Source organism: Adiantum capillus-veneris, chromosome 3 (assembly GCF_014529385.1).
Source record: "Adiantum capillus-veneris isolate H3 chromosome 3, ASM1452938v2, whole genome shotgun sequence".
Taxonomy (NCBI): Eukaryota; Viridiplantae; Streptophyta; class Polypodiopsida; order Polypodiales; family Pteridaceae; genus Adiantum; species Adiantum capillus-veneris.
In genome coordinates this window covers 134,532,989-134,605,077 of record NC_140933.1, presented here as the reverse complement: position 1 = coordinate 134,605,077, position 72,089 = coordinate 134,532,989, and positions in this window count along the sequence as shown.

Genomic DNA, 72,089 nt, shown 5'->3' with positions numbered 1-72,089 from the left:
GTTTTAGCTGGTTGTCATAGGACCCCATGAGATGGCCTTGCATTTTGTGAGAGCAAGAGAATACATGGTGAAGGTAGTTGTCCTCATGCAAAGCGCGGGAAATGCCATGCAAAGGCTGGGGACACACACACACACACACACACTCTGAGAGAGAGAGAGAGAGAGAGAGAGAGAGAGAGAGAGAGAGAGTAAAGTGGCTGCTATGTTTACTTGGTGAACCAAAGGCCCTTTTTTCAAATAAAGCCAGGGTATTGAGCCCTTTGGCTTAATCCTGACCATAGAATAGGATCTTAATCCAATGGTGGAGATAAAATAAATTTTTTCAAAAAAAGCGCAGTCAACTCATCGTGGAAAAACACTATCAGCCTCTGCAATCAATGTTCTACATAATCGCTTCTCAAGAGTCCAGCAAGAACTCTCTCTCTCTCTCTCTCTCTCTCTCTCTCTCTCTCTCTCTCATCTGCTTTAACGCTGGCTTGCAGCATGAAGAACATGCCTCGCAATCTATAGTTTTGCAAACCAATTTTCAACGTGTAATTGAGAATAAATTCATGGATATATGAGGTCGTCCTCTGATATAGGGGAGAACAGGGGAGTCAAGAAATAGCGGAGAGTAGCTTGATGATGATGATGATGATGATAGCAAATGGGGTAACAGGGCAGGCGCATGTGACAACTTCGATGAGCGAAGCTGGCGAATGTGTCATGGTACTAGTTCTGGAGTTATGGACTACCTGGGGTATGTTTCGGGGATGGTGAACATGTAATCCCAATCTTCCTGCTGCGAAAACCTGTCCTCCATCGTCCAGACTGCGCCACAATGCCTCTACCATCTCTACAACTCTACCTTCAGTACAGAGCCTCACGGCGTCAACATAACCCTCGCCCTGATGCTGCCCCCAGCCTGCAAGGTCGCCACTCCCGAACCCAGCCTCTGCTCAGTTGTCAAAATCCCGGTGCCATATTCTGCCCCGTCTGGCGCGCCAGTGAGTCTCGCTGGCACTTCAGTGAAAAGGCCATCTGCAGCCCTTGCGTTTCCAACACAACAATACGTCTTCTTCACCGCTTGGAAACAACAGCGCTGATTTGGTTGGACCTTGAGCTAAGCTGGAGTAGTATCCTTGCTATTTGCTCTTGGCCTCTTTTCCACTGAGCTAGCTCTTCATTAGTTTTGTCTTTGTTTGTCATTTAATGATCCCACATGTGAGTTCTGGATTCTTTCATATTTTCCATGTGAGATAGTAGCTCTCTTCTGTAGTATAGAGGGATGTTCTGCCCTTTCTTGAGGGCCTTGCTCGATAGATGTGATCCGAGTCTTGAGGGCCTTGGTCGATAAATGTGATCCGAGTCTTTTATTTTACATGGGTTCTAGTTGTGTGTGTGTGTGTGTGAGAGAGAGAGAGAGAGAGTTTTCAATTCATTTAATTCATTTAAAATGTGTGTATTACACATATGCGAGGCCTCTGAGTTTTGATTCAATGCACAAGCCCACAACGCCATGCGAGTTTATGCGCCAAGGTGAGGGCATAAGGGTGAGCAAGAGATGAGAGAGCGAGAGGCTAAGAGGCGTGTGTGTGTGTGTGTGTGTGTGTGAGAGAGAGAGAGAGAGAGAGAGAGAGAGAGAGGTGAGAAGGCGAGCTGTACGTGAATGAGGGAGGAGGGGGTGTTGGTGGGATGGGTGTTTGGCGCTAATGCCGTCTATGCTGTTGGTACCTAAAAGGCTTTGGATTCTAGAAGCCATTCATTACTTCATTAGAACTGCACGTGGTTGTCTCTCAAATGTTCTGGTGAGAAAATAGCAACTTCGACCCCTTTAACATATGTGTGTGTGTGTGTGTGTGTGTGTGTGTGTATATATATATATATATATATATATATATATATATATATATATATATATATATATATATATATATATATATATATATATATATATATATATATATATATATATATATATATATATATATATATATATAATTAGAACTTGGCTAGAGGACCCACTCGAGTTACGCAGGTTGAGTCAATTTCTCCCAATCAAATTCTAGGGGGCGTTTAAACTGCACAACCAAGCCAAAAGCACACGGTAGTGAATTTGATGTGCATGCAATAGAGTGAATATGGGGCCTTCTGCTATTGGGACACCAAACTCAAGACGCCTATTATCATGGACAATTAGAAAGGAGGATACATAACGCAGGTTAGCCAGCATGGAGGCAAGAAGACAAAATTGCTAACGGAAGTAGTTTACAACACACACACACACACACACACACACACACACACACACACACACACACACACACACACAGATAGACAAATAGATTGATTATCGTCCTTGAAGGTCAAATATGACCTATGGGACTAAACACAAATTATAAAGGTAGCTCCATCATATGACTAGTACAACTCAATTGGTTGGTGTAAAGACTCGACGTGGGAGTACTAGCTTTTAAGGGGGTCATATAAACGGGCACATGAGCCGTGTATCCTAACATGGGAAAGAGGGGGACAAAATGACAAAACAAGGGGGAAAAAGCCTAAGTGGTTACTGTTGCCGGAAGCAACGGGGTCTTCTTAGGAGTTCAAAAATACAGAATGAGAGCTCGCCCATCTTGATATACTGCCCACTTTCCTTGTTTACAAGCGTCATGCATTTTCTTGAGCTCGCTTGCTTTGAGTTTGAGTTGGTTCATAGTTAACTCCTCAGCGATTCAAAAATTTGTTCGCTTGAAGAGGCGGGATTGGCGTAAAAGCCTCACTCGCTCTTCTTTGTCCTTGAAGGTAAGTGTGCATTGCCAAGGTGGCAAGCGTCTATTTGTGTCTTTGAGCCAAGAGACTGTGTTGGGCTCAATAGTGATTGGCTACAGGATGTCATTGAGCTTGATGATCGCTTCTTTGAGAGTGTCCTCGGTGGTACACCATGGTGATGGGAGCCCTCCGATCCTCACTTTAAGACCGAGGGATTCTCGTAGCTGGCATTCTTGGAGGGAGGCCTTTAACTCGGTGCTGATATTTTGTGTGATGCCTTCTGTGACTTCTCGGACTTCCTTTCGCACCTTCGTGACAGACTCCGCAATGGAGGCTTTAACCTCTCGTGCTTTTGTAAGGAGAGTCTGGCTCTCTTCTTCCTTTGTGACCCTCAAGCTTCTGTAGGCGTTTCTTGAGGGCTACATTTTCCCTAATGAGCTCTTGGATTTGGGTCTCAAGAGCCAAGATTCTAGCTTCTTGGCGGGCGAAGGAGTCCTTCCTGGGGACAGCTGCCACAACAAGAAAATTTTTGCGTGCACATGAAGCCGGTGTGCTAGGAGTAGTCATTGATGAAAAACTGCGTGAGAATTGGTGCCTACGGGTCAAATGACCTAGCCCAAAAACGAGAGAGAGAGAGAGAGAGAGAGAGAGAGAGAGAGAGAGAGAGAGAGAGAGAGAGAGAGAGAAGCTAATATTGATCAAAATACATAGAACATAAAGTTATGTCTGCTTCTCTTTAAGCTTAATCAATATCCAAATCTTATGTATTTGTCTTAATGTGTGTTTTGTGCATGGCAGGGAGGACATATATTTGCAACACTAGATGTTGTGATTGCAAGCATGTCTCCATCCCGACAACACAACAAGGTTCGTTATTTGCATCCAATTTCGCATGCACATGCGTTTGCTTGGCACAACATATAAACGCTGCGGGGCAAGGCACGGATTTCGTTTCTTATAATTTTTTGGAGAGACCACAGTGCCAGCTCTCTACCATAGAGGTTTATTATAAGATGATATGTTTAACTGTTCACATTGCTTTTTTGTAGCTTGACTCAAATATCGGCCTATAGATTGGACAATCAAAAAGCACAAGTACAACATTGCAGGTTAGGAAAGCACCTCATTTCTCGTTGTAGTTTGTTGATGCACTTAACTCTGTATCCTCCCATGAACACAATAACAATTTTAAAATGTGTGTGCTTCTCTTTAAAGCTCAACTAAATTTAAATCATCCCTATAATCTCTATTGATTGATGCCACTTAAGTTTGTCTCTAACCAAAAATATAATAACATATTCTAAATGTATTTCCCTCTCAGGCAGTGTTGCCGTTGCCGAGATAGTCACAATCTTGTTTCCTTTAGTGCTAGATGTTAAATGTCAATTTGAATATGTCCTATTATATTCTATAGTTGCTATATAGCAAGGCCCACCGAGAAAGACTAGTTGGCCTTCAGGTGCTACTTTTTTACTACCTCTTCGCATTTTTTTAGATGCATTGAATCGTGCTCACTTGCTTCCTCAACATCAAAGGGATTATCTTTATGTAAAAATACCTTGGAGCATCCCTTCCTCCCACGCATTTGCTAGAGAGAGAGAGAGAGAGAGAGAGAGAGAGAGAGAGAGAGAGATCCCCCGAAGCCCTCCCTATTGCTGGCTTGCTTTGAGCTCTTCCCTCTTCTGTTCATGAGATACAATCCCACTATAAGAGGAGTTGTCTATAACCGCGTCCATAGCCGCGGAAAAACAAAGGAAAAAGGAGAGAGAAAAATTTGCGGGAGCGGCAATAATTGCGGCTATGGACGCGGTAGTAGTTTCTTAGCAATAAACGCGATAATAGTCGAGGCAATATATCCGCTGCTATTACCGCGTTTGTTGCCGCATTTATTATCGCCCTTATTGCCTCTACACGCCAATTCAAAAATAAAGGTGCTCAAATTGGGTGGCCCAAATGAGCACCTTATTTTTGACCTGCATAAAACAATGAAAGATCAATTGTTTTTTGGAAGATTATAAAAAATACCAAAGAATTGAAATTGAATTTACTTTACCTTGATAATTTAAAATGCGGAAGATCAACTATTTAAAAAGGTTACAATAAAAAGTAAATAGTTTTATATATATTGTGCCACATTGGGACTTTACGAAAGTTTGGACAAAATATTTTTTTATCTAATCCTCCTCTATCTCATCATCGTCCAGAGGCACGTATATGTTTGATCACTTTGACTCTACATAAACCCAAACCAAATTAAACAATCATCAACAACTCAAAACAATTGATACAAAATTACTTGTTTAAACTTATCGTTCATAGTGATCCAACTGCCACATTGAGCTGCTTGCGAGAGATGTGGTTGTTTTTGAACAACCGTCGCCAAGTATCAAATTTTGTATGTCGCTCCCGATACTTGACCATCTCTCTGGTTGGTCGAAAGAGAGTGATATTTTCCTTAGTTAGCAATAATAATACCAAGTCATCGACTACAATCTTTATAATCACTAATAAACGTTATAATTCAAGTAATCTTACATATTTATCCTTCCAAGCTCCCTTGCCTCTTGAGCCATAGCGTGTGGGAGTTTGTCTTGTGCGAGCCTCGCGTTGTTGTTTGTATGATGAGCTCGTTGCAGCTTGATTGCTCTTTTCTTGAATTTCCCACTCCCACTTCGCGTCTGCCATGTTGCCACCGTGGTAACTCCTGTCTGGATCTTTGACCTGGTTGGCTATTGCCCGCTGCGATTGCTTGTTTTTCAGAAATGTCTTTATGTAGCCCTCCAACAATTGTTGTGAAAAACGTTGATCGAGGGTATTTGAAAATCTAGATAACAAAGCATTCTCAATGTCCGTGCATGATCCGGTAGTTGGTCTCTAAACTTTATAAAATAGTTCTTATACGTTGAATGTATAAGAATTTGTAGATGGCGTTGAAATGCCCTACATTGTGCTGTGTCGAAGTCCACCTCCCCGCCATATTTAACACTGTAGTAGCACCCATGCGTGTCTGGCACGGGTGTGTCAGTATCGTCGTCCTATGCGTCAGGGGTGGCACGCTCTGAAAGTTGGGACTTAGTTTCCCCCGCCACTACCAAAACATGCAAAACCATAAGATCCGCCACCACTTTGTCTCTCACGATAGTCGCTGTCCTAAGAGGGAGTGCCGATGCACGCTGCTAGAGGAAGTCCGTCGACGATGTTCTTGCGAAGCAGGAGTGGAATGGAGTGGTGTAGGACCTTGTGATGCCATGGGAGTGGGACCCTCCGATGCAAGGGGAGTAGGACCCTATGATGGAATGGGAGTAGGAAGATAGGAAGGGGCAGTAGACTGAGGTGCCGTCGGTGCAAGGCTTTGTAGGTAAGGAGTCCCTCCCTGGCTCCCCATGGTGTAATCTACGGAGAAATACCGTAGGTCGCAAGCTACTATGGAGTGTAGCGATCAAACAGATTCTCTGTCTCTCAGAGGTACTGGTCTCGTAAAGAGAGAGCTCACTACTACAGGTCTGGATTTACGCCCGGTGGAGGAACCTGAGAAGGGTAGGTGTAGGATGGCCATGCCTGAAAATAACAAAAAAACCTATGACACTCATGGTTTAGGGTTAACTAGCCAGAAACATTCTTTATTTCTTTGCTTGTTCTCACACGACTGAAGACTCCGGTCCACTGGAGGCGATGTCCACCCCGGGTGGGAGCCCACCTGGCATGTGAACCAACCAAAATAAGAGCCAGCTGGCTGCTCCCCACTAGTTGGTCATCCGACATCTACATTACAAAGAGTAATATAAGATTAAGCTTTCCACCTTACTCACTCATCTATAAATACGTCTACAAGTGTATTACACGTAGATACATATACATAATAGTATACCTAAGTAGAGGCTAGTAGTGCCAAAGGTCAAGTTCACCTCTTTAGATATCATCACAGTCTCAACCGTGGTAAAACCAAAGGTACATTGCGGTAATCCATGCATGAGTGTATCAATGACCGTAACGCCACGATTAAAAAAGGACTATACCCAAAAGGAAGCGTCTAACCTTCCGGTGCTATGCTCCCGTACTTAGTGCCTACATACATGCATAAACAAATATATATGTACACACAAATATATACATATACATAATGTAACCATCGTTTTGAGTAGAGATAAAGAGTTATAGTTGTAAATGTAGCCATCGTTTTGTGTTGACTGCACCTAGATTCAACGTCTAAGTGATCAACTGATTATAACATTACAATTCTAATGTAATGCAATAAGTAAATCCATTTCTCTCATTGAGTCTCTCTCTCTCTCTCTCTCTCTCTCTCTCTCTCTCTCTCTCTCTCACTCTCACTCTCCCCCGGTCATGCAGTTGAACTACGAAGCGGAAGCTCCATCCCAGAGTCATGCCTGCACCTCCATGTAAAGCAAGCACTCTTAGAGATGAGAAGCCAAACGTGGACGACATCTTCTGCCGAGGCATGGAGGTCTCGGCTAAAGTCATGGTGGCTTTGGACTTGGGCATGACTTTTTCGGGCTTTGCGTACAAGTGGAACCCTTGTCTTCTACCTACACCCTCCAAGCTTGGGCGTGGGCTGCTTTTTTTATGTATTAGAAAGCCCTTCGTTCAACAAAGCATCCTCACCTTGAAGGTAATCTTGGTGCTGGTTGCTCACGTATCCCTTTGGAGCCCAATTTTCATCTCCTTAACTTCTATATGTATCTCTCCCTCTTCCCTCTTTCTCTCTATCCGTATCTCTCTCTCTCTTTCCCTCTTTCCCTCTCTCTCTCTCTCTCTCTCTCTCTCTCTCTCTTCCTCTGTCTCCCTCTCTCTCTCTCTCTCTCTCTCTCTCTCTCTCTCTATTTACTCTCGCTCTCTCTCTCTCTCTCTCTCTCTCTCTCTCTCTCTCTCTCTCTCTCTATTTCTCTCTCTCTCTCTCTCTCTCTCTCTCTCTCTCTCTCTCTCTCTCTCTCTCTTTCTTTTTCTATCCCTATCTCTCTCTTCTTCTACCTCTCTCTCTCTCTATCTCTTTCTCTTTCTATTTCTCTCTCTCTCTCTCTCTCTCTCTCTCTCTCTCTCTCTCTCTCTCTCTCTCTCTCTCCAAATCTCTCTCTCTCTCTCTCTCTCTCTCCCTCTCTCTCTCTCTCTCCAAATATCTCCCTGTCATTAATTATCTCCCTCATTCTCTCTCTCTCTCTCTCTCTCTCTCTCTCTCTCTCTCTCTCTCATTCTCCCTCTCATTAATTATCTCCCTCATTCTCTCTCTCCCTCTTTCTCTCTCTCTCTCTCTCTCTCTCTCTCTCTCTCTCTCATTCCCTCTCATTAATTATCTCCCTCTTTCTCTCATTCTCTCTTTATCTCTCTGTTTCTTTATTTATCTCTCTCTCTCTCTCTCTCATTTTCTCTTTATCTCTCTCTCCATTTATCTCTCTCTCTCTCTCTCTCTCTCTCTCTCTCTCTCTCTCTTTATCTCCCTCTCTCTCTATTTATCCTTCTCCATTTATCTCCCTCTCTTTAAATTTATCTACTCTCTCTCTCTCTCTCTCTCTTTATCTCCCTCTCTCTCTATTTATCCTTCTCCATTTATCTCCCTCTCTTTAAATTTATCTACTCTCTCTCTCTCTCTCTGTGTGTGTGTCTATTTCTCTCTCTTTCTTCATCTCTCTCTCTCTCTCTCTCTCTCTCTCTCTCTCTCTCTCTATTTCTATACAACAAACAAGATATTTCTATCTTACATTCTATCCAAACAAGCTGAGCAAAGCAGTCATTTCGAAACAAGCCTATGCGACCATTTCCAAACAAGCCAAGCAAAGCAACCATTTCCAAATGAACGAGGTATGTTATGGATTCATTGATTTTTTTATTCTTTTTTGATTTATGCCCACATGCATGCATGCATGTGTAGTGTAGAAAACAAAAGGGAAAGAGGGGGGAGGTGCTTTTTTTGTGTGTTTACCTCTTTCTTTGTAGCACGGTTGAGATTCGGCTAAGTTGAGCTTCCTAAGACGATGGCGGAAAACCTCCTTTGACGAAACCCTCATCGATGTTGTGCTTCCAAAGACGATGATGGAAACTTGGACGAAACCCCCTTCGAGGAAACCCCCTTCAACAAAACTTTGGAATCTTGGAGAAGAAGAAAGAGGGAAGGGAGAGGGGGAAGAGGACGGGGGGGGGAAGCCGGGGAGCGATGACGGAGAGCAAGAACGCAGAGTATGCAGCAAAAAACGTGGCATACTCTGCCTTCTTCTCTATTTTAGGCACCAGGCATTACCGTGGATTTTATCGCAAATATTACCGCATCCATTACCATGACCATTACCGCGTATATTGCCACGGTCGATCATTTCAATCGGATACATGCGAATTCGAGGTTGCCGGTGGGGGGGGGGGGGGGGGGGTTAACAAACCACCCCCTCTACCCTTAGCTATTCATTATTTCATTTTTTAGCCTTTTGAGTTTTTTAATGAAGATTTTTAAGTTTTTATGGAAACTTTATTTTGTTGTACTTTTAAATGTTTATTAATTGCATTTTTAAGTTCTCTTTTAGTTAAAAATAATTTTAGCACTCATTGTCATTTATTCCCTTTGACCTTAACTTTATGTACTTTTTTTAAATGGAATTTATGGCTTTTCTAATTATTTATTTTTTAGGACACGTGACTAAATAAACAACATTTCACGTGTGTAGGACATCGACTGGGATGATCATGGTCCCCTTGGATGCCTTGAGCGCGATTGTTGGCTCAAGGAGAAACTACCTTGTCCTTGCGCAAAGTGCAAAAGGGCAATCCCTTGCTTGAGACGCATTGCCTTGGAGCACGTGGAGAACGAAAGGCTTTGGCATCCTCAAAAAAGCGCTCTGAGAGATGAGAGAGTGACTCACTCGTCGCTTGAGGAGGTGCCCCAATGGTCTGTGTTTGGTGGTGGTGCACCGGCACGCAAGGCCGAGCGGCAGAGGCAAGAGCGACTGGGCGATTTGGGTGCACCGCATGGTGATCCTCCGTTGGCTCTACTTTGGCATCTCCTATGGCGTCTCCGTCGCACTTTGAGGCAGAGGATGAGCACATGTTCGACATGTGTGATGAGTTACTAGCTCATGAGCGCGACGCGGGAGAGGAGGATTGTCAGTCCTGCACTAAACGGGCTGCCAAAATGGAGGATAGATTGATGACGAGTGCCCGAACACCTCTTTACGATGGTGCACGATACTCGGTGCTCTGAGCATTGTTGGAATTCCTCAACTTGCAAGTAGAATTCGGTTGGAGTAATGCAAATATCGATGCACTACTTAAGTATAGAATGTGGCTTTTATATACTCCCCACTCACTTTATGGTGCAGTCTTCTAGCAATTATACTAATATGCATGTTTGTTGTAGTTTGATGCACAAAATGCTGCTAGAAGATCACTACATGCCTCCATACCGTCGACCGACGAGCTAGATCCTATTTCATTGCACTTGGAATGGAGTATAAACGCATCCATGCATGCGTCAACGATTGCATGCTATACCGCAATGAGCATGCACATGCTACCTTATGTCCCGTGTGCAAGGAGGCACAATACAAGACAGAAGTGAGCGGGGCACACCTACCCCGCAAGGTATTGAGACATTTTTCATTAATTCCTCACATCGAACACATGTTTAAAAGTAGGTCTACTGTGGAGCTTCTCGCGTGGCATGCAAACCATCACTCAAATGATGGAATGATGCGTGTTCCTGCCGATTCACTTGCATGGACACATCAAAACTCAATGGCCAAAGTTTGGGTTGGAGCCTCGACACTTCAGGCTTGGGTTAGCAAGTGATGGTTTCAACCCCTTCGGCACTAAGTCTACTTCATGGAGCACTTGGATTGTGGTGATCGTCAAGTACAATATTCCACCATGGGAAACAACCAAGAAGGGAAATAAACTTCTTTCCTTGCTTGTGCCAAGGAAGTCAAAGTGTCAAATATTGACGTCTATCTCGAGCCCCTCATCAAGGAGTTGGAGTTATGGAGAGGCATTCCTATTGTTGATGTCTCACTTGCAAGGGGGGGAGAGAGGCCATTGTGAAGGGAATCCTTATGTGGACTATGCACGACTATCCTGGGCTTTGAGAGATTTTTGGTAACCTCATTTCCTCTATCGCTCTCTCCCTCTCTCCCTTTAGTTTACTTTAGTTCACTCATCTCTCTAACCATATGATATGTATGTAGGGTTGTCCACATCGGGGCACAATTCATGTCCTACTTGCGGACCATCGTTGGTGACGGAGAGGCCCAATTCCTTGCGCATGGTAATCTATTCAAACAACCATCATTTCATAACCCAAGGGCATAACAAGCACAAGTCTCCAACAAATGGGAAGACCCCTCTAAATCTCACGATGGCAGATTGGGCAACAATTTGGGAAGAACACCACAACAACAATCCAGCTCCATGTCCTCCACCAAAAGGTATGTCAATGTATTCCATATTTTTAAGGCTTCCATATTGGAAGGACTTAAAAATACAACACCTCTTGGATCCCATGCACATATTCAAAAATGTAGCCCAAACACTATGGGACCACATTATTGGCAAGAAGGACTCTTTGGGTGCGAGGGAGGATTTGAGGCTTTTAACACGTCTCCCCGCCTCTACTACTCCACGGTGCCCCAAATGGAAAGATTGTGCTTCCTAAAGCACCATGGATGCTAGCCAAAGAATAATTATACAAGGTGAAGGGTACCATTGCCTCTATTTGCACACCAACAAGATACATTAGGTCGCCAAAGGGAGCTTTCACAAAAGAGAAGAAGAGTGGAAGCATTCAATTGTATTGGTTGAAGTACCATGATTGGCACAAGATGCTTCAGGTAATCTTCATCCTCCCTATTCTATCTATAGTTTGTGTGTATGACTATCACTCACTTTCCCTTCCCCTGATTTACATTGTAGTTCATTCTGCCGGTGAGTATGTGTATAGGTCGGGACAACAAAGTCAAGAACGCTATTTTCAAACTAGGAGAGCTAGCAAGGTACACCACAAGGCTCCACTCAACTACACATTTTTTATGTACACAATAATTTCAACTAGCACTTAGTGTATCCTTGTGTGTTTTCTTGCAGATTTGTGAGCTCCAAGGAAACCAAAATAGATGCTATCCCTGTTGCTCAAACACTTGCAACAGAAACACTATGTGCCATTGAAGATGCATTTCCTCGATCGGTCCTTCTTAGTCAAATTCACCTCTTGGTTCACGTGGTGCAGGAGATCGCTATATGTGGAGTAGTGCACGCACGATGGATGTTCTTCTTAGTGAGGTTTTTAAAGACTCTCAAATATTTTGCGCCACTACGGTCTCAACCAGAGGCATGTATGGCCGAAGGGTGGATCGTTCAAGAGGCATTTGTTAACATATCAGAGTGTTTGGCACAAGTTGATCCTTCAATGCCTCGCATGTGGTCAGACGAGGAAGATGTAAGGATGACTTCACACTTGCCAAATGGAAAGGGGAAACTACTTAACATGGATATGAATCTATCCTGAGTGGTCAATAAATTTTGTATTCTCAATGCAAAGATTATGATCAAATGGGTGGACTTGTGGACAGTGGCAAAGGCATGGCGTTTGCAAGAGAGGGAAGCATGGAAACAAGCACATGGAGGAAGGAGGGCACCCCCAGTGCCTAGACACCTTGCATGTTTCCCAGATCTCATTAGTGCAGAGTGGATTCATGAGAGAATGACCGAGGCAAAAGCGCACGGAGAAGACATCACCTGCAAAGAATGGGAGTATGCACGAGGCTGTGTACCAAATTAGGTAGAGTACTCATATACGTAAACCATATTGTAACGCTATTTCTTGAAATTATCTTTAATATATATTCGATAAATTAATATATTTTTCTATTTTGTAGTGCCTTTCCTTTAACTCTATTTTGTAGTGCCTTTCCTTTAACTCTATGTGGTCAAAGGGTTGTCACTTTTGTACGTGCCACATTGACGAGCGTAGAACCACCATGGATTGTGCCATCATGGGCAACTTTGACACAGACGGTGATGAAGCCAGGTACTGCGGAACCATTGAAAGGATACTAAAGGTTTATTTTAGAACCTTTCATACCTTCATCTTTGAGTGCAAGTGGTTTGCAAATGTGTCTAGATGACATGAGAATGGCCTCTACATGGTGGACTCTAGTGTGCAGCACAGAGGGAGGTATGACAATTTAGTTTTACCGCGCAATTGTGAGAAGCTGAGTGACATGTACCTTTTTTATTCTTATTTGATTGTAGCATTAGTTATACCAATGTTACTCACTTTGAGCTTCTACTTTATAAGTCATCTATATCCCAACAATCCACCAACCAAAAATTTGGTTCGTAATTCTCGTAACACCTCAGGGGAGAACCATTTTTTCCACTAATGAAGTGGAGACTATCTTTGACCCTCTTCCACCTTCGACTTTGGATGAGGTGGAAACAGAGGAGAGAGAGGTTGATGAATTAAGTCTGGCGCCAGCAAGTCTTAGCAAGGATGATTGTCATGATGAGATGAAGATGATGAAATGGAGGATGACGAACTCGAAGGTGATGAAAGGCAATGTTGTAGAGTGCGCAGGTGATGGAGAAGGTAGGAAAGAAGACTACACACACACACACACCAACACACATCGAGACACACACACACAATTGTTACCCTGCAGCAGCCATTCAACGTGCTGCTCTCCTCTTCTTCACTTTGAACTGTTATCCAAAGTATATTTACAACATAGTATAGTCAGTGTCCGGCCGCCCATAGCACAACGGACATATTCTTTAACATCATATTCTTTAACACTCCCGCTTAAACTCAGAATGAGCTTGCATATGATGGATTCCCAATGCTTCACGAAAGTAGCAAAACTTCTCCTTTCCAAGAGCTTTTGTAAATATATCTGCAACTTGATCATTTGTCTTTACATACACCAAATCAATCTCACCTGCCAAAACTTTTTCTCTAATGAAGTGATAATATACTTCAATGTGTTTAGTGCGAGCACGGTAAACTGGATTCTTTGCCAACATGATGCTACTAATATTTTCACAATATATAATGACACTGTCAAGATAGTCAAAACCAAAGTCTACCATAAGTAGTCTCAACCATGACTCTTCACATGCTGCCAAAGATGCTCCACGATATTCAGCTTCTGTACTTGATAATGCTACAGTTGATTGCTTCTTGCTACTCCAACTTATCATACCATTGCCAATGGAAAATGTATAACCACTTGTAGATCTTCTATCCATAAAATCTCCTGCCCAATCTGCATCTGTGTAACCAGAAAGACAAAGCTTCCCATTCTTTTCATAAAACATTCCATAACTGACAGTGGCTTTCACATATCTCATAATCCGTCTCACTCCATCAAGATGACTTTTACATGGCTTTTGCATGAAATGACTCACAACACCCACTACATAACTCAAATCCGGCCTTTTTATTGTCAAGTAAATAAGACTTCCAACCATCTTTCGATACATAGTGACATCCTCAATGTAATGTCCATCATCTCAACTTCACATTTTGACCAATTAGAGATGTATCAACCGGTTTACACACTGTCATTCCATACTTCTCAAGCATATCCAACGCATATTGTCTTTGTATCATCCAAATTCTTAATAAGTGTCGACAATTTCAATTCCCAAGAAACATCTCAACTCACCAAGGTCCTTCATGTTGAATTCTCTCAACAAACTCTTCTTGACATGCAAAATTTTCTCATCATGACTTCCAGTGAGAATCAAGTCATCAACATAGATAACAATAACAACAATCTCACCATCAACATGCTTTAAAAACAATGAGTGATCAGCAGTAGACTGTTTAAATCCAATCTTCTTCAAGAATCTGGTTATCTTTTCACACCAAGCTCTATATGCTTGCTTCAAACCATACAATGCTTTCTTCAACTTACACACATAATATGGAAACTTTGGATGTTGATAACCCTCTGACTGTATTATATAAACTTCTTCTTTCAAGTCACCATTTAAGAATGCATTATCGATATCCATTTGCCGTAACTTCCAACCAAACATACTTGCCATTGCTATCACCAATCTGACTGTTGTCATCTTTGCAACTGGACTAAATGTCTCATCATAATCAAGACCTTTTGTTTGTGCATAACCTTTAGCAACAAGCCTCGCTTTGTATCTTTCCACACTACCATCTGACTTGCACTTGACTTTGTATACCCATTTTAAACCAATTGATTTCTTTCCACTTGGCAAGCAAACCAAATCCCGAGTGTCATTCTTCACAAGAGCATCCATCTCATCATCCATAGCTGACTCCCATGATTTTCCAATTTCCTCTTGAAAACATGTAGGCTCTTTATGTTGCACACGTGAAACCATGTATGCATAATGTGTACGCATGTAACCGTTGTATGTCAATCTATGAACTAGATAACGCACCGTCTCTGATCTTCTCAACTCTGGTGCACTCTTCTCTTCAACTCTTGCATATGGGGGGACATATTTCTCAGCATGCTTACTGTCAGGTGTCCTCAAATGTGGTAAACCATTCTCTTCATCGAGGCTTTCATCTCCATAACTCTCCTCAACCACTTTCTTCTTTCCTTTCTTGTCTTGCTTCTTATCTCGCAAATGACCACTCATGGGTTGACACTTCCTGTACTCTCCTCTGCCATATGTGGTCCTGAAATAGTTCTTGTTGATGGTCCTGGCTTATCAACAACATGACGCACATTCTCTTGCTCTTCATACTCATCTTCTATCATCACTGGCTTTGGTTTATACCATGGTTCATGCTCACAAAATCTGACATCTCTACTGACATAAACTTGTCTTGTCGTAGGATCATATCACTTGTAACCTTTCTTTTCAACTGGATAGTACAAGAATATACACTTCATTGCCTTTGGCTCCATCTTCTTTCTTGCTTCATTTGGCACATGAACATAGCAAACACATCCAAAAACTTTGATGTAGGAAACTGTTGGCTTGATCCCATAAAGTCTCTCATAAGGTGAAATTTCATGAATGGCAGCTGTTGGTGTTTGATTCATTATGTATACTGCTGTATGAACTACTTCAGCCCAATATGTTAATGGCATATTTGTCTCATTCATCATGGCTCTTGCAATCTCTGGTATGACTCTATTCTTTCTCTCAGCAACTCCATTTTGTTGTGGTGTGTATCTGCAAGTAATCTGTCTTCTTATGCCTTGTTTACGTAAGTAAGCATCAAAACTTTGAGACATGTATTCCCCCCTCCATCTGTACGTAGGCATTTAATTTGACAACCATTCTCTTTCTCAACCATAACTTTGAACTCCAAGAATACCTCAAATGCCTCTGACTTTGCCTTTAGAAAGTAAAACCATGTCATTTTGCTGTAATCATCTGTGAATGTGATAAAATATCGACAACCATTCGGCGTAGCATGATCACAAGGTCCCCAAATATCTGAATGAACAATTTCCAAAGGACTTTGGCTAATTCTCCCCCTCTTTGGAAATGGTAAACAAGATTGCTTTCCAAATTGACAAGCTTCACAAACATGATCAAAATTCAATCTGCCAAACTTTGGTAATCAAGACCATATTAGGTATTTTGGTAAAAATCTCACATTACGGGAATCTCCAAATCGACTAAATTAATGTAATTTGGGAATTTTTCACTTAAAGTGGGAAAAATTGAGGTGTTTGGTTAGTAAATAAAGTGAAAATCTCATAGGATTGTGGTGTTGATAAACACCAAAAGTCAAGAGGATGTACAACACATGGATTTGAATAAAAACTACGAATTACATAAAACAAAGGAAGATACAAAAAATATTGTTGTTTACAAAATTGACTAGTATAGTCACAATAGAAGCTCCACATAATTCTACTCCACATTTGATACCATATCTAAACTTTGATCCAAGTGTGGTTGATGTGCACGAGTGAGGCCTTCTTTGACTTTTAGAGCATGCCTTTCTGGAATCTTTATTCTAGAAAGTGGTCCTTCTTTGTTGGGTCTCCAGGACCAAACAATTGCATCTACAGTTTCCCACACTTGTGGGTCCTTATAGTTGACAGCCCAATAACCCTTCCAACAATTACTGTAAGCTTGAGTATCTGTCATCCCGCTTTTTCTCGCGCAAGGTGCCCAATATTGAATCAAGAGTTTTCGGTAGTTTGGTGATGTAGGCTCATTATCAATGTCAGATAAAGCCATTTCAATCCACACTGGATAGATTTCTGTGTCACTCAGAACAAGCATAAGAAAGTCACCTTGGTGCACATCAGACATAGGGTCAAACTCTTCCCTTGGACTATCTCGTTGAGGCCCACAAAAATGATCATTCAACTCTTCAAGGCCTAGGAATCTTTCTGCTCCTTGTTGAAAATTCATTGTAGTGCTTTGTAGGTGAGAATATTCTTGAGTTTTTGGCCAAAACATTTCATACAAGACTCCCTCTGATATGATTGCTTTTCAAATCTCTTCAATTACCTTACTCCAATAATCTATCATGGGTCTATAATATCGCGGAATACTTGAACCATTCCCTAAAGTTTTCCAAAATTTTATATAGTTATTTAGCCCCAAAATGACTTCTTCGTGGGCCTTGACATACTCCGCCATTGGTACTAGAGGTGGATCTCCATGTGGTAACATTGGCTTGCCTTCTGTGTCTATTTTCCAAAGGCGAATACTTCCACTCCAACTTGATACACCTACATGTGCCTTATATTGCATCAATGGTGTCTCATCCTTCATAAAGAACCTGAGTTGAAGTGGTTTGGAATGTCCAACAAGTATGTCTTGTCCATAACAAAGATAGCCATCACAATATTGCTTGAAATCAGGGATCTTTGTGAGAAAAAATGGAGCTGGAGATGAAGATGATTTGTTTCGTAATGTATCCATCAAATGTGGCAAAGTGTAGGTTTGTGTAACTCTCAACTTCTCTGAAAACCTACTAAACATGGCGTCTATGTCCTCATGTATATGCCCAATCATTAAAAATCCTAGCTGGATGGTTTTGAAAACACCCCTTGCAACAAGCATTGACAAATAGGCAAATAAGTATCGATTTTTGTTTTCCCGCGCATAATTATCCAATTGTAGCAACAAGCTCTCTGGCAACCTGCGAAATGTTGACCCCAATTCCTCTTCTGCAATTTCTGATGGCTGCACAATGGGCTCTTTTCCATCACTCAAGTTATGGTAGTCCAAAGCATCCCTTGAGTTCAAAGCATGTAGTAGTGAAATATTGCTTGCTTATCTATCCTCTCTAGGTTATGTAAACAATTAGCAATTGAGACAATTGTAAGATTTGGATCAGCTGGCCACAAACCATTCAAGACAAAGTGTCCGTAATGACCTTCTCCATGTCCATGAGTGATCATGCCAATCAATGCCACCTGCAGATTATATCCTGAATCCACACCCTTAGGAACAATGCGTAATCTAGGAATGACAGTCTTCTTTTGATCCGTCTTATCATGGATCATGCATACATATTTTTGTGGTTGAGTTTCTGAATATGTGCGCCATGCATAATATAGGCTTCTGCAACTCTTTTGTTGTGCCATGTGAACTTATCTCTCCCTCAAGAGAAGAGCTCTCTCTTCAAGAGAAGGTTTAGCTTCTAACCTTGCCTTGATTGAGCTACAAATATTGCACTTAGAGAACTCACTCGTCTTTGTTAAAGTGACATGTGGGTACTCTTTGTTCCAAATTCTACCAAAATAAGATTGGGATAGCTTCTTCTCATAGCCTATTTGGTCAAGTGTCGTGTTGATTTCACATAAAATATCCACTTGTTTGTATGTTGATGGAATCGCCAATTGAGTCTCTCTTGAGCCATCTAGTAGTGTTCTACTTCTATGTGGCATCTTCTTAGAGTTGTTTTCCACAAACTCATTTAGTAGTGCTCTTGCTAAACTAGTATGTTGAAGTCCCCTTCTCAATGTACATGTCTTCCCATGTACATATTGGCACACACCATTTTCAAAGTTCTCCTTGTATCCATAAAATGATGTCTTTGGTATTCCATGCAGCTCATACCATGCTCTACAACAAACAATAGAGCCATTTAGCCTGAATTGGTATTGTGACTTCTCATATTTCTGATAACATATAGAAAGAACATCATAAACAAAAATTAGTGTGTGATTTTTGAGACTCTCCCCAAAATTGTTGTTGTAACCTTGTCACCATATCACGATCTGCAAACTGGCAACATTTTTGTGCAAAACAATCAATGCATGATACCCTTTGAATTGATTTGTTTGAAAGGTAAAAGTGGAAGCTGGTGCTGCTTTTGATTTTTGAGTCGTGTTCATGAAAGTGTATCGCCTCTTCCTTGACAACTGAACAACATTACTCCCATCAAGTTTTTTTCGAACATTGTCATCATTGGATACATCCTCATATGTAGCATGCATGCCATCAACATGAACAAAGCGTTGTAATGGGCTCCCATTCAACATTGTTGTCTGCTTGATGGGCCACTTTCGCAAAGTGATGCTACCCACTTCAACCACATCATCGATGCTTGCATTTTCTCTTTCAATACCCACACCCACACAATCATGACCAAGTTCCTGAAAGTTGACATAATCATGTGGAAATACATATAAGATGGTCCCTTCATTCATGGTTTGAATCATTGTCTCATCTTTTAAAAGGACCCTCTGATACGGGGGGTGTTTTTCAAGGTCCACCACTTGTCTAAGCTATCTTCCATTGGAACATGGAGAAAAGCAAAGCTCCACCACTTTTCTAAGGTAGGATCCATTGAAACATGGAGAGAAGCAAGCTCCATTGTTTGTCTAAGCTAGGCTCCATTGGAACATGGAGAAAACAAGCTCCACCACTTGCCTATTATTGCATAGAGATTTTGGTTTGAAGGTCCACCACTTGTCCAACCTTGCCTTCATGTATGGAGATAATCAAGGGTGCAATGCTTCTCTAAACTAGGGACATAAAAGAGTTTCAAGGTCCACTACATATACGATCTATGATGGGTTGTAGCATGGGAGGTTTCATTTTAAGGTTGACCTTTTCTCCAGCTCTTCTTATCCAACCTCAGATCCATTGAAGGATGGAGAAGAAAGGTTTAACAACTCTCCAAAATAGGCAAGAAAATCTCTATAGAACCCATGAATTGTTAATATATGCTATGCTGTGGAGGTTTGTTTGAAGGTCCACTCCTTATCCAAGCTAGAATCCATTGAAGCATGGAAATAAGTAAGATATATCTCTAGTCCAAGATAGGATCCATTGAAACATAGAGAGAATCAAGATCCACCACTTTTCCAAGCTATGCATGGGTAATTGATATAAGGAACACTATGATTTTCACCTATACTATGCTCTATCATGGATGGTTTCATATCCCACCAATTTTCCAACCTATTTAATATGTTGTATTATGGGGGTTTGATTTCAAGGTACTTCACTTGTCTAAGGTGGGTTCCATTGAAGCATGGAGAGAAACACTGTCTACCACTTGTCCAAAATATGCTCCTTTAAAACATAAAAGCAAGGTCCACCACTTGTCCAAGCTAATTTTTCTCTCCATTGAAGCATGGAGAGAAACAAGGTCTACCACCTGTCCAAAATATGCTCCATTGAAACATAAAAGCAAGGTCCACCACTTGTCCAAGCTAATGTAATAAATGGGTGTTGGTTACAAGGTGTACCACACTTGTCTAAACTAGTCTCCATGCAAGGTCCACCACATGTCCAAGCTATATGAGCTTGGTTTGAAGGTCTACCACACCTCTTGAAATTAGGATCCATGTAAGGTCCACCTTTCGTCAAGCTATGCCTTTAGTGAGTACTAAAACTAAGTAAATTGTAATACTTAAATACCTTTCCAATCTCATTAAGATTTTGGTCTCTAAGGCCACCACCACATGTCTAATCTATGCTCTAATTGATTACTTATGCTAGTTCTCAAAGTCCAAACATAAGCTCTCTTCTAGCAAGGTTAGTTTAAATTTAGGCTCCAACACCTGTCAAAGCTAGGTTCAATTTATGAAGCATCACCATTTGACCATGCTAGGATCTAATGTAGCATATCAAGGGGGTATTGATAAAAGGTCCAAAACGTATTGAGTTCAAGCTCTTAAGTAGTTAAGTCTTTGTGAGTATTAAATGTTCTAGTTTTAGTCTAAAGATCCACCATTCAAAAACTCAAGTAATTTACTATTTACATTCAAACCTTGAATGCTTGAGATAAAAAATACAAACTCAATCACAATACTATATAAAGCAAAATCTAACATTAAGAGTATCAAATCAGCAACAAGAAACACTAACATGCACAAGAAGCTCAAAACATATGTGTCTCCATTTCCAAAAATTCCTCCATTGACAGAGGATGTTGTTGTTCTTCTTCTTCTTCTCTTCGTGGAGAGCACTCCTTCGTAATAGGCACAGTGTCATCTGATTGCAAAGTGGATTGTTGAATTCCAGCCCATTTTTCAATATCTTCATGAGACTTAACAAAGTCTAGCAGCCTCGTCTCCACGTTTTTTACCTCCTCCACACTGTCAACTAAGCATATGACTTTCTTTTTTTGTTGTATTCCTTCTTGTGCAACCAAGGAGACATCACCAAAAACATCAACAAGCTTGCGGTCTTCAAAACAATATGTACGAATGTAGTGCTTGACCAAAGCTCTTTTTTTGGCCTCCAAATATTGCAAATCTGACATATCTTTATCTGCTACTTGAAGAAGAGAACAATCAATTGGCATGGAATGTTCCTCTGATCTTCTTCTCAGGTCTTCAAATGCATTGCCTTGTCCTAAGAAGGAAAAAGGCAATAACTGTTAGGAATTGAATTGCTCCCTTGCAAGGAGCTGATGGAAAGTGATGCAATGCACCACAACAATGGTAGCTCAGATTATCTCCCATAGCGTGAAAGGCACATTGCAATTTTGTGAAGTTAGTGAAATCCACAAATGCAAGAAAGACAAATCCAGGATCTGTTGACCCTCTAGCAATAGCCAAGATCCCATCCAAAGCATTGTTAAATGTCTGAGTCACTCCACTTCAAACTGCGTCCAACGTGTTTTGTCATATCTAAAACACATAATCCAATAGGCACTTTATTATTGAAGTGGCGCATCAAGTAGAGATTGCCTTCCATTTGTAGGCTCACCACATAGATTGACCATGGCAAATCTCTAGGCTCAATTTTCTCCCTTTGAAGGTGAATTGCCCATTGCATGTATTTTATTGCTCCATCTGGAAAAGCCATTTTCTTTGTTCCACGCTTCAAACTAGATCTGAGCCATTCCTCGCATAGCATTAAAAGTGTTTTATAAACAACATCATTGATATTATACATTTTGACCACCTCCTCCCAGTCTTTACATGGTGAAGACTCATTCAAATTGTTGAAGACTTCAAGAAGTGCATCTTGAATCAATTTGTCTTGCTTCAACTGCTTGATTCGATCATACATGTCAATTGCATCACCATCCTTTGCACTCTTTGACAATAAAATCTTCTCATCTGTAATCTCTTCTTGAATATTCTTTACCTTTGATTCCTCAAGGCCACAAAGGTATCTAAATACAGTTGTTGGGGGTCCGATATGCTTTTCACTCTATGTCATTATATTAAGAAGATTCGGGTGTTAAGGTCCACCACTTGTCCAACCTATAAGGCTATATGTTAAAGGGTATTCTTTCTCACCAATTGGAGTGACCATGATATGTTTTACATGGGGGTTTGGTTCCAAGGTCCACCACTTGTTCAAGCTAACTCTATTGAAACATACAGAGAAGCAAAGGTCCACCACTTGTCCAAGCTAGGCTCCATTGAAACATGGAGAGAAGGATGCTCCACCATTTTTCCAAGATAGGTTCCATTGAAACATGAAGAGAAGCAAGCTGCACCATGTATCCAAGATGCTAGGCTCCATTGAAATACCTTAACCCCATGATATTTCGTACATGGGGGCTTTTTATTCAAGGTCCACTGCTTTTCCAGCCTATTATTGCTAGTAGCATGAGTGGTTAAGTCTCAAGATTCACCACTTTTCCACTCTGTCATTATATTAAGAATATCTAGGTGTTAAGGTCCACCACTTGTCCAACCTATAAAGCTATATCTTAAAGGTTATTATTTCTCACCACTTGGAGTGACCATGATAGGTTTTACATGGGGGTTTGGTTCCAAGGTCCACCACTTGTCCAAGCTAACTCTATTGAAACATAGAGATAAGCAAAGGTCCACCACTTTTCCAAGATAGGCTTCATTTTTTTTTTCCCAAGAAAATGATCCTTCTATTAGTTAATGAAAACTGCCCATAGGGCTACATCCACCTCTGCAAGAGAGGGCTACAACACGCATGATGGGGAGATTCTCCCAATGAAAAAACAGCATAAATACAATGGGGCTAAATCAAGAAATGGGAGGAGGAAAGAGCCACACAGGTGGACAGTAGTGCCATCTGAGCACCCCCTGGACCATGGTGAAGAAAGGCCCAGGGCGCCAGAGTCAAAGGAAAGCCTCGCGGTGCTCCCGCATGCGGTCGGAGCTGCCCTGTAGTCCCTCAAGCTGTCCTCTGAGAGTATGGATCAGCTCTAGCCAAAAGTCATGAATAGTCTCTGCTGGTGGCACAGGGCGAGCCTCAAAGATGCGGAAACAATGGGCCCGCCAGATGAACCAAAGAGCTAGGCCGCTGATGAGCTCCCAGCACTCCTCTCTCTCACTGCACCACTCCTGTGGAGTAAGGTCTATAGCAGGCTGGAGTGCAGGTCGCCCCCCCTGTATCACTATCATCCTGCTGGTGGAAGATAGCTCAAACTGTAGTGCCAGGCCCGTGAGGGTGGACCAAGACACTGCCCCCCAAGTGTACTGTCAAGCCGCGGAGAGGGCATGCATCAGTCAAAGAACTCGTAGCCACACCTGCTGGGCCGAAGGACAGTCCCAAAGACAGTGTCGCTGACTCTCCACCAACTGGTCACAGGCTGTACATGCGGCCGAGAGACCACTATGCATAAGCCAGCTCCCTACTGCTGTGGCTCTGTGTGCAACCAACCACTGGAACAAAGTGACGCGCCTCGGCTGTCTGGAGTCCCACAGCCTCTACCAAAAAGCTGCCAAGAACTCAACTGTGAGACCCTCCTCCTGCCAATGACGTGTTGCAGCGGGGCGGGCCTCTCTCTGCGCTGCAAGTATATGACGTCCAAGCCGAACAGTGTACTGGAAGAAAGGGACTCCTGGGCGGTCTGTAGAAGAAAAGGGGTCCCTCCATAGCCACTCACCAGGATCCCACTGTACTCGTGTCAGTGGACAACACTCCCAAGCCCATAGCCTCCAGTGTCCTGTCTCGAGAGCTGCTGGGTCAAGGTCTATGATGCAAGTCCTCCCACAGATGCCCACAACTCGGATCCTCTGGAAATAGCACTCTGCTACCAGCGGGGCCTCTACTGTAACTCGCTGTAAACGTCCCCCACCCTGAAGCTCAAAGAACAGGGCTGGGACAGTCTCTGAATAAGCCCTGACTGAGATGAGAACCTCCAGTCGTGTGAAGGCTCCCATCCATCGGGGTGCTACTGGCTCGAGAGGCATGAGCCACTTAGCTGGAACTGACTCTCAGATGTCCTGACACATGCTCTGAACCCCTCTCATGCCCTGTAGCTGGACACCCTGCACCTCCTCTGACAAACCTGTGAACTCTAGCAAGTCACCTAGAGAGCGCGCTGGACCTGCTGCCATGGGACCCCATGAAACATGAGGGCTACTCCCAACCAAGTGGCCTCTCTGAGTGCTAACCATGGGGTTCCAGACGAGGGGCTATCGTAGGTGCTCCTCCGTGCATGTCGGTTGTCTCTGCTCTAGGCCACGCCGTAAGAGCTCCCAAGAGCGAAGCAAACTCACAGCGAATCGGTCCTCCAGTCTCCTGCTCAAACCAACTCGGCGTAACTCTGTAAAGATCCATCTGGTTGAAGGTTGCCAAGGGCCTCCTGACTGAGGCACCCTGGCACAAAGCCTCTGCAGCAAGAACTCTTTCCAGGGCTCCTCGCCTGGAAGAAGTCCTCTGACGATGAACTTCCCAAGAAGGGCTCTGCTCTGCTGTGCTGGATCAATGATCCCAAGCCCTCGCTGAGAACAAGGAAGTGTGATGACCGACCAATCCACCTTGGCTCGGGAAACCTGAGTGTCGCGACCTGACCAAAGGAAGTTCCTGATCAGCCTCTCTACCTGGCTGATACAAGAACTCGAGAAGATCCAGCAAGAAGTGATGTACCACATAGTTGCCAACAACACCTGGTTGGCAACTACTACTCTACCAGCCAACGAAAGTCGTGCTGAACTCCAGTGTAACAGCTTTCTCCTGATGGACAGGAGAAGAGGAGCAATCTTCTGCTCGGGGGACAAATCCAAACCAACCTGACAACCCAAGTATCGAACTGCAGTCCCTGGGGGAATCCACCTGAAACCCTCTCCTGGCATCCACTCTGGCAGAGGAGCACTGCCAACCGAGAAAGCCACTCTCTTTCTCCAGTTGATCAATGCACCCGATGCACAACAGAAGGTCTCAAGAGCCTGCCCACACCTGTGTAAATTGGCCTCCTGGCCCTCTAAGTACAAGGCTGAGTCGTCGGAAAACTCAGCGTCCAGAAGCTCATCTCCCCGTATCGGGAGTGCTAAGCCCCTCAAACCAACCTGCTGTGACACCAAAAATCTACTCATCGCCTCCGCATAGAACAGAAAGAGAAAGGGGGCAAGAGGACAACCCTGTCTGACCGATCGTGTGAGCATGAAGCGCTCACCTCTACCTCCTGCCAAAAGCACGTGACTGTGAGCCTGTCTGTACAAAGCTGACACCCCTCTGATCCAAGCATCTGAAAAACCCATCTTGCGAAGCGTGCCCTCTAGAAAGTCCCAGTCAAGTCTGTCGTATGCCTTCTCAAAATCGAGAAGAAGAATCACAAGGTCCTCCCCACGGAGACGTGCCAGGGCAGAAGCCTCCCAAAAAGTGAAGATGTTGTCAAGGATAATGCGTTCCTTAACAAAACCTGTCTGAGTCCCATGTATAAGGCTCTCCAAAAGTGGCTGAATCCTCAAACTCAGAGCCTTGGCAAGAATTTTGTAGGCTGAGTTGAGGATGGTGATGGGGCGCCATTATTGAATCTCATCCAAGGAGCCACCCTCCTTTGGAATGAGGTAAATCAGGCCCTCACTCATGCTATCCGGCATCACTCCTGTGTGCAGAATGTACTGAAAGGCACTACAAAGATCTGGGCCAAGAAAGTCCCAGTACTCCAAGAAGAAGCTGGGAGTCAGCCCATCCTCACCTGGACAACTACCATGAGGAAGGGCCCTAAGAGCCGTATGCAGCTCCTCAAGCTGAAGAGGTATCTCCAGCCTTTGGCGCATCTCCTCAGTCACAAGACAAGGCATTTGCGCCCAAACCTGCTCCCTGTATGCATCCTGTCTCTCTGATTGGGGCTCAGCCTTCAGTAGCTCACGATAAAAGTCAGTAGCAACTGCACGCATATCCTTAGGCTCACAAGCAACTGACCCATCGGGTCTCCTCAACTGAGTGACCTTGGCATGCGAGTGCCGAGGTCCTACTGTCTCAAAAAAGGCACCTGTCACTCTGTCACCTACCTGAGTCCACTGAGATGCCTGTCGGTGAAAGGCAAACTCATGGCGCCTCTCTTCTGTGCAAGCAAGCTCCTGTCGAGCCTGCTGTAACTGCTCCTCCAGCCATGGACTGTCTGGATGCTGCTCCTGCATCCTCTGTAGTGAAGCAATGCCTCGTCTGAGACGCTGCTCCTCCTCTCCCGTTGCGGCCCGTCAAGCCAAAGACTCCTGGAGAAAAAAGTGGCTAAGCTGAGCTAGGACTAAGGCCACTCTGTCTGCCTGTAGAGCCTGGCTGTCCATGCCCTTTGTCCAAAGAGCCTGTACCCTCTCTCTGAGTGCTGTGTCCAACAAGACCCGCTCTGGGATGCGAAGCATCATGCTCCCACTCCTCTGCCTATCTGCCACTGTTGGATCACTGGTGTATGGTCCGAGAAGGATGTCCCTGCCAGGATGCCCACTGATCCCCCAAGTCACTGAAGTGGTCACTAGTGTAGAAGCGATCTATCCGCGATAGATTCACTCCTCCCACTCTGCAGTCTGATCTAGAGAAGGCAAGACTCTTTGGAGGCCTCACAAAGCCAGAATGCTGCCATGTATCCGAGACCCTCAAGGTCATACACAACCTCTCCCAAGCTGCTAACTCGACTCCATGTACAGTAGCATGGCTGCCTTCGATCCTGTCAGAAGGGTCCTCCAACATGTTGAAGTCCCCTCCTACACACCAATGGTCAACCTGTGGCAAAGACTCAACAATCTATGACCAAAACTCTGCACGAGCACTCGCCACATTGGGCGCATAGATGTTCAGGAAGCCCACAAGGCCACCCTGAACCTGCAAAGTAATCCACTGAGCCCTGCCTGGCACAATAATCCCTCTGCCCACAATGGCCTGCTGCAATGAGTCCGCAATAGTCATACATACCCCACCCTGGATGCCTCCAGGTCCAAAAGCAGCTGACCAAAAGGTATCATGACGTCAACACAAAATCTGACCACAGCGCCAGATGTGGCTCTCAGAAAAATGGTGCTCCTGGAGCATAAGGAGATCAATCTCTCCTTCCACAAGGAACGCTGAAGCTCCTGCCGCAATCGGCCCCACTGTCGCTGAAACTGGGGCCCACCTAATCCCTGCACGTTCCATGAGACGATCCTCATGGGGAGCGAGAGAGAATAGATGCTGCCGCAGCAGCAAGACGGGCTATCTTCGAGGCAGGCTTGGATGGGGAGTAATCCGCATCCGAGCGTCCTCTAGATAGGCGAGCCTGTAGTGAGTGCCTGGCCCAAGCCCAAGCAGAGCGAGCCGAGCGTAAAGCAACCTCCTCTGTCCAGGAGTCCTCATGTATGTATACATAGCAAGGCAAACACTGTGTATCAGCAAAAAAGTACACCACAATGTGCCTACGTCCTGCTGAGTCTGGGGGTGTCACCGCAAACTTGGCCAGTGGCCACAAAGTCTGCAGCAAATCTGTAACTCCAAGTTCTCCCATGTGGTGAGAGAACTCGAGAACCTGTGTATGCAAACATCCCACCACTGAGTCGAGGGACCACTCTGTCTCGGTCCTACCGCAGAGAGGAAAGGAGAAACCAACTGTTGAGTCCAAGGCCTCTGTCCCCCTAGCGGCGAGGAACAGAGCGTGGACCCTGAAGCAGGCTGCCTCGTGGTCTGCTGCGGAATCGCCGAGAAAGTGAGTGAATCCGTAATCGAAGATGTCCCAGCGGCGTCGGAGGTCAATGCTCGTCAGACCACGAGGGATAGCTGCAAGGGAAGATGTCTGAATCTGCAAAGGGGGCCGCAAGAAGGGCTGACCCTCTCTCGCTAGGCAACTCGTGGCGAAAGCACTCCCAAGAGATCTCTTAGCCGCCAGCGAGGGGCCAGTCTCCTGAGTCGACTGTGGTACTGAAGCAGGAGGAGGGGGAGAAGGAGCTGGGGGGGGGGGGGGGCGGAGGAGAAGAGAAGCGGGGCGGGACGACAGAGACAGGGGGGCGAGGTGGGGAGTGGGCGGGAGCAAAGGGCGGGGGAGGGGATGAGGAGAAAGAGGGGAAATCTGAAGGTGGAGGGGCTAGCGAGGGGTAAACGGAAGAGAAGGCTAGCGTAGGAGGCTCCTCCTGCTCAAGAGGACCAAAGAGGTTCCCCGTGGGAACCCACTGCTGCTGAGTAGGCACCAGAGGGCCACTCTAAGTTCCAGGTTGTCGTTGTGGCCCTGGCGTCGATGACCACGGGCCTGCTGCTACCCCTCCTTCGTTGGAGCCCTAGGCTCGGAGGGTGGCTCAGAATCTGTGCCCTGTGTTGCTGGCTGAGGCTGCGGCCCAGCCTTGGCAGGCTGGGGCTGAGGCTGAGGTGCAGGTCGTGGTCTCCTCCGTGGGCAGGCCTTCGCTAGGTGGCCCATCTGTCTGCAAATGAAGCACTGGTTCGGGAGACCCAAGTACTCCACACTCTGCCTAAACCAACCCCCACTCACCCGAGGCAAAAGGATGACCTTCAGGAGCGTGTGGGTATCTCTGACCAAAACTCGAACTGAAGGGATGCCGGCCGCCTTGGCAGCTACTGATGCTGCCATACGAGGTGTCTCCAGAACAGTCCCGATGGCGGAGCCAATCGTGGAGAGCAGTGTAGGGTACTCCCTCCGTAAACCCGGGAAGCAGACTGAGATGGGGATGTCTGCCTCCTCTACGAGTACATCCGAAGTCGGGTCAAAACCGTGTCGCCACTGTCGAAAGTGGGCGCGTGATGCTCGGATAGCCAGTGGACTCATAGCTATGACCTTGGAGGCCATCTCGGAAGTCTCGAACTCGATCTGGTAGTACCCCCGTCTGAGGATCTGGACATCCAAAATCTTGCCCACCTCTGCGAGAAGGCGGGCCTGGAGAAGGTCTCGCAGCTCTCCTCTGCTAGGACGGGTGCCGAGAACCTTGCAGATGACAGAAGTCGCCTGCAAGCGCTCTACCTCTGCGGCAAGGCTTGCTTGCTCTGTCGGCAAAAGAGCAAGTCGAATGGTGGGATCAACGGGGTCGGGCGAGGGGGATTCAGGTGAGTCCTTCTGTGGCAGAGCTGGAGCCTCCATCTGTGTCTACTGCTGAGTCGAAGAAGCGGACGGAGAAGAACAAACTGCAGCCGAGAACATCGAGCACCTGTTCTAAAGAAAAGGTGTTGCAGAGCCGGGCGAGCACGGGTACAGCGGGAGGGCTATGGGGGGAGGGCGGCGGGCAGCACTAGGCAGGAGGTGGTGGGTTGGGCAGGGTGGGGGGCTGGGCAAGGTGGCGCGAGGGCGAAGGGGGCAGGAGGTGGCGGGATGGGCAGGCGGCGGGCTGGGTAGGGTGGCGCGAGGGCGAAGGGGGGGGGGGGGGGGGGAAGCACGGGGGTGGCTGAGGGCAGCGCGAGGGTTAGGAGGAGAAAAGGGGGGGAGAGTGAGCTATGGCGCAAGGGGGGGGGGGGAGCGTGGAGCAGCAGCGGGCTGGCAAAGACAGTTTGCTTCACAGCATCCACAAAGGTGTCTACCGAAGGTGCTGGAATGCACATGCACTCTGCACCAAAAATAATTCGCTTCGCATTTTCTTCAGGGCAAAAACCAAGATAGGCTTCATTGAAACATGGAGAGAAGGATGCTCCACCATTTGTCCAAGATAAGCTGCATTGAAACATGAAGAGAAGCAAGCTGCACCATGTCTCCAAGATGCTAGACTCCATTGAAATACCTTAAACCCACGATATTTCGTACATGGGGGGTTTACATTCAAGGTCCACCACTTGTCCAACCTATTATCTTTAGTAGCATGAGTGGTTTGGTCTTAAGATTTACCACTTTTCCACTCTATGTCATTATATTAGGAAGATTTGGTGTTAAGGTCGACCACTTGTCCAACCTATAAGGCTATATCTTAAAGGGTATTCTTTCTCACTAGTTGGAATGACCATGATATGTTTTACAGGGGGGTTAGGTTCCAAGGTCCACCACTTGTCCAAGCTAACTCTATTGAAACATAGAGAGAAGAAAAGTTCCACCACTTGTCCAATCTAGGCTCCATTGAAACATGGAGAGAAGGAGGATCTTGGACCATTTGTCGAAGATAGGCTTCATTGAAACATAAAGAGAAGCAAGCTGCACCATGTCTCCAAGATGCTAGGATCCATTGAAATACCTTAAACCCACGATATTTTGTACATGTGGGATTTAAATTCAAGGTCCACCACTTGTCCAACCTATTATCCCTAGTAGCATGAGTGGTTTGGTCTCAAGATTCACCACTTTTCCACTCTATGTCATTATATTAAGAAGATATGGGTGTTAAGGACCACCACTTGTCCAAGCTAACTCTATTGAAACATAGAGAGAAGCAAAGGTCCACCACTTGTCCAAGCTACTCTCCATTGAAACATGGAGAGAAGGACGATCTTGGGCCATTTGTCGAAGATAGGCTTCATTGAAACATAAAGAGAAGCAAGCTGCGCCATGTCTCCAAGATGCTAGGATCCATTGAAATACCTTAAACCCACGATATTTTGTACATGTGGGGTTGAAATTCAAGGTCCACCGCTTGTCCAACCTATTATCCCTAGTAGCATGAGTGGTTTGGTCTCAAGATTCACCACTTTTCGACTCTATGTCATTATATTAAGAAGATCTGGGTATTAAGGTCGACCACTTGTCCAACCTATAAGGGTATATCTTAAAGGGTATTCTTTCTCACCAATGGAATGACCATGATATGTTTTACATGGGGGTTTGGTTCCAAGGTCAACCACTTGTCCAAGCTAACTCTATTGAAACATAGAGAGAAGCAAAGGTCCACGACTTGTCCAAGCTAGGCTCCATTGAAACATGGAGATAAGAAGGATCTTGAGCCATTTGTCGAAGATAGGCTACATTGAAATATAAAGAGAAGCAAGCTGCACCATGTCTCCAAGATGCTAGAATCCATTGAAATACCTTAAACCCACGATATTTTATAGATGTGGGGTTTAAATTCAAGGTCCAACACTTGTCCAACCTATTATCCCTAGTAGCATGAGTGGTTTGGTCTCAAGATTCACCACTTTTCCACTCTATGTCATTATATTAAGAAGATCTGGGTGTTAAGGTCCACCACTTGTCCAACCTATAAGGCTATATCTTAAAGGGTATTCTTTTTTGCCAGTTGGAGTGACCATGATAGGTTTTACATGGGGGTTTGGTTCCAAGGTCCACCACTTGTCCAAGCTAACTCTATTGAAACATAGAGAGAAGCAAAGGTCCGCCACTTGTCCAATTTAAGGGTTTGGTTCCAAGGTCCACCACTTGTCCAAGCTAACTCTATTGAAACATAGAGAGAAGCAAAGGTCCACCACTTGTCAAAGCTATGCTCCATTGAAACATGGAAAGAAGGACGATCTTGGACCATTTGTCGAAGATAGGCTTCATTGAAACATAAAGAGAAACAAGCTTTTCCATGTCTCCAAGATGCTAGGATCCATTGAAATACCTTAAACCGACGATATTTCGTACATGGGGGCTTTTTATTCAAGTTCCACCACTTGTCCAACCTATTATGGCTAGTAGCATGAGTGGTTTGGACTCAAGATTCACCACTTTTCCACTCTATGTCATTATATTAAGAAGATCTGGGTGTTAAGGTCGACCACTTGTCCAACCTATAAGGGTATATCTTAAAGGGTATTCTTTCTCACCACTTGGAATGACCATGATATGTTTTACATGGGGGTTTGGTTCCAAGGTCAACCACTTGTCCAAGATAACTCTATTGAAACATAGAGAGAAGCAAAGGTCCACCACTTGTCCAAGCTAGGCTCCATTTAAACATGGAGAGAAGTATGCTCCACCATTTTTCCAAGATAGCCTCCATTGAAACATGAAGAGAAGCAAGCTACACCATTTCTCCAAGATGCTAGGATCCATTGAAATAACTTAAACCCACGATATTTTGTACATGGGGGGTTTACATTCAAGGTCCACCACTTGTCCAACCTATTATCCTTAGTAGCATGAGTGGTTTAGTCACAAGATTCACCACTTTTCCACTCTATGTCATTATATTAAGAATATCTGTGTGTTAAGGTCGACCACTTGTCCAACCTCTAAGGCAATATCTTAAAGGGTATTCTTTCTCACCACTCAGAATGACCATGATATGTTTTACATGGGGGTTTGGTTCCAAGGTCCACCACTCGTCCAAGCTAACTCTATTGAAGCATAGAGCGAAGCAGAGGTCCACCACTTGTCCAAGCTATTTCTATTGAAACATAGAGAGAAGCGAAGGTCAACCACTTGTCCAAGCTAGGAGTTTGGTTCCAAGGTCCACCACTTGTCCAAGCTAGGCTCCATTGAAACATGGAGAGAAGCATGCTCCACCATTTGCCCAAGATAGGCTCGATTGAAACATGAAGAGAAGCAAGCTGCACCATGTCTCTAAGATGCTAGGCTCCCTTGAAATACCTCAAACCCACGATATTTTGTACATGGGGGGTTTACATTCAAGATCCACCACTTTTCCAACCTATTATCCCTAGTAGCATGAGTGGTTTGGTCTCAGGATTCACCACTTTTCCACTCTATGTAATTATACTAAGAAGATCAGGGTGTTAAGATCCACCACTCGTCCAACCTATAAGGCTATATCTTAAAGGGTATTCTTTCTCGCCACTTGGAGTGACCATGATAGGTTTTACATGGGGGTTTGGTTCCAAGGTCCACCACTTGTCCAAGCTAACTCTATTGAAACATAGATAGAAGCAAAGGTCCACCACTTGTCCAAGCTAAGCTCCATTGAAACATGGAGAGAAGGATGCTCCACCATTTTTCCAAGATAGGCTCCATTGGAACATGAAGAGAACCAAGCTACACCATGTGTCCAAGATGCTAGGTTCCATTGAAATACCTTAAACCCACGATATTTTGTACATGGGGGGTTTACATTCAAGGTCCATCAGTTGTCCAACCTATTATCGCTAGTAGCATGAGTGGTTATGTCTCAAGATTCACCACTTTTCCACTCTATGTCATGATATTAAGAAGATCTAGGTGTTAAGGTCCACCACTTGTCCAACCTATAAGGCTATATCTTAAAGGGTATTCTTTCTCGCCACTTGGAGTGACCATGATAGGTTTTACATGGGGGTTTGGTTCCAAGGTCCACCACTTGTCCAAGATAACTCTGTTGAAACATAGAGAGAAGCAAAGGTCCACCACTTGTCCAAGCTAGCCTCCATTGAAACATGGAGAGAAGGATGCTCCACCATTTGTCCAAGATAGGCTCCATTGGAACATGAAGAGAAGCAAGCTACACCATGTCTCCAAGATGCTAGGCTCCATTGAAATACCTTAAACCCATGATATTTTGTACATGGGGGGTTTACATTCAAGGTCCACCACTTGTCCAACCTATTATGTAGCATGAGTGTTTTGGTCTCAAGATTCACCACTTTTCACTCTATGTCATTATAGTAAGAAGATTTGGGTGTTAAGGTCCACCAGTTGTCCAACCTATAAGGTTATATCTTAAATGGCATTTTTTCTCGCCACTTGGAATGCGCATGATATGTTTTACATGGGGTTTTTTTCCAAGGTCCACCACTTGTCCAAGCTAGATCTATTACATATATAGCATACATACAATATTCAACTAGATTCCCTACATATCATGTCCAGTAGCATGGATGCTCTGGCTTTAAGGTCTACCACTTGTCCAACCTATACTCTCTTATGTAAGGGAGATCGTGCTATAAATTCAAAACCGTCTCGCCTAAATTTAAAATATCGCTCCCAAATTTTAAATATCCCGCCAAAATTTTAAAATATCCCGCCCAAATTTCAAAAATTCAAATTTTTTTAAAATTTAAATTTTACCGCTTAAATTTAAAATATTCCACGCGAAATTGATTTTAAATTCAAGTTTACCACAAAAAGATGTGATTATCCCACCTAAATTCAAATATGAAAACCTCAAATCATTATATTGTACATGAATTCAAACAAATTCAAATTAACAAGCCTAAACTGATATTAGTTTGCATAGATATCAATTTATCACACCTAAATTATGTCACCATGTTAGAGAGAGTGGCTGGAGAATTTGAACAAGGTCCACCACTTGTCCAACCTAGTTACCAAGAAGGATTGAGTGTACAAGGTATTGTTTGGAGGTCCTTATAGTCCACTGGTCTCAAGGTCCAGCACATTGTGGTAAGGGTCACCAAAAAGTGTATATATTCATCCAAATAAATACACGTATTTTTGGTCTACATGTCCTAGTTTCAGCCATTTATGTCCATTAGGTGTATCATTAAACAACACTACTTTTGTTGAGAAACAGAAGTTACAATCATATCTACAAATGGATTAGAGGAAAACCAGCTTAGCATACATCCAGAACTCTCTATAAGAATCGACTTTAACAGATCACGCAAGTAAGTCTTCCATTCAAGTTTACTAGTATTAGAATGTGTTAGTTATCTGTGATATTTATGTATGTATATATACTATGTGTGAATATCCTAATTAAGTGTAATTGTGTATCTACATTATGTATGAGTATTTCAATGCAACGACACAAATATACATACATACACATAGATAACACAGACGCACACATACATGAGCATGTATTTTCAAGAGAGAGACAGTAAGATACAGAGATATATAGATAGATAGAGAGATACCTGTTTTCGAGAGAGAGGAGAGAGAAAGATAACAGATTTCACTGTGTTTATGTATGTGGAAGAGAGGAAGACGATGTATGGGAATATGTGCATATATTTTCAAGAGAGAGACAACAAGATAACAGGTTTCATTGTGGTTATGTATGTGGAAGAGAGGAAGACGATGTGTGGGAATATATTCATGTATTTTCAAGAGAGAGACAGCAAGATAATAGATTTTACTATGGTTATGTATGAGGAAGAGAGGAAGACGATGTGTGGAAATATGTGTATGTGTGCGGGAATACTTTTAAACTATGTATCTCTGTCTTTTGACGAGAGAGTGTGTGTGCAAGAAAGAGTTACAGAGAACCATATTCTCTATATGGAGAAAGACACAGAGTGAGAGAGAGAGAAATACCTATTTTCTCTCTATTCGTGAGGTGTGCAATGTCTCCTGAGAAGAAGCTATGCCCGATGTTGCCCTTCTGGAAAGCGTTGCATACGATGCTGTTTCTTTATCTTGTGCGGGAACTATCAATCCTGTGCGCTTCACCTGTGCGTTGTGTACGATGCCGGGTTTGCTCCTCTACGCGCGCGTATACTCCAACTGTGTGCAATCTGCGTGCGTTTTCTCTGTGTTTGCTGCTCGTCTGCTTTCTCTGTGTGCGTTGGTCGTGCGCTCTCTCTGTGCCTAATCTTGATAGGGTTTATTAGAATGCCATGTAAGCTACAAGTCCACGTTTTATCATAGGATTAAAAAAAACAAAATCAGTATAAAACATTAACCAATTCACACGGCCAAAATTAAAGAAATCATGGTTGAAAAGATGCAAAACATGCGTAACTCTATACTAGGAATTCACTTTTAGAAAAAAAATTCTATGGGCGCTGCCCCTAACCCCGCCTGGGGCTACCGCCCTAGGACCCTGCCTGGAACAATATCCCAAAATCAGCCTCCCAAGCCCCGCCATCGAGAGCGCTATATTCCACATCCCCATCAAGAGCGCTACCCCCAAACCTCACGTGGAAGCTCTGCCTCGTCGGATGCACCCCATTGTGGCATTGCCCTAAGACCCCGCATCTGGAGTGCTAAATGGGAACATTCTTCATTAGTGAAATTTTAAACATAAATTATACTTAGCATATAATTAAATATAATATAAATATTTAACATAATAACTATACTAATAGTTTACTATAGCACTTCTAGATTATGTCCCATACTATATTTAAGGTGCCAAAGGTTTGGCCTTATGGTCCTAGATTTAGCCAAGTGGTCAACACATATAGGACCAAGTGCACACTGTGCCAAAAAACTTGGCCACCACTTCACTTGCCAAAGTTTAGGCCATATGGTCAATCCTAAGTATTTAATGTTCTTATTATGTCATAAGAGACAACAGTTCTTTTTTGTCACATTTTGCCTCGTGGAAAACCTAGGCTTGTTTTCACATACGTAGGCACTTCAAGCCATAATAGCTTTTCATTACTCTTCGACAACCCTTTAGTTCAAGTCTTTGAAAAAACGTTGTTTAAGGCCACCCTAAACCATTTTCATTTAGGGGTGTCTAAAACTAGCTTTTTGGCAATTCGGGAAGAAAACTGTCAAAGTTTTGTACTTAGTTTTAACCACTTGACCAATTCAAATATTGGAAAGCAAGGTCTTGTAATACTTTCCTTTGGACATCACACATTAAAACTAGGTCCCTCACTTTTCCAAGCTATGCTCTCATACAATAAAGGGCTTTTGGTTTCAAGATGCACCACTTTCCCAACCTTGATTCCATTAAAGAAGCTAGCTCTACTTAGACATTTAATAGCAAGGTCCTGTAGCAGTTCACATTGAACATTTTCCATAGAGCAAGGGGGTTTTGGTTTCAAGATCCACCACTTGTCCAAACTTGATTTGGGAAGCAAGGTCCTATAATAGTTTGCTTTGGACATTCACCATTACAACTAGGTCCACCACTTGTCCAAGCTATGCTCTAATACACTAAGGAGGTTTTGGTTTCAAGGAGAACCACTTGTACGACTTTGTTTTTGGAAGTAAGGTCTTTATGTAGTTCACCTTGGACCTTGGACATTGGATACTACAACTAAGCCCACCACTTGTCCAAGCTATCCTCTAATATAGCCAAAGGGTTTGGGTTTCAAGATTCACCACTTTTCTAACCTTGCTTCCATTAAAGAAAGGAGGGGCATTATAAATAGATCCACCACTTTTCCAAGCTATGCTCTGATATAGAAAGGGGATTTTGGTTTCATGGATCCACCACATGTTCAACCTTGCAAGACTCAAGGGATACTTGGACATTGGAAATCATAGTCCTATAGTAGTTGATAGGTGGCAGTGGGTATTACAACTAGGTCCAACCTATGCTCTAATATAGCAAAGAGGCTTTGGTTTCAAGGTCCACCACTTGTCCAACCTTGCTTCCATTAAAGAAATGAGGGGCTATGTAAACATTGGCAAGCAAGGTAGCAAGGTCCTAAGGTATTTCACCTTGGATATTGGGCATTATAACTAGGTCCACCACTTGTCCAAGCTATGCTCTGATATAGAAAGGGGATTTTAGTTTCAAGATCCACCACGTGTTCAACCATGCAAAACTCAAGGGATACTTGGACATTGGAAAGAATATTCCTATAGTAGTTGATAGGTGGCAGTGGGGACCACTTGTCCAACCTATGCTCTAATATAGAAAGGAGGCTTTGGTTTCAAGGTCCACCATAATTTCCAACCTTGCTTCCATTAATATAGCAAGGAGGATTTGGTCTCAAGGTTCACCACTTGTCCAACCTATGCAAACCTTTTTCATGTTGTAGCATGATTTTTTGTTTGAAGAGTATTTTTCTATGACTATGGATTTAACAATGTAATCTTTTTCACTTACAGGATGGACTTCGAATCTGGGGAGAAAGTACATATGATACTTGACAACAATGAAATTGTTGGTATTGGTCGTGTGTAGAACAGATACAGATTCCGCTTGTGGTGGTACAAAGATAGGGCAAGGAAATGTCTCCATACTAGTGGAGGAATGCTTGAAGGATGTGGTCCTACCTTATCCTACAATGGATACTGCATCTCTCCAAGGCTCATTATAGAGTGTTGTTTGATGGTCAAAGCTTCTTTTGTGATCTTTTATATTGAATGGGAACTTAATTGATCCACAGGAAAGCTACAATGGTGATGAAGAATAGGATCATTCTGATCCTCTAGTTACAGATGAAATACCTATGACAAGCCAATAATTTGAAGCAGTGATTCAAGAGTCTTGGAGAAATACAATATATTATGGGGTTTTCATGTTTCAATGGCACCTAGCTGGGACAAATGGTAGAGCTTGCTTCTCTTCATGTTTGAATGGATCCCATCTTAGCCAAGTGGTGGACCTTGAAATAAGAACCCCCCCCCCCCCCCCCCACATGTACAATGTATCATGGGTTTGGAAAGAACTGGGAGAAAATAATAGCTTTGATAAGTGGTGGACGTTGCTTTGATAAGTGTTGGACCTTGTGTCAATGCTTTGATAAGTGTTGGATCTTGTGTCAATGCTCCATGTATAGCTTTGATAATAGATTTGATAAGTGTTGGACCTTGTGTCAATGCTCCATGTCTAGCTTGGACAAGTGGTGGACCTTGGTTCTCTCTATGCTTCAAATGGGCAATAGATTGGAGACACAGTGGCCTTTTTTTTTCAATGATTTTATTTTTTGGAAACCTTGGAGTCACCATGTAAGAGGCACTCTAAGTCTTCCATACAATGGACCTATTGGACTATAAAATAATGATATCTTTCTTTGATCTTGTCATTGTTTTATGCATAATATTTTCTTCTTTTTGCAGACACAAAGGAGTTAAGTGATATAAAAACTAGATGTATTTTACACTATGATTGGCATGAAGATCCTTTTGGGACACCAACTTTTCCTATTCCCAAAGATGTAATTTTCCATATTAATGGTGTGGATTTTGAAGTGCGACTTTCATGTATTCAAGGAGCTGGTTATGGGCTATTTGTGCATACTACCCTGGAAAGTGGTGTGACTATTCTAAACTATGGAGGGCATATGTATAGATTTCAAGACTGGAAAAAGATTGCAAAATATTTCCAAGAGCTTAGAAATATTCTCTTCTAGAGGATCCAAACATAGAAGAAGAGGAAGATCAATCATACATTATTGGTTGTGTAGAAGAAGGAAATGTGTCGGGCTATATAAATAGTTCTCATAGTACAAATGTCTGTCCCAACGTACGCTATACATTTGATCCAAATTTTCCACCTTGGCATAATGCACCTCTTCACACATCAAGTCAGAAGAATATGGCCATGTATGCATTGAGACTATTTATCAAGTTGAAGCAGGAGAAGAGTTTTTTGCTGACTATGACTTTACTTGACATTGTAAAGTATTGTACATGGATGTAAATCTCAAGTACATGCATCATTTTCATTTTTCATGGATGAAATCTCAAGTGAATGTAACATTTGATTATTGTTTAGTTTATGCTCAACGAGAATCTAGAGTGCTCTTATGCTTTGTGTGTTGTTTAACTTATTTGATTACCTTGGCCATAGAATCTTGATTCTACTCTAGATTTGTGATAAATCTTATCAAAATTTAATCAATTTCTAGGTTGGACAAGTGGTGGGGCTTCAAACATTACTGTCGTAAACAAGTGGAGTTATCTTACTTGAATAAGTGGTGGCCTTTGAATCCAAATCTAAGCCAAATCTCTAATTGTTTTCTTGTAGTCTAGGTTGGACATTTCGTGGACCTTGTATCCATGTTTCCTCAACAAGTTGTGGCGTTTAGTTTTCACTTTAAGAACTCATCTTTAATAAAGTGTAGGATGGAAAATGTTGAGTTAGTAGATTGTATTTTAGACAAGTGGTGTTTTGTGTACGAATGCTAAAAATGGTTGCAAGGATTCTAACAACGATTTTACCTTACATAAATTTCTTACTAGGAGTTCTACATGTAAATATGGTGAATAAATTCTTGTGGTTTTGAGATACCATTTGTGTGTGTCTTTTTTTAGATCCACAAACTGGGATGGATAATGCTCCTATGGTTCAGTCAACAACTATAGAATCCATAGATTCTATGGTTTCTGAAGTGCCCAAGATGGATGATATTTCTATACTAGAGTCTAGTGTTGTGCAACTTGAGCAAGCTTGCAATAATGAGAACTAAGAAACCGATGCTTCAAAAATGCAACATACATCAAAAGCGATTGAAAAGTCCACTCACGAGCTATTGCCAATTGCTACCACTTCATGTAGTGTAGATTTTGAGAAATCCATGCTTACAGTTATATTGGATTTAAATGGTCTTGTTGAAACGTTCCCCTCAACCATCCTCACACCACAACTCAGTGCAAATGGATTCAAAAAGATATATTATACTCAAGCCAGGTTGCATCCAATTCTTGAAGACTATTTTACAGAGGTTTAATGTTGCAATTTGGTCAACAGCTAGGAATAATGTGTATCAAATCCTTGGAGCATTAAACAACTTAGTTGAGGATACATTGCCTTTCTTTGCAATTGGGTCGCAAGATGTTGCTACACCGCTCAAACTCAAAAAATGTTTAGACCTGACAATCCAAACGTTGAGGCAATGTTCAAGCCTCTAGCCAAAATTGCCATGGGGTTTGAATGTGATCCACAAAGAACAATGCTTATTGATGACTCTCCTTACAAGGGATGTATTTCACCAGCAGACAATTGCATTTTTCCACCACAATTTGATGCTGAGAATATGGTTGACAATATGATCTTGGAGGAGCTACTTCCATACTTGTTTCAGCTTGATGAGAGAAGGGATGTGCATGATTTAATTGCTTCTAATCGTTATGGACAACCTATAGTGACAAATGATAGTGAATACAAACAAATCATGGAGTATTGGAAGCAAAAAAATGATGTTTGGTCAGCTAAGGTGTTCTTTACAAGAAGAATACCACCTGCAAAAGGCAACAGAGATGAAACTATCATTGAAGACGCAAGTGACACAAGCCACCGCAATGAAATGAGAAGAGCCCAAATACAAGAGATCTTGGCAAAGGAGCGTACACCCATTGAAAGCATGAAGGCATCACAATTGACCACTTTAGCTAAGCAATTGGGTTGTAACACAAAAGGAGTTTTGAAGGCAGCCACATCAAAGGCTTATATAAATAAGGTGAAAGCTGAGAACAATCTTCTAAGGTTGGATAGAAACCAACCCTAAGGTACTAGTGACATGTCATATATTCTTGATACACATGCTTGAACACTCATGTGCTTGGTATCTAACAAATCTTTCTTTTTATTCCTTCCTGTAGGATCTTACAAAGGATATTACTAGATGGAGCTCAATCAATAGAGATTTTGATATTTTTGCTCAAAATAATGAAGCAGTCACCTACATTTTTTGTTTATCAATTTCTTGAGAGACGTTCTTTTAATTTGTAATCATCAAATGAAATGAAAAGTATCCTTCTTATTAAGATGCTGATATTTTTCTTGTTCAAAACTTTCGATTGTGATTTATAGTTTTGTTAGCATTCGATTGTGCTTTTTTAGTAAACTGTCAAAGATCTAAGTCTTTTGGGCTTTACTTAAGTTATTAATTGTGAAAGATCCAAGTCTTTTTGCTTTACTTAAGTTATTGATTGTCTATGTAATAGTCCTTAAAACAATATCGAATGGCTTTCTTGCTCCCATGTCTCACATTGGTCTTTAGGTAAGACAAGTGGTGACCTTGAAAGTATGGTCTCATATCTCGATCAAGTGAAGAGACATGAAGCTTAAATATCACTACTATGTATCTAGTGTTAAAATCCATTGAGACAAAGATACTAGAGTGACAAATTGCAGTCTAGTTTAAGTGAAAATCCATTTGAGCTAAGGTAAAACTTATAGTGCCTCATTTTTCTAGGATTCTACCCCATCAAGGAAGTTAGAATCTAGCACAAACCAATTAAGACTCTTTTGGAGCCTAGATAGGACAATTCGTGGAACTTGAGAAACTTATTATTGAGTTAGAGTCTAGTTTAGATAAGCAAAAGATCTTCAAACCAGCACTTGACTTTCTTACTATTCAATATTCAAAGTTCCTTGAGGCTAACAAATTACATACCTACTTGTACCTAACTAATGAGTAAGTATATAGATCTAAGAAAGTATATATAATGAGTCTTCAAATTAATAATCCAAGGGAAGAGAGTAGCAAGGTCCACTACTTGTCCAAGCTCAGCTCTAGACAACATAGAAAGATGCTAGTTCTACTAATTGTCTAATTATAGGCATGGAGAAATGATAGAAGGTTGACCACTTGTCCAACCTATCATCTCTAGTAAGATGGGAGGTTTGGCCTTAAGATTCACCATGTAACCAACCTATACGTCATTGTATTATGAAGAGTAGAAAAGCAAAGCTCCACCACTTATCCAAGCTAGTTCTAAAAGTCACATGGAGATAAGCAAGCTCCACCATTTGTCCAAGCTCTCTTCCATTAAAACATGAAAAAACTCAGCTATGTTGTACAGGGGGGACTTTTTTCGAAGGTCCACCACTTGTCCAAGCTAGGATCCATTAAAACATGGAAATAAACAAAGCTCCACCACTCGTTAACCTTTAGAGTTGCAAAGTGTATGGGTTGTCTAAACTAGGTATGGGAAAATAATTGAAGGTCCACCACTTGAAACATGGAGAGAAGCAAGCTCCACCATGTCTCCAATATGGTAGACTCCATTGAAACACCCTAAACCCATGATATACTTTACATAGGGGATGTACATTCAAGTTCCACCACTTGTCCAACCTAGTATCCCTAGTAGCTTGATAGGTTCGGTCTCAAGATTCACCACTTGTCCACTCGCTCTATGTCATTGTATTAAAAAGGATTGGGTGTTAAGGTCCACCACTTGTCCAACCTATAAGCTTATATTTTGATTGTTATTTTTTCTCACAACTTGAACTACCCATGATATGTTTTACATGGGGGTTTTGTTTCAATGTCCACCACTTGTCCAAGCTAACTCTATTGAAACATAGAGAGAACCAAAGGTCCACCACTTGTCCAAGCTAGGCTATATTGAAACATGGAGAGAAGGATGTTCTACCATTTCTCCAAGATAGGTTTCATTGAAACATGGAGAGAAGCAAGCTCCACCATGTCTCCAAGCTAGGATCCATTTAAATACCCTAAACCCATTATATTTTGTACATGGGGGGTTTTATTTCAAGGCCCACCACTTTTCTAACCTATTATCCCTAGTAGCATGAGTGGTTTGGTCTCAAGATTCACCACTTGTACACTCTATGTCATTATATTAAGAAGAACTATGTGTTAAGGTCCACCACTTGTCCAACCTATAAGGTTATATCTTAAATGGTATCCTTTCTCACCACTTGAAATACCCATGATATGTTTTACATAGGGGTTTCATTCCAAGGTCCACCACTTGTCCAAGCTGTTGAGCCAGCAGAGGATCACACCCACATTTTTTCTCACACTCATCATTTTGTAACCATTGATTGTAATAAATGTCTTTCCGACATTAATTTTGATCTGAGCCGTTCATTAAGTAAGGGACTCAATTGAGTTTCCAGCTTGTAATCCCGAAGTAATTTCACTTGCTGATGTAATTAGTTAGAGATGTTCTCACCTCCAAGGCTGAGGTATATAAGCCAAAGTTTTTGTAACCTAGGCATTCAAATTATTAATCAAAGTGAGTTTTTTGGAGCGCCGTGACTGTGTCTGAGAGAGAGAGAGAGAGAGAGAGAGAGAGAGAGAGAGAGAGAGAGAGAGAGAGAGAGAGAGAGAGAGTTTTATCTACTTGCTACGCGAGCTACTGAGCCACCATTGGAGAAGCGACACCGCCATTGTGTTAGCAACGGCAAGAGCTACGCACAGATACCAAGAGTGCACGCTATCGGCTTCTATGTGTGGTAAGTTCCTACGAGCTTCGGTGTGAGTTTTCTTCCAACTCGTGTGTCGGAATGGAGCGTGAAGCATATCTATAGAACCACAACGAGTAGAGCTACACATTAGTACCATCGGGGTCAAGTTTCGATCACCTGTATTTTTCGGCCTGTCTTCATACGCGTTTACCGCACGGAGTGGTTATAGGTTGGTTTTGCAGTTCAAGTCTTTAGGGTGTTGTTCTTACCTAGTGTATAGACTTCCCCTTGAGTTTGAGATCGATTCAATGATTCTTGATCCTGTTTCGTATAACATTCGTTCGTAGTATGGATTTCAGTCACTTGCGTATTTTAGAACTTAGATTTGATTTCCTTAGTAGTGATTGTCATTAGAAGGTCGAGTAGGTGATTTGACACCCACCTAGTTGTTTCCATGCGCCTGCGGGTCAAGCTTCGTCCTCGTCTGACAAATTCTGTTGTTGGTTGAGTTCTCGCTATTTAGCTTCCGCTAGCGGCGTAACCGCCTTAACATTTGGCACCGCTGCCGGGGACGAGAGTCCTAAGTAGGTGACCTTAGACTAATCCTACGAGGTGAGTCGTATAAACTACTTTGTATACTTTAGTTAAAAAAGATCTAGGAGTGGTGGACTTCGAAGATCTCGAGAGATACTAGGAAGTGGGGTATTCCTGAGTCTTCCGTGTTGACAGTATTTTTAGTTTAGCTTAGATTTGTTTGTTGTTTTGTTGGTGTTGAGTAGTTGTTGATAGAAGAAGAATTTGCTAGTCCGTGAGTGGCAGTGGATCTCTTTAAAATCACAATTACCAAACCCATTTTATGATTAGGAATAGCTTAGATAGGACTTCATTTGATCCTGATCTAGAGCTAGTAATCATTGGAGTATTTGCTTGATATGGTTGATTGCATGTTAGATCACTAAACCGTCGAGTTAGTGGTGAAACTTGCAATAAACAAAAGTCAGAGAAATTTTCTGTGTATCTGGGAGTTGCCGAGCACTTGAGAAAGCTTTAGGAAGGATTCTGTGCAAAAAAACTGGAAATCTGCAACTTTAGACATCATACGCGTATGATGTCTAAATGACCAAACAGAGACCAAAACAGAAATTTTGACTTTACCAGAGTGTTCAAAAGGGGGGTTATACCCTAATTTCAACTTAAAACAAGAGCATTAACACTCAAAGAAACCCAAAAAGACAAGCCGGAGTCCAAGAAACGCGAAGAATAGGAAATTTTGGATTCAGATCTTGTTTTTACATTCAAACCTGACAAAAACACTTGAAACTCAATTATAAACATTGGAGAAGGCTTAAAACCAAGAATAGTCAAAATCTGGGACAAAAGACATCATACGCGTATAATGTCTTTTAGCACATCTACTGCTTATTTTTGATATCTGACCTGACAAGATTGTTACAAACACTGTAGGAAGCATAAATATCAAGTCTTGACCCAAATTGATGAAAAAGACATCATATGCGTATGATGTCTTTGACCTAATTTTGGACATATTTTGATACTTTGCCAACACAGATCCATTGTAATAGCTGTCTAGAGGTTATATTTCAAGTTTCATCCCAATTGGATCACAATTGACCCAAAACAAGTCAAAAGCGGAAAATTGCCAAGAAAAGCCTAAATTAGCCATAACTTGCTCAAACAGAGTTCAAACTGAATTTTGTGAGTGGACAGAGCATAAGGGGGCTACTGAGAGTGAGCATAACCAAAATAGTCCAAATCTGTGAAAAAAGACATCATACGCGTATAATGTCTTTTTCAGCATAACTGCAACAAAATTCTCACTTGATGAAACAGAAGTTGTCCAACTGACAAGATTAAACAATTGACCAAGTATCAATCAGTTTGGATCAATTCTGACCACAAAAAATTGGGAAAACAAATTGCCGAGACGGAAAAGTTAAAGTCCTTTAGGGGAATTGATGAATTTGAGATCGGGCAGGAATCTCCAGAATAACCAACCAAAACAAGGGGAACAAGCAAGTGTCATATTAACCGAGGGAAGTGTAAACCAAAGTTGGGTGCAACCATTAAAGCCGATCTTTGAAGGAAGTGTTTCTGATACTTCTTCGGAGAGATCTTACGAGATTTTCATCGAACACTTGGAACACTTGAACCTGAACAACAGAGAAAATATGGTAGCAGGATCATCAAACCCTTTCGCCACAATGAAGCTATTGTTCATAAAATACCAGTACGACAATGAGCAAGGTGCCAAGATCTACAAAGATGGAATGGACCGCTATTGTGTAAAGATAGAAGATAGACCTAGTGAGTTCAAGGACTTAGTGCCTGTGAGCTATAGCGGAGATAGATATCTAGATGACGAGGGTACCATGTACTTGGTAGTCCTAAACCCTAACATTGTGGACAAGTGGGGATTGATGGGCACCAAAGCCAAAGTAGATGAAGAACTTGAGGAGAAAGCGCCAATAATGAACTTCCCTGATGCGAGGTTAAGAAGAGAGAATGAAACTACAAGGATCAACACTGATAACATCTATGTGGGGCTCTACAAATATAATAATGGGGAGCAAGATATCTATTATAGATGTGAAGAACCCTACACCGGAGAGTTGACAGACCAAAAAAGACTTTATGTCTTTACCTACACAGAGGGATCGGAAGTGAAAATTGCCGCTTACGACAAGTATGGGAGGCAATACTCAACAATGGGCAAGAAATAATTAGAAGGATATACATACTTTGGGGGACCACTACATCAGTATTATGTTACTTCTAGCTCACAAAGACCAGCACCAACAAATGGAGTGCAAAACCCAATGACGACAGGTGGACAAAGAACTCAGGCTGCTGACTCTTTTAGTCAACCTCAGTACTCGAAGCCCGGACCAATGGGATCATTACATTCCAAAGAGTCAATGGATACGAATCGAGGTAGTGCAGTTCCAATCCCCACGTATACCACTCCAGGTCCAAGGTTCGAAGCGGAACCATCACATTTACCTCCTAGTAGTAGACTCAGGGTAGGGGAACCGACAAGGGTAACCAATGAAGTCCATGATGCTAGAGAAATCTTTAGCTGGGACACAGGAGCAATGAGATTGGTACCAGACCATAGACGTATGAGACCATCTCAAGTAGCCAAGTGTATGCCAAAGAAGTATGGTGGTTCAGGAGATCCGTATGCACATGTGTCACTCTTTAAGCAAGTCTTAAGAGCTGAGCAGATAACAGATTTCCATACACAATACGAGGGATTTGGTCTTACTCTAGAAGGTACGGCATTAACATGGTTTCAACCACTGAACAGAGGGGGATTCCATGACATTGACCATTTGCTAAGAGAGTTTGCTGAGGAATTCTCAAAACGAGGGATTAAGCACAATACGGTCTCACAAATATATGCTTTTAAACAGAGAGAACACGAAAAAGTGAAGGAAGCTTCACTTCGTTTCAAACAATACATTGAGAGATGTCCAGTACGTGAACGGCCACAAGATGACAGACTATCTGTTCTCTTTATTGAAGGATTGAGAAACGACACTCTCAAGAAGGATTTGCACTTGAAAGCTTGTACAAGTTTCGAGCAAGTAACGAGAGAAGCATTGTACTTAGTGGATAACTGTACGGTTTATGGAGAGGTGTCAGCGGATACAGATTTTGCCTCCAGTAGCTCTTCCTCCGTAGCGAGCGAGACTACCACTAAAAAGAATGTTCAAACAACAACCATGCCAAATGTAGAGCAAATGATAGAAGATGCTCTAAAAAGGATGGCACCATACCAAAAACCATTGCCAAAACCACTGAAATGGTGTGCTATTGAACAAAAATGGACAAACCATCCAACAGAGGAGTGCTATTACAACAAAGGGTATGTAAGGGAGCGTCAGTATGCACCTCATGCTCAATTAGCACCACCTCAGGTACATCCAGTACCTCGATACCCAATGGGAAATGTACCAGGACCTATGGGGATAGAAAGACCGCAACCTCTATTGGGACAACAACCACCTTCACCAGGAGCAAGACCAGTGGGCATTAGATATGCACCAACCTTAGAGAATCAAGAAGAACAAGCCTTAGTGCCTGTTCAAGCCTACTATGAAGAATCTGGTGCACACATGTCTCCAACTGTGTATTACCCACCAGAAGAACCCAAACAACCAGAACCATGGGGCATGATTGGGAATGTTAGAACACCAACAGTTACAAGTGATTCTGATGAAGAGAGATACAATTTGGATGCAAGAACATTGATGTTCATAGCTCATGGAGGGTTAACAGGACAAAGACCATCCTATCCACAAAGGACGAATCAAGTGGGACCAAGACCAGCACTAGGACCCTGTTACAAGTGTGGACGTGACCATCTGATGAATGTTTGTCCACATACGGAAATCATTAGAATTAACGAATATTGCACTGAGTGTGGGGTTACTCACTTCATTAAGGATTGTTCAAAGAATCCAAACAAAGTGCAAAAGACGACATTGAATATTGTAGAAACTATTCCTACCAGCAGTGGGTCTGAAAATGAAACTCTGATACCAACGCAAGTTGTTACTAGAGCTCAAGCTAAGAAAACCACTAGAGAACCTGAGAATGGAAAGTTAGCGACTGAAGTGGTTAGTCAAGGATCGCGGAGTCAGAGAAACACATGGAAAGCTAGAAAAGCACGCATGAAGTTGAGAAAAGAACGTGAAGACGCTATTCTAGCTGAGGAACTAAAGCAAACTAAAGATAGATTAGAAAAACTTGAGAGTCAAAATGGGAAACGAGAGATGAGCCCGGAAAGAACGAAACAAAAGAGTATCAAAGAGACAACGAGCTTAAGATCAGGGGGATCAGTGCTAGTTGACAAAGTACACGAACCATTGGACGCACTGATGAGAGCTTACGAAACTAGGTTAAAGAACAACCAAACACAAGAACAGAGGTGGATGACATACCCAAACGCGGAATTGGAAAAGCAAAGACTTGAAATGTGCCAGAGAATGATCGAGACTGCACAAGCCTTATTAGAACCACCAAGAGAAACAATGAATTGTGGAACGGAAAACCCAATTCAGCAAGAGACTATCATTTCACGGGTAGCTGAAAAGACTCCCAGTGCACAAAAGCCTGAAAATACACACAAGGATGACCGCATAGTATTGAACACAACCAATCAGGAGATAGAGAGTTTTCATCCAGTCATACAGAGGTCTTACGGAAGAGATGAGGATTACAATGAATTTTGGAAACAAGTGAGAGAGGCAAACTTTGCAAACGAGCTAAGTTGCCAAGCTAATCAGACAAATTGGGAAAAGGACATCAGGAATCCTCCCATAGTGGAATTTGAGGTAGGATCTCAAGTGGACTTGGATCTGCAATCTCACTGGGGAGATGGGGGCTCTGTTAGAACAATGGAGAGCAAACCTCATTCACTGAATACCTTACCTTCATACTTAGGAGATTATGAAGCAAAATCCGAGATTAGAGCACTTCCCTCACGAAGAATTTCATTAGAAAAAGTCATGGACTCGCAAGGATTGATAGAGATCTTGTCAACACCAGTGACATGCACTATCACTCTAGCTGAGCTTTTGAGGCTAAGGCCACATATGTGGACCACTGTAGGAAAATGCTTGGAGAAATTTGGGATAAAATACCCAACATCGAGACTGAAAGAGGGTATACAAGAGCTGAGAAAACCACAAAAGAACGCTAAGCATGTACCCTTAAACAAGGTCGGAGAGTATTGCGAAGGAGAAGAGGGGAATACAACCTTACCAGTTGAATTTCAAGGCGTGAACACGATGGAAATAATAGACAGCGGAGCTGGGGTAGCCATTGCTACAAAAGAAATCTGGAAAAAATGGGGGAAACCAACAATAAGGAAGACTACGTTGAAACTCCAATTAGCAGATGGACACATGGAGAAACCTATGGGGTTATTAAAGAAAGTCGTAGTGACTTCTTGCGGCATTGAATACGAACATACTTTTGCTATTGTCGATTTTGGCAAGGAGAATAACTATGATATCATACTGGGAAGACCATTCATGAGACAGTTGAAAATGGTCCAGGATTGGGGCTACGATCACATATACCTGAGAAATATGGAAACCACTACACGTGTGAACCTGAAAGACCATAGCTACAAAGATGTGAACTGAACACCGGTAGAGGAGTTTGATTCAGCTACTTTGGCGGGATCCGAATTTCCAGCTTGGTTAGGTAAGCCCAAGGAGTTATGGATGTGTGGGGCCTCGAAATGTGGAAGTCTAAGGCGAGAATAATATGTTTTAGAAAGGGCTATCGAAAACGAAACTTATATAGGAGAACCCTTTCCAGAGGACACGCTTGAACCATTAGAATGGACACACATTCTAGCAACCCTAGATGTTTGTGCAATTCCGGATGGTCCCACAACAAAATTTTGTGACAAGGACGGGTACGACATGGTTCCGTACTTCATGTTGAGAACTGTACTCGAAAAAGAAACTGAAAATAACGATACACTGGAAAAGGAAGATGAAGAAGAGGTGTTTCACGACATTCCCGATCATCCAGAGTGGGGCAATGAAGCAGACAACGAGTCAACGGACAATTCAAGTGGAAACGAAGAAACTATAACGGATGTCAGATTTTATGATTTTCCGAACCAAACTAAACAACGCCAGAAACGCTATAGAGCAAAGAGAAAAACAAAGGGGGTTAGAACCAATCCGATGCCTAGAATAAGATGAAAAAATCAATTCCTAATGCTAGTAAAGGCGGAAGATTGTGTTAAGGACAAAATTTCTGGAAGAATGAGAGGCAATGATCAAAAGAGCTTACGAAAAGACAAAAGAAGCTCAAGAAATCAAGTTCAAAGGAATGAAACGAAAACTGAAACAGAAAAATCAGAAAAGAACAAGCGCAACAGAGAACACACGGAGTCCAAGTTAGAATGTAGAAACAAGTACAGAGAGCTCAAGAAAACTCTGAAAGAAGTTTGGACAACAGAAATTGAGAGTGGAGAGGACGAAAATGCCAAAATCAAGGAAAACATGGATGTTCCCTCTCACTACAGGAAATTCACAATAGAGGATAGGAAGGTGGTATTAACCCAACCTATTCGAGAGAGAAAGGCGAATGAATCTTATGACGGACCGGAGGATGCAAAAAAAGTTGATTTAGCAGCTCCAGGTGAGACACCTAGACCGGTGTACATAGCCACAGATTTGTCTCCAGGCGAGGAAGAGAGACTTTTGAGTCTTCTCCGAGAGTACAGGGATGTGTTTGCATGGTCTTATAAGGACTTAAAGGGAGTTGACCCATCGATATGCCAACACACAATCCCACTAAAATAAGATGCAAAGCTTAGCAGATAGAGACCATACACATATAATGATACGTTTGCTAAGCGAATCAAAGAAGAGATAGATAAGCTAATGGAAGCTGAATTCATATACGAGATTGAACACACCGATTGGGTATCTCCAATTGTGGTGGTACCCAAGAAGAACGGAAAACTCCGAGTGTGTGTCAACTTAAAGAAAGTGAATGCTGCAACAATCAGGGACAATTATCCCCTGCCGATAACTGATCATGTTCTAGAGCGTGTATCAGGGAAAACAACATACTCCTTTCTTGATGGTTTTTCAGGATATAACCAGCTAGCCATAGCATCGGCAGATCAACATATAACAGCTTTTGCAACGGAGTGGGGAATTTATGCTTATCGGGTTATGCCTTTTGGTCTAACCAATGCTCCCGCAACCTTCTAGAGGCTGATGACGCATGCTTTCAAAGAATACTTAAGGTTGTTTCTAGAAATATGCATGGATGACTTATGTGTACATTCTCTTCTGAGAGATGAGCATCTAGAACACCTAAGAAAAGTATTTGAGAAATGTAGAACATATCGCATTTGTCTCAATCTTGAGAAATGTGTGTTTATGGTCCGACAGGGCAGAATTCTGGGACATAATGTCTCACAAAACGGAATATCCACGGATTTAGAGAAGATAAAAGTTATAGTGGATATGCCTAGACCAACCAATGCAAAACAAGTACAGAGCTTTATGGGACATTGCGGATATTATAGACGATTCATTTACATGTACGCTATAATAGGCCAACCACTTTACGGGCTAATAGTGAACTTTGAATGGACAGAGGAGTGTGAGGAATCATTCAAGAAATTGAAAGAGGCACTCATTATTGCTCCAGTCTTGAAATCACCAGATTGGGAGAAGATATTCCATGTGGATATAGATGCTTCGACATATGCAATAGGATGCATTCTGGCTCAGCCAGAAGAAGGAAACATGGATTTTCCTATCTGTTACGCCAGTCGACAGCTCAACAATGCAGAGAAGAATTACAACACAACAGAGCGAGAAGGATTAGGAATGATATATGCTGTGAAGAAATTTCGGCATTATCTTCTAGCCAAATAGTTTGTGTTTTTTACGGATCACCAAGCCTTGCTCTACCTAGTGAATAAACCATGCAATATCGGGAGAATAGTGAGATGGTTCATTATCTTACTGGAATTCGACTTCACGGTAGTAGTAAAGAAAGGAAAAACACATCTTAGAGTTGATCATCTTTCGCGATTGACGAATGGGGAAGACCCTATAGGAGTAGATGACGACATGCCACACGCGTACTTGTTCAACATAGAAATGATACCGAAGTGGTCTCAAAATGTCGTTAGCCTATTAACCTATGGAGGAGAGTTTGATAGAAGAGAATACAACCAGAAACATATTGCTATTCAGCAATCCAAGAATCTTCAATTGGTTGCAGGAAGGTTGTATCAATTGGGAAATGATCATGTTTTACGACTATGCATCAATCCTGAGGAATATAATATATATCTGTGCAAAGCACATGTTCAGGAATGTGCATTTCATTGTTCAAGAAGGAACACATATAGGAATTTGTTACAATTGGGAGTCTATTGGCCAGGAATGAAAGAAAGCGTACATGAATATGTCACTGTATGTATTGTATGTTCATCAAAACTGCCAACAGAGTATTTGACATTATATCAGATAATGATTGCTCCGGAATGGAGTCAGTATATTGTTGAATATCTCACAAATAGAACTTTCCCAGAAGGAACGTCAAAAGCTCGTCAGAAATCTGTAGAGACAGAAGCTAGAGATTACGCTTTAATAGGAGATCAACTCTATAAGAGAGGTAAAGACAACCAGCTTAGGATTTGCGCATCAGAGTCTGAGTATGTGATAATCCTGGAGCAAGCTCATGGAGGAGTAGGTGGAGGCCATTTCTCAGGTGATAAGACAACAAAACTTGTCTTAGCCGTAGGAATATGGTGGCCAACATTACATATCCACGCTAAGGAATACGTTAAATGGTGTGATGACTGTCAGCGGACCAAAGTACCACTTAAAAGAGATGATATGCCGCTTAGACCAATGATGGGGGCAAGAGATTTTGCAAAATGGGGGATTGATTATGTCGGACCCATTTCACCTCCTGCATATAAGACTCATGCACAATACATCGTTGTGGCTACATACTATCTAACAAAGTGGGTCAAAGCAAAGGCAACACAAAAAGCAGATGCCAGGACCACGGCACAATTTCTATATGAATACGTCTTTGTACGATACGGATTGCCAATAGAAATTGTGAGTGATCGAGGCACACATTTTATAAATGAAGGGATAGAGATCCTTCTAGATGAATTCATGGTAATCCATAGGAAATCAGCCCCGTATTATCCACAAGCAAACGGACAAGCTGAAGCAACAAACAAAACCATATGCACGGTCCTTACGAAGATTGTATCTGAGTCGAGATGGTTTTTGGGCTAAATGCTATCTTACCAATAGAATTCTTGATTTCAACCTTAAGGGTGGCTAAGGATCTAGAGTGGACAGGGCACGAGCTTTCTGATAGAATAGATGACTTGGAAAAGCTAGACGAGCTTTGCCTAAAAGCAGTAGCTTCTATCTACGCTCAAAAAAGGCGACAAAAGGAATTTTTTGATAAGCATGTGCGGACTAAAGAGTTTAAGGTTGGGGACTATGTCCTAGTTTACACTCTGAAACAGCATGCTAAGAAGCTTAAAAAGCGAGGGATGGGACCTCTGGTGATTAAAGATCTATCACCAAGTGGAGCCATCAAGCTTGCTACATTAGACGGAGAAGAAATTCCCAATTGGATTAGTGGATGCAGAGTGAAAAAGTATCTTTTGCCGCTAACCCAAGACATGCTTCTCAAAATACATCAAGAAAAGCTGCGTGTCCAGAAAAAGAAAAAGATTGTGGAGGAAGCGCAAGCCGAGGCGAAGGAAAGAATGGAGAAAAGAAGACTACTACGTCAGAAATAGCGCGATGAAGGAGCAATACGAATAAACGCAGTCACTATAACAGAAATGGATAATGACAAAGAAGAACCCATCATTGAATGCAAAGTAGGAACCAACCAAATCAAAGCCAGAGCACTATTGGATTCAGGAGCTCAAACTAACCTACTTTCACTCAGTTTGTACAGACAATTGACAAATGACACTAAATTACAAACTGCCAAGCAAGAGTTAAAGAGTTACTCTGAGAATTCAATCAAAATTGTCGGATGCACAGTTTTACATATACAGATTAAACAGTATGTGTATCCTCATATGTTTTACGTGGTTGAAGAACAAGCTACACAACATCCATTATTGCTAGGACAGCCATGGCAGAAGCAATACAATGCAATGATTGACTGGAGTTCTAAATCAGTGCTTATCAAATACGAAGGTGAAAGTCAATCAGTTAAGTTCACCAAAGGAGCAGAGCCAACTCCAAAGGAAGAATACAAGAACAAAGGTAAACAACAACCAGAGAAAAAGAAGAAGCAATGGCAACCAAAAGTTTCTATACAACTGGATTGCTCTTCGACGAGGAACTCTCAACATTGGATAAGGAAGACAAGCAATAATATAACAGCTCAACCTTGGGAAAAAACGGAGTCAAAGTTGGTATGGAGACCAAAAAAGGTTGTGCCAGAGAACACAAAGGTGGAAAACAGAGTCTTCAATACCAGACAACAGAGTGATTCCAGACAATCAAGGACAGTGAAACATATCTGGATTCCAAAGAAGTTCATGACGGCACAAAGCTATAGCAAGCAAATTTGGATCCCAAGGATTTGTAAACAGGAACTCCCTTCAGTACAATCCACGGAAACTCCTAGGTATTTCAAGGCGCAAGAGGCAAACAGGAAAAAGTTGTCGAAACGACACAAAACTTCTCAGGAAGCTTAACAACATCGAGGGCAATGCAACCATGGAGTATCTCCAGGTTTGGACCATCAAAAGTGGGTCAAAACAACCGATTCGACGACAGACACACAAAGCGTCATTTTGGCATAACGGCTAAAATTGACGACCGAATGAAATGAAACTTCACAAGCAGCTTCAAGTAACTATTGATGACTTATGTTTGCAAGCAAAACCCAAAAGAAAGCTGATTCACTTACCGATGGTGAAAAAGACGCTTTCGGGCAACCAAATGGAGAAAGATGGAGAACGGGGAGCCAAAGTCAAGTTCAACCAAATAGATGGCTTCACAACATATCCAATGAGCTGGAAATGCAACTCTCGAGAAGAAAAGTTGAAGAGATTCAACTCCAAGGCAAAAAGACGACTTCGGAGACTGAAATGCCTATAAGGGGGATTTTTAGCTAAACTGATGACTTTTTAAGTTGAAAACTAGTTAGCAGGGCTTAGGGCACTAGCACAAAGCATTCTTTGCACAAAATGACCAACATTTCAAGAAAAGATATCATACACATATGATGTCTCACAACATGAATTTCACATCCATTTCAACATTTGAGTGCATAGCCTCATTCCACATGTTAATCACATCCTATGAACCAAGTATCATGTGAATTGGAGTTAGAAAACCCAAGGAAAACCAAAAAGACGTAAAGTAGGCCATAAAATTGATTTTTGGTCCTAATTTTGTCAAAATAACTCCAAACTCATTGAGACTTTGTACGATTGTTGTTAAACACATCTACAAGCTATCTGGAACCAAAAAGCACAATTTTGACACAAAAGACATCATACACGTATGATGTCTATTTGCACTTACAGAGCCAAAACTGCTCATTTGTCATCATACATCCATTATATATATCTAATACATGCTACATATGAAATTTGGAACCATTTGGTCAAGAGGATCACCCCATTAGCCCAATTGAGGGAAAATCCTTCACCTAAAGCCTATTTTTGGCCCAAATCCAACATACTCAAGTCCAAACCAAGATTTGAGTAGGAACAATCCTTCACTAGTACATGGGGAATCCATAGAACCAATCCCATGCAAAATTGATGAAAAACACATCATAAGCGTATGATGTCTCCAGAGCCATTTTAGCCCAAAATCTATCCAAACTTTATAAATCCACTGAATAAGCCTATCTAAAGCCAAATCCAAGCTTATAGAGAAATTTGGTCCAAAAATACACTAAAAGACATCATACGCGTATGATGTCTCACTATGTGATTTTGGCACCTCAGGGCTTCAACCACCAAACAGAAGTGATCTACATGCCATTTGAAAGTGAACCACCAAGTTTTATCCAATTTGGATCATAAAATCCAATTCCCTTTCAAAATTTTGCCAAGAGCCGAAACTGGACTAAATTGGCCAAAACTTGACCAAATGGGATCCAAACTCAAATCCAAGCATATGATAATCATGTATACACTATCAGCTACAAGCACAACCAATATGAAGTCATTTTGACACAAAAGACATCATACGCGTATGATGTCTCCAGCATGATTTTGAGCCCATTTTGCATATTTTGTCACCTACCTTGCATCCTTAGGCCCTGAATAGCTCATGTTTCAATTTTCAAGTCATTTGGATAGTTAAAAGCTTCACTTCGGCTTTCAGTACTAAAAAGACGCTAACTTCTGAAATTGGAGTTACAGGATCCATGGATTCCACCAAGTCATCGGCAACAAAGAGAAAAAAACTGACAATCAAAGATGCTATTGCAGAAGCGGAACCCTTTGACATTCCAGCAGAAACCCTCAAGCCAACCAAAACTTGGGTGGAGGAAGCAGTATTGGAGAAAGAGGGAATAAAAATCTACCAGGGGACTTTCAGAGATCCTCAAGGGCAAGCGGTGGATGTACCGATGATCCCACAGGAATTGGTAGATTATAACAGGTCAGGAGACATCAGCAAGTACCTGAAAAGGACAGACTTGCACAGTTTCTTTACCTCGAGACCATCAGGTGTGGATACAAGAAGAGTGTACAAGTTGGCAACATCCATTCAGAAGGATGGAAAAGCCACATTGACAGCCATGGATGGAGAGAAGATAGAAGTACAGATCACTCCACAGCTAATTGCAGACGCATTGAAGCTGCACAACAAAGGGAGCTCGGTCAGGGAAAGAAGAGAGGCCATAGAGGTCTATGGGCCCAAGAAACAGAATGCGACCTATGGAGATATGGCGGACCCAAGAGCGGCAACCCTTTGCCGACTGTACAACCAATTTCTTCATGTTTGCAGTAAAAGACCGCAAAAGTATACGACACCACCCCATGCCATTGCGACCACCATCACATGGGCATTAAAGAGCAATATGCCAAAAGAGGTGAATTACGCTCAACACATCCACGAGCAAGTAATTGCCATGCACAACGAGAAGCCAAAATACATAGGAGGAGAGGAAATTCTGACAAGAATAGCTTATGAAGCTATTGGAGCTAGAGATCAGTGGCCAAAGGCTCCCTCCCAGAATGAGTGGCTGAGAGAAGCCGACGAGGAGGAAGAATAGCCCGAAGTACCCAAGAGGGCATCCACAAGAGCACGCCGGAAACTAGAAGTATTTTCAGAACCTGAAGAGGATGTGGACGAGCCACTTAAGAAGAAAGTAAAGAAGAAGGTTGCTCCCAAGCAAACCAAAAGTCAAAAAGCGGCAAGGATGGAAAGATTAGTGGAGCAGTTTAGAGCGGAAAGATCTCTAAAGGGTGACTTTGAAGAAAAGTGGGTGCCAGACCCCACTAAAGTCAGAACTAGCTCAGCCAGGCCACATATTGATCAAGACGATCAATATATTAAAGCTTATGAGGAGTCAGAGGCTATTTTGGAGCAGCAACCTGTCGAGCCATACACTGAAGAGGAGGTACAACAATTAAAAGCTGAGCTGAAAAAAGACGACAAGGGGAAAAGGAAAGTAGATGAGTCTACTAAGCCTCAAGAGAAAGATGGGCAAGCCGACAAGGGGAAAGCCAAGGAAGTTGAGGAGAAACATCCCTCTATGACTGATGTACCAAGCCTGAAGAAGACGGAAAAAATTGTGGAAGAGACCACAATAGAGGTGGACACAGATGTTTTGGAAAAGCTAGAAGCCGAGACCAAAGAAAAGAAGATAGATCCAGTTCAGCAAAAGAGAAATGATTATGAGGATCTGGTAGAGATAGGATACACCAAAGAAGAGGCCCTTGAGGCAGTTTATGGGATCACCCTACAAAAACAAGATGAACGGAGAGGGACGGAGAAAAAGATAAAGAGTAAAAAAGAAAGTGAAGAGAAACTGGACGAACCGAAAATACTAGAAGAGCCAAATCCAGCGGAGGTGGTGGCGGAAAGAGCTTTAGAGTTGACAGATGATGATGAAAAAGACATGCACATGGTGCATGAACTGCTCAGCAAGATAAAAGAAAGGTCCAAGGCAAAGGAAGTAGAGATTGAGACAGCCAAACAAAGGGAAGCGGAGTTGCAGAGAAATTTAGAGAATGCTATGACTGAATCTGAAAGTCATGAAGCATCACTCCATGACGCGGAAAATGAGAGAGACGGCTTGATACTCCAACTAGCGGAGGCTTCAAGAGAAGTAACAAGTGCACAGGAAGCAAGGGAGCGGATAGAGGATGAGTTGGAGGCATCTAAGGTGTTAAGTATGGAGCCTGATTTACCCTTGTAATTTTCTGTGGTAAAAGCGCACATTTGTAAGGCCCCCATTATGAGGAGAAGCCATCGTACGTGAAGGAAAATCACTCATTGGAAACCAAAAAAATTTCACGGACAAGAATCAGGGGCAACTTTAAAGGCCTCGGGGGCGGAGGCCCCCGAGACTTTTTTTTTTTGCCGGAATATTCTTTTTCGTCGGAATATTATGACCGGACGGCGGCCGGAAAGTGGTCGGAAAACAACCGGTCGGCTGGCCGGTAGCCAATGGCCGATGGCCGGTGGTCGGAAGTCAATGGCCGGTGGCCGGTGGCCGAATTCAAAAGCGGACTTGTCTTCTCAAGGGCGGCCACACATGGGCGGATTGGAGGGTCCGATTTGGACTTATTCGCACAAGGGCGGCTACACATGGCTGTCTCTCATAAGAGAGGGCAACCCTTTTGGCCTATAAAAGGAGGCCATTTCTACACACATTTTATAGTGTGTGAAGTTGATGCAACAAGGTGAGTGTGAGGTGGTGAGAGTGAAGCAAGGCGGGAGCTCCATTAAGGGTATAATCCCTTTGTAAACTACTTCTTATTTTGAAGTACTAAAGCCATTGAGTGGCTGCTTTCCCGTGGACGTAGCCCACATTGGGTGAACCACGTATATCGTGTGTACTCTCTCTCTCTCTCTCTACTCTATAATCTCGTGTATATAAATCTGTCTCTCTCCATTAAGTAATCTACTCAATTATCTATTTAGCTATGTCTTATTTCCTAACAACTGGTATCAGAGCAAGGTTTGCTCGTAGCTAGATTATCTCAAGGAAAGGATTCCTTGAAGTGAGTGGGAGTTATGGCGGAGGAAGGGAAGCTCAAGATTGAGAAGTTCAACGGCAAAAACTACCAACATTGGTAGATCCAGATTGAAGACTATCTCTACCAGAAGGACCTCTATTTGCCACTAGGCGGTCTTGCGAAGAAGCCCGCAACAATGGCAGATGAAGCATGGATTGTCCTTGATCGAAAGGCACTGGGAACAATCCGATTAAGCTTGGAGTCAACGGTGGCCTTCAATGTTTCGGAGATGAAGACCACGGAGGACTTGATGAAGTCACTTGACGACTTCTACGAGAAACCATCGGCATCCAATAAGGTATTTCTTATGAAGCGCTTGTTCAATCTAAAGATGGCAAAGAATGGTTCAGTTGCAGAACACCTAAATGAATTTAACACAAACATAAGTCAACTTCGATCAGTGAAAATCAATTTCGATGATGAAGTGCGAGCTCTCCTTATACTATCATCTCTACCGGATAGTTGGGACAGCCTTGTGATGGCTGTAAGTAATTCTATCTCTGGCACAAATACTCTTAAGTTTGATGATGTTGTGGGTGTTCTTCTAAGCGAGGAAATGCGAAGGAGAAGCATAGGAGAATCATCAAGTGCTGCACTATCAGTGGAAACAAGAGGAAGGCCTAAGGAGAGGTTCAAAAACCAAAAGGGTCGTGATCGCTCAAGGCGGAGCAAGTCACGCACAAAGTCAGTTCTTGAATGTTGGAACTGCGGCAAGAAGGGCCACGTCAAGAAGGATTGCTGGTCCAAGAAGAAGAAGGAGACAGAGTCTCAAGACAACAAGCCAACATCGGAGGCCAATGTGGCAGGTAAAGTAGAGCAAGATGCTCTAATTCTCTCATTAGACAATGTGTCTAATTCCTGGATAGTAGATTCCGGGGCTTCATTCCATGCGACACCACACAAGCAACATTTCCAAGACTACACCAAAGGTAATTTTGGGTATGTATACTTGGGAGATGATGAAGCTTGTGAGATTGTCGGCAAAGGTACAGTTTCTGTCAAAACTGGTAACGGAAATGAATGGAAGCTTAAAGATGTTAGGCATGTTCCTTCTCTTCGCAAAAATTTGATCTCTACAGGACAATTGGACGATGAAGGTCACAACATTGCATTCGGAAACAAATGGTGGAAGATCTCAAAGGGATCTTTGGTGGTTGCCAAGGGTGAAAAATTCGGTACACTTTACTTGTGTACTGTTAGCACGCAACCTTCAGCTTGTGCAGCAACTACAGAAGTTGACAGTGCGGTGTGGCACAACCGACTTGGGCATATGAGTGCCAAAGGAATGCAAATCCTTCAAACAAAGAAGCTTCTACCAGGTTTGAAAGAAGTGGACTTAGAGTTCTGTGAAGATTGTGTTTATGGTAAACAAAAGAGGGTAAAATTTCAAAAATCAGGAAATGAAAGAAAAAATAAGAAACTTGAGTTGGTTCATTCTGATGTTTGGGGTCCTGCAAGTACACCATCACTTGGTGGCTCATTGTACTATGTAACATTCATAGACGATGCGACTAGAAAAACATGGGTTTATGTCATGAAGAATAAATCCGATGTATTTTCCATATTTCAAAGGTGGAAAGCCTTTGTGGAGAATGAAACAGGTACCAAGGTTAAATGCCTCAGATCCGACAATGGAGGTGAATATTGCAGCCAAGCTTTTGAAAGATTTTGTGCTAGCAATGGAATTCGGAGGCAAAGGACAACCCCAAGGACACCTCAACAAAATGGGATTTCGGAAAGGATGAATAGGACAATCATGGAACGAGCACGAAGCATGCGGCTACATGTAGGCCTACCGCTTGAACTTTGGACGGAAGCTGTAAGTACGTCTGTGTACGTAATCAATCGGTCACCCTCAACGGCATTGGATGGGGGAGTTCCAGAAGAGGCATGGACAGGTAAACCGGTGAATTATGCATTTCTCAAAGTGTTTGGGTGTGAGGCTTTCATGCACATAGATAGAAGCCTAAGATCAAAGTTAGATGCAAAGTCCAAAAAGTGTTTCTTCATTGGCTATGGAGAAGGAGACTTTGGGTATCGCCTATGGAATCCTGAAGATGGTAAAATCTTTAGGAGTAGGGATGTAATTTTTAACGAACAAAATATGTACAAAGATTACTTGGAAAGAAAACAAACAAAAGAAACAGGTGATGAGTACATGGAGCTTGAGGACGGTGAAGACTCAAGGACTGCAAACGGTGACAATGTGCAACAACACATCAACCAAATGAGGAGCCTCAATCTATTCTTCGAAGATCTACAAGAGCAAGTAGACCTCCAGAAAGGTTTGTTCCTTCCTTCAACCATCTCTTGATCTCAGATTCTGGAGAGCCGGAATCATATGAAGAAGCTATGCAACATGAATCCAAAGAAGAATGGACGAAGAGTATGCAAGTGGAGATGGACTCACTACATCGCAACCAAACATGGGAGTTGGTTGAGTTGCCTAAAGGTAAGCGGGCACTTCAAAACAAATGGGTGTACAAGCTAAAGGAAGAAGAAGGTGGGAAGAAAAGGTACAAGTGTAGGCTTGTGGTAAAAGGTTTTTCTAAAAAGAAAGGTATTGACTTCAATGAAATATTTTCTCCTGTTGTAAAAATGAACTCAATTAGGCTTGTCTTAAGCCTTGTGGCTGCTCATGATCTAAATCTCGAGCAAATGGATGTAAATACGGCATTCCCTCACAGTGACTTAGAGGAGGAAATCTACATGCTTCAACCAAAGGGGTATGAAGTAAAAGGTAAGGAGAAAATGGTTTGCAGATTAAAGAAGAGCTTGTATGGTTTAAAGCAAGCATCAAGACAATGGTACTTGAAGTTTGATCGATGGATGTTGGATCATGGATTCACAAGATGCAACTCGGATCACTGCGTCTACACGAAGAATTTGGGAGATGGGAAATTCATCATCCTAATGTTGTATGTTGATGACATGTTGATTGCAAGTGCTAACATGCAGGACATCAAAGACTTAAAAGAGGAGCTGTCCAAATATTTTTCAATGAAAGATTTAGGTGCTGCAAAGAGGATACTTGGTATGAAAATATCAAGGGACAGGACGAAGAAGACAATAAAGCTATCTCAAGAAGATTACATCAAGAAGGTACTAGAAAGGTTTGCAATGCAAAATGCAAAACCAGTTTCTACACCTTTGGCTGGTCATTTTAAACTAACGAAGGATATGTGTCCAAAGACACAAGAGGAGATAGCCTATATGTCTAAAGTTCCATATGCTGCAGCGGTAGGTTCTTTAATGTATGCTATGGTCTGGACAAGGCCAGACATTGCACATGCAGTGGGAGTTGTGAGTAGGTTCATGGACAACCCAGGTAAAGAGCATTGGCAAGCTGTGAAGTGGATACTTAGGTATCTTAAAGAGACAACAACAAATGTTTTGTATTTTGGAGGAACTGATATTTTTCTAGAAGGGTATGCTGATGCAAATATGGCAGGTGACAAAGATACTCGAAGGAGCACTACTGGCTATATGTTCACGGTTGGAGGCACAGCAGTAAGCTGGGCTTCAAAGCTGCAGAAAGTGGTTTCACTTTCTACCACGGAAGCAGAGTATGTAGCAATGACGGAGGCAAACAAAGAAATTCTGTGGCTTCACAGATTCTTAGAAGAGCTTGGATTCAAACAAGACAATTGTGTCTTGTACAGTGATAGCCAAAGCGCTATCCATCTTACGAAGAACTCAGCCTTTCATTCAAGGACAAAGCACATTGAGGTGAGATATCACTTCATAGGCACTCTTTTGGAAGAGGGGCAACTAAAGCTAGGAAAGGTGCATACAAGTGAAAATCCTGCAGACATGTTTACAAAGGTGGTCAACAAGGAGAAGTTGAGCTTTTGCTCATCTTCAATCGGCATTCAAGGATAAGAAGCCAGAATGGAAAGCAATCACAGGTTTGGTTTGGAGATCAGTCTCCAAGTGGGAGATTGTTAAGTATGGAGCCTGATTTACCCTTGTAATTTTCTGTGGTAAAAGCGCACATTTGTAAGGCCCCCATTATGAGGAGAAGCCATCGTACGTGAAGGAAAATCACTCACCGGAAACCAAAACATTTTCACGGACAAGAATCAGGGGCAACTTTAAAGGCCTCGAGGGCGGAGGCCCCTGAGACGTTTTTTTGCCGGAATATTCTTTTTCGCCGGAATATTATGGCCGGACTCTTTGGCATAGTCAGAGTCGGGTTGTTGAGCCATAAAATGAGCAAAGCATTAGTCCCAAATCTTCAAGTCATATTAAACTTTGTGCTAAGAGTCGTAGTTATTAGGCTTGCGCTCAAGCTGGAAGAGTTGAGTATATCTAAAGTCATGTTGCTCATGTTGGATGAGATGAGCATAGGAGTCAAATGTTAAGTATGGAGCCTGATTTATCCTTGTAATTTTCTGTGGTAAAAACGCAGATTTGTAAGGCCCCCATTATGAGGAGAAGCCATCGTGCGTGAAGGAAAATCACTCACCGGAAACCAAAATTTTCATGGACAAGAATCAGGGGCAACTTTAAAGGCCTCGAGGGCGGAGGCCCCCGAGACTTTTTTTTGCCGGAATATTCTTTTTCGCCGGAATATTATGGCCGGCCGGCGGCCGGAAAGTGGTCGGAAAACAACCGGTCGGTTGGCCGGTGGCCGGTAGTCAATGGCCGATGGCCGATGGCCGGTAGTCAATGGCCGGTGGCCGGTGGTCGGAAGTCAATGGCCGGTGGCCGAATTCAAAAGCGGACTTGTCTTCTCAAGGGCGGCCACACATGGGCGGATTGGAGGGTCCGATTTGGACTTATTCGCACAAGGGCGGCTACACATGGCTGTCTCTCATAAGAGAGGGCAGCCCTTTTGGCCTATAAAAGGAGGCCATTTCTACACACATTTCATAGTGTGAAGTTGATGCAACAAGGTGAGTGTGAGGTGGTGAGAGTGAAGCAAGGAGGGAGCTCCATTAAGGGTATAATCCCTTTGTAAACTACTTCTTGTTTTGAAGTACTAAAGCCATTGAGTGGATGCTTTCCCATGGACGTAGCCCACATTGGGTGAACCACGTATATCGTGTGTACTCTCTCTCTCTCTCTCTCTCTACTCTATAATCTCGTGTATATAAATCTGTCTCTCTCTCTCCATTAAGTAATCTACTTAGTTATCTATTTAGCTATGTCTTATTTCCTAACAACTGGTATCAGAGCAAGGTTTGCTCGTAGCTAAATTATCTCAAGGAAAGGATTCCTTGAAGTGAGTGGGAGTTATGGCGGAGGAAGGGAAGCTCAAGATTGAGAAGTTCAACGGCAAAAACTACCAACATTGGTAGATCCAGATTGAAGACTATCTCTACCAGAAGGACCTCTATTTTCCACTAGGCGGTCTTGCGAAGAAGCCCGCAACAATGGCAGATGAAGCATGGATTGTCCTTGATCGAAAGGCACTGGGAACAATCCGGTTAAGCTTGGCGTCAACAGTGGCCTTTAATGTTTCGGAGATGAAGACCACGGAGCACTTGATGAAGTCACTTGACGACCTCTACGAGAAACCATCGGCATCCAATAAGGTATTTCTTATGAAGCGCTTGTTCAATCTAAAGATGGCAGAGAATGGTTAAGTTGCAGAACACCTAAATGACTTTAACACAAACATAAGTCAACTTCGATCAGTGAAAATCAATTTCGATGACGAAGTGCGAGCTCTCCTTATACTATCATCTCTACCGGATAGTTGGGACAGCCTTGTGATGGCTGTAAGTAATTCTATCTCTGGCACAAATACTCTTAAGTTTGATGATGTTGTGGGTGTTCTCCTAAGCGAGGAAATGCGAAGGAGAAGCAAAGGAGAATCATCAAGTGCTGCACTATCAGTGGAAACAAGAGGAAGGCTTAAGGAGAGGTTCAAAAACCAAAAGGGTCGTGATCGCTCAAGGCGGAGCAAGTCACGCACAAAGTCAGTTCTTGAATGTTGGAACCGCAGAAAGAAGGGCCACGTCAAGAAGGATTGCTGGTCCAAGAAGAAGAAGGAGACAGAGTCTCAAGACAACAAGCCAACATAGGAGGCCAATGTGGCAGGTAAAGTAGAGCAAGATGCTCTAATTCTCTCATTAGACAATGTGTCTAATTCCTGGATAGTAGATTCCGGGGCTTCATTCCATGCGACACCACACAAACAACATTTCCAAGACTATACCAAAGGTAATTTTGGGTATGTATACTTGGGAGATGATGAAGCTTGTGAGATTGTCGGCAAAGGTACAGTTTCTGTCAAAACTGCTAACGGAAATGAATGGAAGCTTAAAGATGTTAGGCATGTTCCTTCTCTTCGCAAAAATTTGATCTCTACAGGACAATTGGACGATGAAGGTCACAACATTGCATTCGGAAACAAACGGTGGAAGATCTCAAAGGGATCTTTGGTGGTTGCCAAGGGTGAAAAAGTCGGTACACTTTACTTGTGTACTGTTAGCACGCAACCTTCAGCTTGTGCAGCAACTACAGAAGTTGACAGTGCGGTGTGGCACTACCGACTTGGGCATATGAGTGCCAAAGGAATGCAAATCCTTCAAACAAAGAAGCTTCTACCAGGTTTGAAAGAAGTGGACTTAGAGTTCTGTGAAGATTGTGTTTATGGTAAACAAAAGAGGGTAAAATTTCAAAAATCAGGAAATGAAAGAAAAAATAAAAAACTTGAGTTGGTTCATTCTGATGTTTGGGGTCTTGTAAGTACACCATCACTTGGTGGCTCATTGTACTATGTAACATTCATAGACGATGCGACTAGAAAAACATGGGTTTATGTCATGAAGAATAAATCCTATGTATTTTCCATATTTCAAAGGTGGAAAGCCTTTATGGAGAATGAAACAGGTACCAAGGTTAAATGCCTCAGATCCGACAATGGACTCGAATATTGCAGCCAAGCTTTTGAAAGCTTTTGTGCTAGCAATGGCATTCGGAGGCAAAGGACAACCCCAAGGACACCTCAACAAAATGGGATTTCGAAAAGGATGAACAGGACAATCATGGAACGAGCACGAAGCATGCGGCTACATGCAGGCCTACTGCTTGAGCGTTGGGCGGAAGCTGTAAGTACGTCTGTGTACTTAATCAATCGGTCACCCTCAACGGCATTGGATGGGGGAGTTCCAGAAGAGGCATGGACAGGTAAACCGGTGAATTATGCATTTCTCAAAGTGTTTGGGTGTAAGGCTTTCATGCACATAGATAGAAGCCTAAGATCAAAGTTAGATGCAAAGTCCAAAAAGTGTTTCTTCATTGGCTATGGAGAAGGAGACTTTGGGTATCGCCTATGGAATCCTGAAGATGGTAAAATCTTAAGAAGTAGGGATGTAATTTTTAACGAACAAAATATGTACAAAGATTACTTGGAAAGAAAACAAACAAAAGAAACAGGTGATGAGTACATGGAGCTTGAGGACGGTGAAGACTCAAGGACTGCAAACGGTGACAATGTTCAACAACGTCAACCAAATGACGAGCCTCAACCTATTCCCCGAAGATCTACAAGAGCAAGTAGACCTCCAGAAAGGTTTGTTCCTTCCTTCAACCATCTCTTGATCTCAGATTCTGGAGAGCCGGAATCATATGAAGAAGCTATGCAACATGAATCCAAAGAAGAGTGGACGAAGAGCATGCAAGTGGAGATGGAGTCACTACATCGCAACCAAACATGGGAGTTGGTCGAGTTGCCTAAAGGTAAGCGGGCACTTCAAAACAAATGGGTGTACAAGCTAAAGGAAGAAGAAGGTGGGAAGAAAAGGTACAAGTCTAGGCTTGTGGTAAAAGGTTTTTGTCAAAAGAAAGGTATTGACTTCAATGAAATATTTTCTCCTGTTGTAAAAATGAACTCAATTAGGCTTGTCTTAAGCCTTGTGGCTGCTCATGATCTAAATCTCGAGCAAATGGATGTAAATACGGCATTCCCTCATGGTGACTTAGAGGAGGAAATCTACATGCTTCAACCAAAGGGGTATGAAGTAAAAGGTAAGGAGAAAATGGTTTGCAGATTAAAGAAGAGCTTGTATGGTTTAAAGCAAGCATCAAGACAATGGTACTTGAAGTTTGATCGATGGATGTTGGATCATGGATTCACAAGATGCAACTCGGATCACTGCGTCTACACGAAGAATTTGGGAGATGGGAAATTCATCATCCTAATGTTGTATGTTGATGACATGATGATTGCAAGTGCTAACATGCAGGACATCAAAGACCTAAAAGAGGAGCTGTCCAAATCTTTTTCAATGAAAGATTTAGGTGCTGCAAAGAGGATACTTGGTATGAAAATATCAAGGGACAGGACGAAGAAGACAATAAATCTATCTCAAGAAGATTACATCAAGAAGGTACTAGAAAGGTTTGCAATGCAAAATGCAAAACCAGTTTCTACACCTTTGGCTGGTCATTTTAAACTAACGAAGGATATGTGTCCAAAGACACAAGAGGAGATAGCCTATATGTCTAAAGTTCCATATGCTGCAACGGTAGGTTCTCTAATGTATGCTATGGTCTGGACAAGGTCAGACATTGCACATGCAGTGGGAGTTGTGAGTAGGTTCATGGACAACCCAGGTAAAGAGCATTGGCAAGCTGTGAAGTGGATACTTAGGTATCTAAAAGGGACAACAACAAATGCTTTGTATTTTGGAGGAACTGATATTTTTCTAGAAGGGTATGCTGATGCAGATATGGCAGGTGACAAAGATACTCGAAGGAGCACTACTGGCTATGTGTTCACGGTTGGAGGCACAACAGTAAGCTGGGCTTCAAAGCTGCAAAAAGTGGTTTCACTTTCTACCACGGAAGCAGAGTATGTAGCAATGACGGAGGCAAGCAAAGAAATTCTGTGGCTTCACAGATTCTTAGAAGAGCTTGGATTCAAACAAGACAATTGTGTCTTGTACAATGATAGCCAAAGCGCTATCCATCTTGCAAAGAACTCAGCCTTTCATTCAAGGACAAAGCACATTGAGGTGAGATATCACTTCATACGCACTCTTTTGGAAGAGGGACAACTAAAGCTAGGAAAGGTGCATACAAGTGAAAATCCTGCAGACATGTTTACAAAGGTGGTCAACAAGGAGAAGTTGAGCTTTTGCTCATCTTCAATCGGCATTCAAGGATAAGAAGCCAGAATGGAAAGCAGTCACAGGGTTGGTTTGGAGATCAGTCTCCAAGTGGGAGATTGTTAAGTATGGAGCCTGATTTATCCTTGTAATTTTCTGTGGTAAAAACGCACATTTGTAAGGCCCCCATTATGAGGAGAAGCCATCGTGCGTGAAGGAAAATCACTCACCGGAAACCAAAATTTTCATGGACAAGAATCAGGGGCAACTTTAAAGGCCTCGAGGGCGGAGGCCCCTGAGACTTTTTTTTGCCGGAATATTCTTTTTCGCCGAAATATTATGGCCGGACGGCGGCCGGAAAGTGGTCGGAAAACAATCGGTCGGCTGGCCGGTGGCCGGTAGTCAATGGCCGATGGCCGGTGGTCGGAAGTCAATGGCCGGTGGCCGGTGGTCGGAAGTCCATGGCCGGTGGCCGGTGGCCGAATTCAAAAGCGGACTTGTCTTCTCAAGGGCGGCCACACATGGGCGGATTGGAGGGTCCGATTTGGACTTATTCGCACAAGGGCGGCTACACATGGTTGTCTCTCATAAGAGAGGGCAGCCCTTTTGGCCTATAAAAGGAGGCCATTTCTACACACATTTTATAGTGTGTGAAGTTGATGCAACAAGGTGAGTGTGAGGTGGTGAGAGTGAAGCAAGGCGGGAGCTCCATTAAGGGTATAATCCCTTTGTAAACTACTTCTTATTTTGAAGTACTAAAGCCATTGAGTGGCTGCTTTCCCGTGGACGTAGCCCACATTGGGTGAACCACGTATATCGTGTGTACTCTCTCTCTCTCTCTCTCTCTCTCTCTACTCTATAATCTCGTGTATATAAATCTGTCTCTCTCCATTAAGTAATCTACTCAATTATCTATTTAGCTACGTCTTATTTCCTAACATAAGGATGAGCTCATTGAGCTAAGGGAAAGAGTCAAGCTCCAAGAAAGAACAATCACTAGACTCAGGTCTACCCCTAGAGCTAGCAGAGCAGGAACCGAACAAGAGGGAGCTATTGTACCAGTTTTGGAAGACCAGGTCCGAAGCTTACAAAGAGAGCTAAGAATAGAGCAAGTGCAAAGGTTGCACATTGCGGAGGGATCATTGGCCGCAGAGGAGAGGCTCACATTAGAAAATCAAACACTACGGACAGAGAATGAGGCCCTCCGCAAACAGCTCCAAGATCTACAAGAGCAACAAAGAAGAGAGACAGAGACACCACAAGAAGAATCATGTAGAGCAGCCATAGAGCTACCAGAAACTGGAGAGGCAACCACAATTGAAGATCCAGCCCCAGCTCAAGAGGTGGCCTCGACTTCAAGAATCTCTGAAGAAGAAGAACAAAGGCTCCATGACCAAATAGAAAAGTCAGTAGAGGAGAGTGCCAAGGCGGAAATGGAATGGGAGAGGAGACTCCTAATCTCCATTAGACTTCAGGGACTAGACACAAAAGTGCTCCATAAACAGTGGATGCAACCCAGCCTGCCTTTCCCTTTGATGAAATTTGAAGTGCTAAAGACGAAAAAGAGAATAGAGGAGGAGCAGTATGTCGCTCTTTACACTACAAGAGGCTATTCATATTAGCGACGCTCACACAGCGACGCTCAAAAAAAAATATCCCGGCGTCGCTATGAGCGTCGCAAATTTCCAAAGAAATTTGCGACGCTCATAGCGACGCCGACTGAGGAAGAGTGGGAGTACTCTCGGGGTTGCGCGACCATGGTAAGTTTGCAATGTACGACATGCTAGTGACTTTATTTCTAAACGTTTGAACGGCCACTCATAATCTTTGTTCATTGTAGTATAAGTCATACACAGCAGCATGGTGTAAAGGTCGACATTTTAGGGTGGAACGGATCGACAAAAAGCGTTTTACTCAAGATTGTGGAATCATGGCAAAATTTGAACAGTCTAGTCGACGACGTTCCTCTGATGCAGATCCTGTGGTGGCGGAACTCACTTACTTCGGCACGCTGCAAGAGATTTTGAGGATCGATTACAGAGGATTTTTTTTCGACTTGTTCGACGTGCAATGGTTCAAGATAATCATGGAGGGTCGCAACGCTACTGTGTGTAGAGGAGAGTCTGGTTTTCTTGAGGTGGATTCTACTAAGAAATGGACTGACCTAAGAGACACTTTCGTACTACCAGAGCATTGTGAACAAGTAAGTATGTAAATAGTTAACATCCCCCTTTTACAAGTTATGTGCTTGAAAGCTCTCATGTAAGTTATGTGGCTCTGGCAGGTAATATTTCATCCTACAAAGTCTACATCAAACTGGTGGTACGTCATAGAGGTAGCCCCTCGTAGTGCAAGGACGTATGAAGGCTACCATGTGCCAATCACAACGGCATCAATGGAGGAGATCAGAGAAGATGCTCAATCAGAAGCCGCTGCGGTGGTGCCAGACGAGCATCAAGATGCTACTACTCTATATGGGGTGCATGCAGAGGAGCTACAAAATGAAACAGAGGATATGTGTTTAAACGGAGAGCTCTATATAGATATAGGAAGTTATGCTGAGTTATGCGAGGATGAGAGAGAGATCTTTTAAAGCCACAAATATTGTATTTGAACAATTTTGCTCCGTGTTGTAAAAGCTCTGGCTCTCTAAGTACCTTCCATGGTGTATAACGCTCTTTTCTACTCGCGCTCACATCTTTTGATTGAAAATTCTAAGTTTTCGACTTGCCTCTTCTATCACTCAATTCATTGCGTCATTGTATTTATATGCGTCATTACGTCATTGTATTTAATGGTCTTTGCGTCATTGTCTACTCTATTCATTCAATATTAAGTTTAAATATTCGTGTGTTTAATGCAGGTATGGATGATGAGGAGTTTCTTTCTTCTTTGTCACCGCAGCAGAGACAGTGGTACGTGGAGCGTCATCGCTCTGGCGCATCATCGCGCGTTCCTACTCCATCCGCATCTCCCTCTCTTTCGGAGCATTCGACGCGCTCCGAAGCTTCGGCGTCGACGAGACGATCTTCACACTCATCTAGACACCGACGCTCTAGTGGTGGCGGTGGCGGTTGTTGTGGGGATTCCGCCGCCGATGCCTCCACACCGCCTCGTGTTCGACGAGGCTCTTTACCCTCCCCTTCTTTGCCCGCCCCCACACCAGCCACAACATCGCCATCTACGCCAGGTTTTGCGCGGCTGACTATTCCTAGCAGCTACACACCTCTACCTACTCCGCCATGAGCCACCCCACTCGACACTCCTCGCTTCAGGGCCCAGACGCCAGTGGAGACACCTGACATCCGTACCCCCATCGACACGCCGCTAGAGACCCCTGCCGAGACACCCAGGTTCACGCGTCACCGGCTAGAGGGCTTGCCTTAC